The sequence below is a fragment of the Anopheles coustani genome, chromosome X (assembly GCF_943734705.1).
Source record: "Anopheles coustani chromosome X, idAnoCousDA_361_x.2, whole genome shotgun sequence".
NCBI classification, from domain to species: Eukaryota; Metazoa; Arthropoda; class Insecta; order Diptera; family Culicidae; genus Anopheles; species Anopheles coustani.
This window is the reverse complement of record NC_071290.1, coordinates 12,316,923-12,384,096: the sequence shown is the minus strand read 5'-3', so window position 1 is coordinate 12,384,096 and position 67,174 is coordinate 12,316,923. Positions and strand designations below refer to the sequence as shown.

The 67,174-nt window shown below is 46.3% G+C and overlaps 10 protein-coding genes across 16 annotated transcripts in view; 4 read left to right on the top strand and 6 right to left on the bottom strand.

The window, feature by feature from the left end:
* The window catches only part of LOC131269297 (uncharacterized), a 5,844-nt gene extending 5,624 nt beyond the window's left edge, over positions 1-220 (top strand). The window contains exon 2 of the mRNA XM_058271648.1: positions 1-220. This exon is cut by the window's left edge and continues 5,406 nt beyond it. The gene's annotated coding sequence lies outside the window, so the exon portion shown is untranslated.
* On the bottom strand, positions 80-2,948 carry LOC131268714 (xaa-Pro aminopeptidase 3-like). Its single transcript, XM_058270974.1, has 4 exons — positions 2,816-2,948; positions 2,481-2,749; positions 1,337-2,390; positions 80-1,266 (listed from the first exon to the last, which is right to left on the bottom strand). Exons 1-4 carry the CDS (start codon positions 2,880-2,882, stop codon positions 1,067-1,069), a joined length of 1,590 nt encoding a protein of 529 aa, XP_058126957.1. The 5' UTR covers positions 2,883-2,948; the 3' UTR covers positions 80-1,066.
* Positions 2,949-3,142: 194 nt separating this feature from the next.
* On the bottom strand, positions 3,143-8,299 carry LOC131268721 (Fanconi anemia group M protein homolog). Its single transcript, XM_058270981.1, has 3 exons — positions 6,786-8,299; positions 3,963-6,406; positions 3,143-3,836 (listed from the first exon to the last, which is right to left on the bottom strand). Exons 1-3 carry the CDS (start codon positions 8,275-8,277, stop codon positions 3,216-3,218), a joined length of 4,557 nt encoding a protein of 1,518 aa, XP_058126964.1. The 5' UTR covers positions 8,278-8,299; the 3' UTR covers positions 3,143-3,215.
* Positions 8,300-9,085: 786 nt separating this feature from the next.
* LOC131268978 (NADH-quinone oxidoreductase subunit B 2) lies at positions 9,086-10,081 on the bottom strand. Its single transcript, XM_058271287.1, has 2 exons — positions 10,020-10,081; positions 9,086-9,937 (listed from the first exon to the last, which is right to left on the bottom strand). The coding sequence occupies exon 2, from the start codon at positions 9,897-9,899 to the stop codon at positions 9,276-9,278; it is 624 nt and encodes a 207-aa protein (XP_058127270.1). The 5' UTR covers positions 9,900-9,937; positions 10,020-10,081; the 3' UTR covers positions 9,086-9,275.
* A 948-nt stretch (positions 10,082-11,029) lies between these two features.
* On the top strand, positions 11,030-20,963 carry LOC131268973 (E3 ubiquitin-protein ligase UBR1). The gene is made up of 10 exons (XM_058271282.1): positions 11,030-11,170; positions 11,436-11,587; positions 11,659-11,835; positions 11,911-12,065; positions 12,653-12,856; positions 13,576-13,826; positions 13,899-15,584; positions 15,666-15,777; positions 15,852-15,980; positions 16,761-20,963. The coding sequence occupies exons 2-10, from the start codon at positions 11,440-11,442 to the stop codon at positions 19,575-19,577; spliced, it is 5,679 nt and encodes a 1,892-aa protein (XP_058127265.1). The 5' UTR covers positions 11,030-11,170; positions 11,436-11,439; the 3' UTR covers positions 19,578-20,963.
* Positions 20,964-21,809: 846 nt separating this feature from the next.
* Positions 21,810-23,210, bottom strand: LOC131268804 (rRNA N6-adenosine-methyltransferase METTL5). The gene is made up of 3 exons (XM_058271084.1): positions 22,935-23,210; positions 22,639-22,862; positions 21,810-22,554 (listed from the first exon to the last, which is right to left on the bottom strand). Exons 1-3 carry the CDS (start codon positions 23,196-23,198, stop codon positions 22,392-22,394), a joined length of 651 nt encoding a protein of 216 aa, XP_058127067.1. The 5' UTR covers positions 23,199-23,210; the 3' UTR covers positions 21,810-22,391.
* A 223-nt stretch (positions 23,211-23,433) lies between these two features.
* Positions 23,434-24,350, bottom strand: LOC131268805 (SOSS complex subunit C homolog B). Its single transcript, XM_058271085.1, has 3 exons — positions 24,203-24,350; positions 23,737-23,861; positions 23,434-23,622 (listed from the first exon to the last, which is right to left on the bottom strand). Exons 1-3 carry the CDS (start codon positions 24,228-24,230, stop codon positions 23,434-23,436), a joined length of 342 nt encoding a protein of 113 aa, XP_058127068.1. The 5' UTR covers positions 24,231-24,350.
* Positions 24,351-24,907: 557 nt separating this feature from the next.
* LOC131269109 (uncharacterized protein C6orf136 homolog) lies at positions 24,908-26,655 on the top strand. Its single transcript, XM_058271428.1, has 6 exons — positions 24,908-25,173; positions 25,264-25,449; positions 25,524-25,681; positions 25,741-25,962; positions 26,060-26,129; positions 26,190-26,655. Exons 1-6 carry the CDS (start codon positions 25,030-25,032, stop codon positions 26,304-26,306), a joined length of 897 nt encoding a protein of 298 aa, XP_058127411.1. The 5' UTR covers positions 24,908-25,029; the 3' UTR covers positions 26,307-26,655.
* Positions 26,656-28,347: 1,692 nt separating this feature from the next.
* LOC131268886 (stromal interaction molecule homolog) lies at positions 28,348-49,799 on the top strand. Of its 3 annotated transcripts, XM_058271178.1 has the most exons (11): positions 28,350-28,431; positions 29,656-29,892; positions 29,987-30,488; positions 35,714-35,883; positions 36,165-36,513; positions 36,587-36,759; positions 37,718-38,285; positions 38,606-38,656; positions 44,268-44,688; positions 45,201-45,377; positions 47,642-49,799. In XM_058271178.1, exons 3-11 carry the CDS (start codon positions 29,993-29,995, stop codon positions 48,153-48,155), a joined length of 2,919 nt encoding a protein of 972 aa, XP_058127161.1. In that variant the 5' UTR covers positions 28,350-28,431; positions 29,656-29,892; positions 29,987-29,992; the 3' UTR covers positions 48,156-49,799. The 3 variants fall into 3 exon arrangements, with proteins under 3 accessions (XP_058127160.1, XP_058127161.1, XP_058127162.1); XM_058271177.1 differs by having other exon boundaries at positions 28,348-28,414; positions 29,656-30,488; XM_058271179.1 differs by lacking the exons at positions 44,268-44,688; positions 45,201-45,377; positions 47,642-49,799 and having other exon boundaries at positions 29,656-30,488; positions 38,609-38,703.
* A 2,381-nt stretch (positions 49,800-52,180) lies between these two features.
* Positions 52,181-62,176, bottom strand: LOC131268839 (uncharacterized). Of its 5 annotated transcripts, XM_058271121.1 has the most exons (9): positions 61,989-62,107; positions 61,828-61,930; positions 59,902-60,488; positions 59,618-59,812; positions 59,437-59,540; positions 58,798-59,220; positions 55,442-56,059; positions 53,987-54,479; positions 52,181-53,046 (listed from the first exon to the last, which is right to left on the bottom strand). In XM_058271121.1, the coding sequence occupies exons 3-9, from the start codon at positions 60,361-60,363 to the stop codon at positions 52,453-52,455; spliced, it is 2,889 nt and encodes a 962-aa protein (XP_058127104.1). In that variant the 5' UTR covers positions 60,364-60,488; positions 61,828-61,930; positions 61,989-62,107; the 3' UTR covers positions 52,181-52,452. The 5 variants fall into 5 exon arrangements, with proteins under 5 accessions (XP_058127104.1, XP_058127103.1, XP_058127105.1 ...); XM_058271120.1 differs by lacking the exon at positions 61,828-61,930 and having other exon boundaries at positions 62,038-62,176; XM_058271122.1 differs by lacking the exon at positions 61,828-61,930 and having other exon boundaries at positions 61,989-62,122.
* Positions 62,177-67,174: the final 4,998 nt, after the last annotated feature.

The following is a 67,174-nucleotide window of genomic DNA, read 5'->3' as shown; positions in this document are numbered from 1 at the left end:
TTTTCCGTTTTATCCGTAACATTTGTTTGAAATTATTTCAAAGTATGCAAAAACAGTTGCTAGCTAGAAACTAATTTCTTTGGCCAAGAACAATATGGGGTAATTTTTATTGTACACTCTTATCACTACTAAATAAAATCTATTACAAATAATCTGATATTTTTATTTCACATATTTTTTTTCTATGTTTCGTGTGTCTATTAAAGCTAGATAGTTGAGAATCCAATCGAACATTGATTTTAGTTTGGCTTACCGAATCCTTCTCGCTCTACGGAATACACGCCTACTTCCTTCAATCAACATATTTTCCCAACTGTTGAAACATTTTGTTTTTGAAACAATGTAAAACAAGCATCTTTAAGAAACTTTGGTGTAGTTTTATTAGTGCTCAATGTAATTCCAAATGTTGTTGCTTTTCGAGCCGTACAGCTCCAAATTTTATTAGAATATACTAATTCGATACAAAAAACAACGGGCGGTGAGTAAGAAATCAATTTTAAACACCTAAACCAAATTCAATTGCAGATAGAATTGCGAACTAGGTTTTTGAAATGATAACCTAAATAGAAATAACTATCTATTGGTCTTCATACTAACGATTTGGCATGTCACTGGTAAAATAGACTGTTCCACAATTAAGAAACCAACTGTTGCGCATACATAACAGTTAAAATAATTGATTAAAAATGCAAACTGTACAAATTTACAGAACTAACAGGCTGTTTTATTTCCCTAACATGATTCTGAATATATTCACAGCAATATATTCATATTTTAAGGCCCAAAGATAGAAACGGAGGGCTACATGTCCTCCTGAACGTTCAATTTTGTAAGATATACCCAACTATAAGGAGATTAATTAAGGCCACATTTTCTTCGAAGCTTTTCGTCGAAAAACATCGGAATATGTGCTCAGAAGAAACTCTAAAATATAAATGTCCTGTTATAAATATATTTTCACGCAATGATGACTGACAATAACAAAACGTTAACTAACGTGGATCAGTAGTTAAAGCTGTTTCGTTTTTCTTGAGGTCAACTGAGCTTAACGTTAAAATATCCGGTGCTACTGTTTATCGACAGTTGCGTTGACCGTCGAGTGCCGGTTGGACAGCATTTCCTCCAAAAGCTGACGGTCTTTGATGCACGTTTTGGTAAGAACTTCCACCTGTTTGTCCGGCCGTATGAGCACGTCGTCCTCTATTCGCAGACCAAGTCCTCGGAACTCCGGCGGGACGTCTGTTCTTTCGTGTGAGATGTAAATTCCTGCGGGTGAGGGATGGGACAAGAGATTCATAACATCTGTTTACCGTAAGGAAAAATAACTGCAACTCACCCGGCTCCACCGTGCAGATCATTCCGGGTCGCAACCGTATGCTCCGGGAAACCAACGGCGTGTCGTGAACGTCCATGCCTAGGTAGTGCGAAACATGATGGGGGCAGAATTTGTAGGCAGCACGGGACAGTTCTAGGCCGCTGCAGGTCGCTGGTATGAGCTTGACTTCCTGGAGATATTTCCCGATCTTGGTGCACATGGTATCGAACAGCTGGTCAAGTGTTTCACCACCGGCATGCTGGAGACAGCCGATAAGTTCCAGCTGCACCTGCTGGAGCACCTCGTAGAGCACACGCTGCGGGTCGGTGAATTTGCCATCGACCGGCCAGGTACGGGTGATGTCGCTCGTATAACCATGATACTCGCATCCAGCGTCCAGCAGAATCATCTCGCCACCTCTCACTATCTGGTTGTTGTTTACGTAGTGGATGATTGTTGCGTTCGTTCCACCAGCTACCACCGGCGGATAGGCGAGAAAATTCGCCCCGCTCATTCGCGTGCAGTAGTCCACGGTGGCGAACACATGGTGCTCGCCGATGCCCGGATAGCTTTCGGCCATCGTCCGGTTAATGGCACTGGAGGCAATCTCACACGTTTTGCGCATCAGCTCACACTCGCTTGGCGACTTGATCACGCGAATGTTGTGGACGAACTCGATCGGTGATCGCATGTGATTGTGTGTTACGCCCGCGACGATTTTCGACACATCTTCCAGGTCGGACGCCTTCTCGTCGAACCAAGTGATGGCATTTGGATGGGCGAAACTGTACTTCATTAAATACTCCTTCAGTAAGGCCACATCGTACGACTGCTCCATGCCGAAGATATCGGCCGCAGCCTGCACTCCGGTTCGGGGCCCGTCCCAGAGCTCCGCATGCTTGTCTTTCGGGCGCACAAACAGTGTACTCTTGCAGTAATCCTCCCCATCGATCTCCATAACGAGCACGCTGTCCGGTTCCTGGCAGCCGCTCAAATAAAGGAAGTCCGTATTTTGCCGAAACACGTACGGGATCTTGTGGCTCATGTACTTTTTGTTCGCAGCCGGGATGATAACCTGCCCGGAAAACAACAAACAATAAAAAAGCAAACTTAAGCAACGTAGAACGAGATGAACATAACAACCGCCGCCGGCATTCTATCTTACGATATGGTTTTTGATGCTCTTGTCTACGTTTTTGGCACAGAACTCTTTCATCGAAAACAGCAGCATCCGCCGTCTAGCTTGAATCTCTTCCAGACAAATTCCCGGTATTACTTCGCCAGGACTGATTAAATGTGGATGAGTGTGCTGTACCGGCTGGCCATAGGTCGTGTGTCGGCGAGCTGGTTCTGTTGCATCCATCGCTGCTTTTTGGTTGTTCACTCTGCTGCATGCTAATACGCTGGCTGAATGCAATTTCCCCGTAACACTTTCTGAAGGAAACAAAGAATATTTCATAATACACCCAGGCGCAAGCAGTAATTTAGCAGATTAATTACTTTGAATCACTGGGAAAACGCATCTTGCTATATTACGGACACAACTAACAGTTCGTAGAGAGAGCATCTCACTTGAAAAATAGGAATAGAAAAGCCAAGATTATATTCAAGTAAAAACACAAAACCACTGCCTGCTTGGTGACCCGGCTAGAACGTATGATTTTGAACCGATAATCAACACCCGCTTTGACAGCTGTCAGAAACGATAAGAAAGATGGACAATAATTTCGTAAAGGCCGTTCGACTAGCAAATAATTAGACCCTAAAAAAGGGAAAAGTATCACAAAATTAAAATATAAAATCCAAACCAGGCGTTGTAGAAGAAGAATTATTATTATTTATTATTCAACAAACAGTTATCTATCTACATGACTTATTTATGGAAGCACTGCCTGTAACGCTATTCAGAGTCAGAAAGGACGATAATCCGCCGACGCCGCTTTGCTGTACTAGCCTCTGCATCAGCTTTCTCTCGTGCTCGTTTTCCAACTCGCCGGCGTTCTCGTAACGCCATCTCGGCCTGTTCGAGTTCCGACAGTTCCGAATCAACCTCGATGTCGTCGGTGATGAAGGAGGAATCGAATGCTTCAGTTTCGTCTAGTGCATTGTCGCTAAGATCATCTGCGTCTGCGGGACCAAGGGTGTTTGGGCGTGGGAGACCCGCGTTTGCTCGCGTGGCTGGAATTTTGAAACGCCCACGAGCCACTGTCGGGCTTCGAACTGACTGTAGGTAGACGGCGCGCATGTCAACGCAACTTGCATCCGCCTGCGACAACTGACTACCTCCCGCTTCAATAAACGAATCCATCTCTTGATGCCATGTTTCTGTATCGTTTTCATCCTCTTCTTCACTGCCAGACACTTCAGCTTGTGTGTGTAAGAAAGCTCGAGCAGCCTGCCGACGCTTCGGCTGATGCTTCTTGCTTCGTGCCGCAATCTGCAATACCGATGTTTCCGGTTTCTTCTGGCCCACTTGAGCATTTGTGTTTGATTTACGGTCGATTCGACCGTACGATGGACCCTGCGAAGACAACAAAGGTAGATTAAAATTGGTTGTTAATTATCATCACAAAGCATCACAAACAACTTAGCTAATCCGTGATGCGCCTATCGTGAATGTTTCCATATTAAAACATTGAATGCTTACCGACTTGCAGGATTCGAAAATATCATCGTCCTCGGAGTCAAGACGGGAGAAGTCTTCTTTCTCTATTGTGACCGGAAAGTCGGTGGGTAACGGGTGAACATCATCCTCATCATCTTCGCTGTCGAGATCGTTGTTCAACCCAAGGCAGCCTCGTTTCCGTCTGTGGCCGATGATTGTACTCCTATCTAAATCCTGGCTAGGACCTTTCACTGGTTGCGGTGGTATTGCAGATGGAGAGGGCCTGATTGACGATTGGCATGTGTTGAAGAACGGTGAGGACGATAAAGACTCGACGGGGGTTAACGGCCGTGACATTTCCGGATCATTCCGATTGGTAGTTGCCGAATGTTGACGAGTTTCTCCTGCTCGAAGCCGTTGAAAGTTTAATTTGGTCGGTGCGAGTCGTGAATTTTTCGATACAGGCCTAGCCAACAGAGAAGGAGATTTTTCCACCGCCGAGAAAACTTGGGAGCTATGTTCAGCCGGCTCCTTCTGTCGGGTTTCACCAAGGATAACCCTGCCGATGGGCGATTGTTGTGCAGCGGTACGATGTACCGGACTAAGATCCATCTCACCGAAGATATCGTCATCGCTATCGTCAAACACGAGCGCAGCGGAGCCGAGATTAAAATTCTTACACTTTCCCTTGTTTTCTTTATCTGATTCGCATGTTGCCGATTGTCGTGACGTCCCCGGTTCCGATGATACATTCCAAATTACTGCTTCCTTTTCACTTTCGGCCGCATTGGCAAGCAGCAGATTCGATTCTGCATCCGTTATCACAGGTTGGTGCAAGGGTACATCCATTGGGGCCGGAGGGTCTTCCTCCATTCGATCACTCAGTTCCTCTGCATCGAAAATGTCATCAAGCGATTGCAGGTGAAAAAACTCCAGGACCATTTTCCTTTTCAGCTCATTTTCATCCATTTCTTGGAAACCGTCTGAATTATTACGCTTCTGCACGGAACGATTGAAGGCTCGCAGCAACGGACTGTCGGAAGGAATCGTCTTTTTCACCGCTTCTACATTCAACTGCCTACTTCGCACTCTCTGCACTTGCGGTGGTGTTTCTGGTTCAGGTAATGTAGCAACGCCCACTGGGTGACATTCAGTGTTTGTTAAACCCGCTTGCTTGAAATGATTTTCTTCGAGCTGGCGCTTCTGAACCGACCGATTGAAGGCACGCAAAAGGGGACTATCAACCGGTGGTGTTCGTTTTCGGTTCCCTGTCACAGCCACTGGTACCGTATCCGTACCTCTCTGTATCGTCACGCAGGAGGTTTCGTTGAAGTTTGAATAATTGAGTGTTGAATCGAAAATGTTTAAAATGGATTCATCCTTCCCCTGCGTTGGAGAAATTGGGTAAACATCGGAAGGCGGTGAACACGGTGCCTCATTTTCTACAGCACGCTGCAACCGGATGGATTCCGGAATTGGTCGAAGCGGTGGTAAATCGAACGGATCATCCCGCTTTCCCGCCGCCTGTGACACCGTGTTTGCATCTTGGGTAGACTGCAGCAACTGCCGGGCCAACTCTGATCGCACGATCGCCAACGACCGCCGCTGCAGTATCTGCGCAACCGTCGGGACATTGAGAAGCTGCTGGCGGTGGATAAACTTCTGCCTCCTTAGTTGTTCGTAATGGCGTACCAGGTTCTGCAGGATCCGATCTATGGCCAGCTGCTGATCGGACTTACCGGGTCGGGCACACCGATCGATGACTGGCTTTTCGCTGGTGCGTTGTTGTAATTTTTCCGGACTGCTACCAGGAGGCGAAGCTGGTAGGGAGAAAATATCCCGTTCGCTTGCATCCAGATCCGCGTCCGCCGGAAGCCTCCCGGTGTTGGCACGTTGGAAGAATCGGCGCACATCCTGCGTCCCTTTCGGTGTTGAGCTGCCGGGTTTTGCTGCTGTACTCACTTTTCTTCGCTTACTGTCCACGTCTGGCTCGCCGGTGGTAACCTTACGCTTCGCCCCACCCTTTCCACTGCCTGATGCAGCATTTGCGCCTTCTGCTTCGCCACCACCCGCCGCTGCGATGTTGATAAACATTTCCACACATTTCGGCTCAAACTCCCCCGGTACAAGCCGCGGTGAGTGCCGATAGAGGATGCGCATGATGTCCTTACTCTTGGCGAGCTGCTGATTCGTCCGGTCCTTCGACGCCTGCACTCGCTTGAGGGTCTCGTGCTCCTCACCTTCGGTCACTAGCATCAGCACGCGGCCAACACGCTGCCGCCCGGTCCGACCGATACGCTGCACGAACCGTGTCGGATTTTTCGTGATATCGAAGCAAACAATCAAATCCACTTCGCCAACATCGATTCCCTCCTCGGCGACGCACGTTGCAATAAGCGTATTGCAAGTGCCGGCCCGAAATTGCTGCATGGCAGCGATTTGTTCTTTCTGCGTCACCGCTCGGATCCCGCTCGTGCCTCCTTGGCCTGGAAATAAGAACAGAAAACCACAAATAAAAACGTATTCCTTCAAAGTCCGGCAAAATTTACCATTGATGGGAAACAAATATGAAATTTATTTAATAGTAAAAGGACATGAATGTATGCATGATCAAAAGTGCAGTAATTGATCAACAATTATAGAGGACTTAAACGGATTTATATTTGATATTTTTTTGTGAATTGTTTTTTGGTTGCATTTACTTTGATTCTGTTTCCAATGAAAATAATCTAAATATATAAAGTTATGATGTATCAAATTACGAAACGACCGGATAATTTGTCTGCAATACAACAGGAATGAAGTAATATAGCATATTATGGACCCATTGATGCGTTTAGCATTCAGCTTATTGAACCAACTCACCAACTATACACTTTGGGCGGATCAGTGGACTCCGTTGGCTCAGCAACCGATGGATCATCGCAACCGAATCGCGAAACTCGCAGAACACAATGGCCCTTGATTCTGGGTGTTCGGTAAAGTGGGTTGCGAGCTGTTTTTCCAGTATGCGATACTTTGGATGGCCGTAGTCAACATCGTCATCGCCGGTCGCTGGAACATCGCCTTGGCCATCCGTTTTGTGACGTTCTTCCCCGTATCGCTCCCTTAACTGCTCGAGAAACTCCTTGATGGCGCGATCCTTGGCCACGAAGTACTTCTCCGATGCACCGTCGCTACCGTCAGCGAAAAAGTTTAGCAACGCCCGTACACCGTGCCGAACGAGCAGATCGAGCGCATGGTACATGCTAACACACACGCCGAAGTCCCCGTTTACGATGGAGTGGTTTGGGTGTCGCTGGAGTAGCGAATTTTCACGAAACCGCTTCTGTTCCATGATTAGCATGCCGCGTGTCATGGAAGCTGGGTTGCCGCACGACAGCACGTTGGCATCGAGCAAACGGCGCACGTACGGATCGACCAACTGCAGTAATTGTTCTCGGACACCGCGTATCGTCGCTCCGAGCGGAATAACGATCGTACGGATACTCTTGCGAAACGTGTACGGCGACACGTCGATCGAGTTGTCCCAGCGCACCTCGATGTGCGAAATGAGCAGGTTCTGTATGACCTCCGCTACGTCCTCCAGCGTTCGGCCTGGCGTGGCGGAGAGGGCAAGCACACGGAAGTGTTTGTTGCGCGCTGCTATCATTTTAACCACTTCCGTGTATGCGTATCGGCCTTTCGCTTTGTGCGCTTCGTCTATCACAATAAGGCGCACCTGCTCGACGGGAAAAGCTTGTTCCGGTGCGCACAGATCCGCCTGCACGACCTGTGGCGTTACATAAAAGACACGCTTCGTTTGCCACAGCCCTGCGCGGTTCTTACGTTGCTGCTTGCCAGTTATTTCGGCGGTGTCTTCTTTTGGGATGCCCATGATGCGGTAGCACGCTTCGATCTGTTGATTCACCAATGGTCGGGTCGGTGCCATGAAGATAACTTTCCCCGTCGGATACCACCGGTAGATGTTGTACATCACGACGGCAGCAATGAATGTCTTGCCGAGACCAGTCGGCAGCACGACAAGCGTGTTTTTGAACAAGGCCGCCTTGGTGATGGTGTACTGGTACTGCCGAACCGGATAGTTGGTCGGGTAGATCCAGCTGCTGCCGGTACTGTTGTCGAACCCATCGTACTGATCTTGTTTGCGTAAGTGCAAGCGGTCGTGCAACTGACTGTACGGTTTGTCCAAGAGCGCCAGGACACTGTCATCCAAGAGGTTCGCATCTTCCTCGTTGGCGAATGAATCCGTTGAAATATCACGTAACGAATAGCTGCTTGCCCCAAGCACGTCGGACATATCCCGGTTGTTGTTCGGAGCATCAAGGGATGTATCCCGCGAAAGCTCGCCTTCCATCACTTCAGGATCTGGTTTAATAGTGTATCTTATTCAATTCAAAATGCTCTCAGAGCCAGCCACCTAGAACGAGACATGTAAACATTGCTATCAACAAGCGATTCTACACAATACATTTGTTTTATGAGCACGTTTTCTCTTTACATTTACCTCTGGACGGACTTTTTTGAGCCCAAGACACTCAATTTACGCACCATTTGGCTAATGAATTATTATTGATCAACATAGTACGGACAAAACAAATTACCGACCAAAACACTCAGCCGTCAATGTAAACATCAAAGCGTACAAGATATTGCGATGACACAAAGCTTACATACCGCACCGCAACCCGAACTAGTTTTAGCACTTTTTCAAAGTTTTCGACGGCACAAGAAATATTTCTGTCCTACTATTTGGGTTTTTACGGCTCACGGCAGGCTAGGAACAGTTAAACATATTTTCGTAACCTCAAGCTTACAACTAGAGCTAAGAACTAACGGGTTTGTGGTCGCTCGATTCGAATGCCGTATGCGCATACCAATCGCAAAATTGCCAACTGAATTGGTTGTTTACATCAGCTCAATGTGTGCTTTCCTGTATGTACATGTTATACCCTCTGTGCCCAATTTCCGTTTCCGAATACCGATTTGAATACCGAACCCATCAGCACGAATGATAGCTTCTTTTTAACTCAAAATAAGCAGAATAAATAGTGAAATTAAAATTATTATCGTGAAAGATGATTAGATTTAATAATTTACACCTGAGGAACAATGTTGACGCGTATGATAAATATATAAATAAAATTTGACTATAAGTAGATTTTCAAGAGTATTGTATTTGGCGTTAAAATTTATTACGTTCCAAGCAGGGAACATTCACCATAGATGCCTGTAATCATATGTAAAAGGACGCATACATAGTACTTAAATTGAAAACTAAAAGAAACGTTTGCAATCGATTAAATATATTCTACATTTTTATTGCGATGGATACGCGGAGTCGACAAGGCATGCTTATTTGCGATACCACATCTGCAGCGTCTTCATACGTTTCACCTTCTTTTGGAGTTGCAATACACCGTACAACAGAGCCTCGGCAGTTGGCGGACATCCTGGCACGTAGATATCGACAGGGATGATACGGTCACAACCGCGCACAACCGAGTAAGAGTAGTGATAGTAACCACCGCCGTTCGCACAGCTGCCCATCGAGATCACCCATCTCGGTTCCGGCATCTGATCGTAAACCTTGCGTAAAGCCGGTGCCATTTTGTTCGTAAGCGTACCGGCAACGATAATGACGTCCGCCTGGCGGGGTGAGGCACGGAATACCACGCCGAAACGATCCATATCGTATCGCGGGGCGGCGATGTGCATCATCTCCACGGCGCAGCAGGCTAAACCGAACGTAAGCGGCCAGATGGAACCCTTGCGACCCCAGTTCAGCACATCATCCAGCCGGGCGACGGTCCAGTCGGCCCAGTTCGACTGTTTGGTGCCGAACGGTGAGTAGGAAACCTTTTCTGGCTTATCCTTCTCCACCACCGGAAGAGTTGCCTTTGATCGAAGTATTTGAGTGGCACCGTTGGCTGACGGCAGCAACAGTGCCTTCGTCAACAGCGGACGAATGGTCATCATTTTGGGTTACGGATATCCCTCGCCTTCCAGGTGTGAGTCTGAATACGAGCAAGAGAAAATCAATTATGTGGATGTTCGATGTTGCGAGTAGAAGGACGAAATATTTGTTTTCGGTCAAACCTTTGCACAAAAATACTTCAGAACTGCTGGAGATCGATGGGAATCTCTTTACATAAGCTGTCGAAAGAGCTATGTCAAGAAAAAAAACATTCCGTTCTTTGACATTCGAGCAAAGGTATATAAAACGGAAGATGTCCCATGTTTATATTTTAAATTTACAACCAACAACAAAAGCGAAATCATCGAATATTTTAAAAATTTGCTATTCCAAAAACTATAAAATGCTACTGCATCGATCATCAATATTTCTTACACTAAATGTTGGGTATTTTGCAAATTATTCGTTGGTTGGTGAAAAATGCGTTATGATGATGGAGTAAAGTGCAATTAAAACAAGATGCTATATGAAAAACGTAGAGAATCCAGAACAATATACCATTTGAAATTGCGTTAGGAGTTTTCCTAGAGTCTAAAACGAGATAAAATTGATTTTATTTAAACATATTGTACCTCCATATTGCCCGGCTTGCATTTACAGTGCAACCTCTCTAGAATTAACAGCTATGATTTTCTTAGTTATTTATGATGGCAGATAGTGCCCTAAACTGCAATATTATAGATTTGCCACGATCTTTGTATTTCGCTTGTATGAATTACCCGGTCGTAAGACTTTACCTGCCATATGTAAGCTACTCAATTTAATTAAATAATGTGTACTATGTGCATGGACAAATCAATGCGACGTTTATTCCAAGTTGTTTTTCCGAACTATAAACGGTGCTTTTAGTGAAGTAAAGTATATTCAATTACAATATGCCTCAAAATGTCTTGATGAATGAATTTCAATTCATTATCGGACAAATATTGATTACTGCATCGTTGCGAGGTTTGACTGTACATTTTAACTGACGTTCGAACGTTCACCAGCCCAGCTGATCTATAAACCCTGGCGATCTGACGTATCTCCCATGGATCCTCTGTAGACTTTGATTTGTCCAATTTTACCAACTTTGCTCATTACACTGCTTGAGGTTGGCAACGACGGAGGTAAAACCAAGCAGCTGCCCGTGAAGAAAGCAAATCATAAAGGAAATTGTGTGTCATTTCGTTTTCGAAGTTCATTTTATCTTTTCGCTAGCGCAGTGACAATTATATTTCCCGAAGCTGGCGGAAGACGATTACTCGAAACGGAAGAGCAAAATCATCATCAGGTAAGCAAAGATTTTTCACCATCCTGAACCTCGTCGCATTAAAAGATACTACAGTGGTGTAGCAATGGAAAAAGGCAAAAAAATAGATTTTCCCTTCTCCCATAAGCGAAAGATCAGACGTGCACCGTGTTGGATGAAGGTTTAATGCTATTCCGACGTATTTGGTTTCTCTTTATGTTGGTACTGCGGGTCGCTAATGCTGATGCCGTAGTAGGCTGTGCTAACTCCGTATTATTTATTTTCTTCTTTTTGTTTTCGCCTCAAGAGAAATGTTTCCACATTCGCCACCGATAGCGTATGTAAAACATTTGCTAGATCTATACGATCAGCAGATTCTCGAACCAAGAAACATCGAACAATACTTTAGAACCGTTGCCGAGACGTACGTGCAAGTCGAACCAAACCAAACGGAACAAGGTAAGCATCGCGTTGGTCTCGCAATCTGACGGAACACCAATCAGCTCTGGCTGTTGCACGTTTACTTGCAGAATGCTTCACGTTCAAGGAGCAAGGTATTCAGGAGACCATCATGGTGCTGGAGACGTTCATCTGCGGTGAAGATTCGACGGCATTTCTTGAGCAGCTCAAAAGAAATGACTTCGATTCGTCCGTGTGTGGTCGTGTTTTTAAAATCGGCGAGCCAACGTACAGCTGCCGTGAGTGCAGTAAGTATCAATCGAATATGTTGCTGTACTTCTTGTGTGTTGTCTAAGTATTCATTTTTATTCTAAACCTCCTAGGCATGGATCCAACGTGTGTGCTTTGTTCGTCGTGTTTTAAAAATTCGCCGCATCGCATTCATAAATACAAAATGGCTACCTCCAGTGGTGGCGGCTGCTGCGATTGCGGTGATGTAGAAGCTTGGAAGCAGTATCCAGTATGTGCAGAGCACAATGTAAGTCGATTCAAACGAAAATCACATTTTGCATTTTTTAAATGTTGATATCATCAGACTCTTGAAAGACGTAATGGCACATTCCAGCTAGGAATGTCACCAAGGCCAATTTGGTTACTTGTTTCCTGCGGTAGACTTTTGATTACATACTAATCTGCAGCAATCAGTAAACATATAAACAACTGTTCGATAACTGAATCGGCAAGAGCAACTTGCCACATATGCTCTAATTCTTCAAACACAACACACACTAGCCATTGATTGTTGTATCAAAACTGTTTATGCTTGCATAGCTGCAAAAAAAGTGCCTTCAACAGTTTATTGATTGAACAGTTGCAGATTCGATGAAGTGTTTACGAATGGATTTGAAATGAGGGTTTTCTGATGAGTCGGTTAATTTTATTTATATTACTTTAACATTCCCGTTTTTGCACAATCACCAACCAAATGCACATGCATTTACATCTTCTTCAAGAAGAACTCGTACAAATCTATGCAATGCCCAATAATGATTAGGATTTTTGTCGTTTGTTGAAGTTATGGTAAACTAAGACAGCTAAAACTAACTTTGTTTATTTCTGCCACAGAACATTTCAAACATCTCCAGTGAGTCAACTGCACAGCTACCGGACGACGTGCAAGGACGATGCGCGATAGTGTTCCAAGCCATATTAGCCTACTGCATGCGTGTGTTGAAGATGGACAGTGATGGTAGCTATTCCGAGCTGGACGATGACGAAAACACACACTGTACAGTCCTATACAACGACGAAACTCACACCTTCGAACAGGTAAACCGTTGCATTAGGATCACTTTGAGCGATAATGTGATATGCAAGGGAAATGAGGTGGCATAGCACTGGTTTCATTTCGTCATCATCAGAAGCATAATTCATCAAGCATAATTCCATGTCATCGCAACTTTACGCTTTAAGACCTATTCCTATTTATAGTTGCCAAGCAATGATCGTTAACTTAATGATTGTCTGGTTCACATGGAAAAAATTTCATGAAAATTATGCATATGTAGTTTAAAAGACTTATTTGAGTAGAGTGCTTTACAATCGATCAATAGATAGGTTCACTTACGCAAGAAACATAACTTGCTCCAGTACTACCTTGTGTACTAAATAATTATTTAAATCAAATTAAAATTGAGTTGACTCTTCAAAAGTTTACATCATTGCTCTGCTTCGACTCAATCATTCAAATTCTTTCATATATTTCGTGCTTTCCTCCATCTATTAGTACGAACGAATAAACCAATTTAGTACGAACAGGACGACTACTATCATGTTGGATGGATCAACTAATGAAGAGAAGCCGTCGTTCTAAAATGTTCTTTGATTTGGCTTTTAGAGGGCAGCGGCCAACCTATTACTGGACTCCCGTTATCTTAAAAGCTACGGCTATCATAGTAATAGGTTGGATTGGTTCGCTGAAAGCCGTGGGCACCGCGTTAGAAGGTGGTTAGATGGTGTATGAACTGTGATTTCTTTCATCAAACCAGGTGATACAGGCACTGACATCGATCGTGCTGTGCTCACAGAAGACAGCGATCGAGTACGTGACCAGTATCGACCGCGAGGGCCGCGCCGTAGTCAAGTGTGCCTCGTTCGAGGTGTGCAAAAAGCTGAAGGAGGACATCGAAACCAAGGCCATCCGGACGACGGTCGGCGGTAAGATGGCGCCGTTAAAGGTGACGGTGATGCACCGGAACGAGGTGGCCTGCCAACACCTGGCAATCCAGATGCTCGGCTGGTAAGTGCGTGGTGCGTACGGCAATGCTGCTCCCGATGCTATAATTTCGATTTTCGTTTACCCACGATATAGGTTCCAGGAGTTCCTGTCGAAGCACTCGTCGTTCCGTAACATCTTCGTCAAGCTGATCGGCATCGCCGGCACCGGGTTCAACCTGAAGCTGATTCTCGGCAACGATCATAAGCTGTGGAAGTCGGCACGCAGCTGTTGGCACCGGCTGCTCATTTCTGGCATGCTGATGGAGTACGAGAACAAGAAGCAGCTTGCGCTAACCTTTACGCGCCAGTACGCGGCGCTGATGCAGGCGTTCGTGCGAGACGATCACTACCATTCGTTCTCGATCGTGTCGCTGAGCGTGCAGCTGTTCACCGTGCCGACGATCGCGCACTGCCTGATCGGCGAGGAGGCAGCCTTCTTCAAGCTGATGCACACGTTCTACTCGGAGGCGATCGAGAAGTACATCAAGAACCGGCAGCTGCAGTTCGCCCGGAACACGTCCACGCTGAACGTGTTCAAGCGAGCCTCGTACATCCTGGTGGACTTGCGGTACCTGCTCAGCTTCAAGCCGTACGTCTGGATAGATCCGCTGCGCATCGGCTTTCTGCACGGTGTCCAGGTGCTGATCCGTCTGCTCAGGTGCATGCAGGGTATGGACGCGGTAACGCGCCAGGTCGGTCAGCACATGGAGTACGAGCTGGAGTGGGAGACGGCATTTACACTCCACCTGAAGCTGTCCCACCTGATCACGCTCGTGCTCGAGTGGTGCGCCACCGACAAGATAGTGCTGATCAAGGTCTACCGTATGCTGCTGTCCGCACTCTCCGAGGTGAAGTTCATCGTGCCTGAAACGGTGCCGGTCGCGTGCGAGGCGGCCAACCATACTGCCTACTGTTTGCAGTATGACGTTGCTTCCATGCCGGTTTCGGTGCACCTGCCGCTGACGCGTTTCCTTGCGGGCCTCTACACCGCCTTCGAGCGGCACGACCTGCCGTTCGCAAACGAGACGGCAAAGCAGGCGGATCGCCCAACGCCGGAGCAAATCATCGAGCCGGTGCTGTGCACGCGTGCCATGATTTCCCAGGTGCATGCCGGCCTGTGGCGGCGGAATGGGTACTCGCTGCTCAACCAGCTGTACTTCTACCGCAACGTGAAGTGCCGGTACGAAATGCTCGATCGGGACATCGTCATTCTGCAGGTCGGTGCCTCGCTCATCGAGGCGAACGAGTTCATCATCCACGTACTGCACAAGTTCATGCTGCTCGAGTGGCTCAAGAGCGACCAGATTGAGAAGCCGGCCCGTTTGGGTGGTGCCGAGGACGACTACCTGCGCCAGGCGGTAATTCTCGTCGAGGAGCTGCTCGAGCTGCTGATCGTGATCATCAGCGAGCGGCACGTGCCGGGCGTCGGCGACGTCACTGAGGGCGATCGGATCAAGAAAGAGATCGTGCAGCTGCTGTGCATCAAACCGCACTCGCACTCGGAGCTCAGCCGAGCGCTCAACGAGGACAACTGCAGTGAAACGGCGATCGAGTCGGTCATCGACGATGTGGCCGTGTTCGAGAAGCCGAACGTCGCCGACAAGAAGGGCGTCTACAAGCTGAAGCCGGAGTACTACAGCTGGTACAACCTGTACTTTTACCACTACAGCAAGGAGGAAAAGTCCAAATCGGAGGAGGCGCAACGCAACCGGCGCAAAGAGAAAGGCGAGCTAGTCTGTTGCCCCCCGCCGGAACTACCGAAGCTCACGAAGGCTTTCAGGTACGCTTGGCTCGATACCACGCAGCGCTCTTTTTATCTTCTTCTAATGGTACCACCCCTTGTCTACTTCTCCTCTTCCAGCATACTTCCCAATCTGCTCCAGTGTGACGTCATGTTGGAAATAATCCGCGTCATCTTGACCCGTGCGCTCGATCTCCAGTCGACCAGCTTTTCCGAGGGACAGTTGCAACGGGTATGCAATAAACTGTTCGAAATTCAAAGCTACCATATATAAGTGGCTAACCACCTCGTTTCCCCCCACAACAGGTCCTCCATCTGATCGGCTATGCTATACAGGAAGAGAAGTCCGGATATTATCCGTATTTGAAGTTCATCGAGCGTAGTCAGACGATCGGTCTGCTGGCTCTATTGGATGAGCTCACCAGAAGTCAGCGGGTAAGTGCACTTCTAGTAACTAAACGCGCATGCGCTCCGTAATTGCTCAAAACGTTTACTGTTCTACATGAAACATGAACATCGTTGTGCGCATTATCGACGATTGTTAATTTCAAATCCGTTGGTAGGTTTAAAGAAAAAATGAGTTTAATAAAGCAGGACTTTATTTACAAATAGAAAAGTAATCATCTTAGCTACAGTGAAATAGAACTGTTCTTAGCCATTAGAAAAATTTACACAAAATCAAATTGTTGCTTTTAAATTTTTTAAAACATCTGTTATTGGTTGTTTTAAACCAAAACTGAGTTTCTTCATAGAAGAATTTTCTGAGAAGAATATTGTTACTGTTAAATTTGTTACTGTTAAACATCCTGTGGCTGTTTTAAAGCAAAAATGAATTTCCTCAGGCTCCATAGTGGGTTTGTTGTTCTTAGCCGTAAGAGAAATTTGCACACAAACAAACTTTATTCGCGCTTCCCTTGTTACTTTCTTACCTTCCAGCCTCTGAAACAAATGCTTACCTTTAGATCGTAATTTTTATAATAATTATAATCAATGCGAATGTCATGTGGATCGATTCTTCACAACTCGATATCGAAATAATGTCATCTAGTTCCCTATTGCTTCCTTTTCATTTTGATGGATTTTTAGATTATTTATGTTTTTTACTGCTGACTGACCTGAAAAGATGTTTGGAAGCTGTTGGTTGCGTCACAGTTATGGCGTGTCCGTTCATTATTGAAGTTAAACTAATGAATTCCTTCACTTTTTTATGGGTAGGTCGAATCCCAGCGCGATTTGCTTCGTTGGGTCATCCAGCGCTTCAAGTCACTGGAAGCGTCGAAGAAAAAGGCGTCGGAGGAGCAGGCGACAAGCGCCAGTGACGAAGGTGCTGGCCCGAGCGAGGCCACCGGCGGCGGTGACGCTACGGAGCTGGATGCTGAGCGTAACGCGAAGGAGAAGCGGGCGAAGATGGCCGCGATGCGGCGCGCTCAGCTGCTCGCCCAGATGCAGAACATGCAGCAAAGCTTCATGAAGTCAAACGCGGCGCTGTTCAATCGCGCCGACGACGAGGAGGAAGATTGTGCCGCTGGCACCTCGGACGCTGGTGCCGCCGGTAGTGACATGGCCATGGAGTGGCAATCGGGAGAGGGCGGGTCGGCGGCGTCTGCGTTGGCGAGCACGGTCAAGACGCCGGTGTGTCTGGGGCGCAACCGGCAGGCGCCGCGCTGGAAGGCGGGCGAGTATTTCTCCTCCGCCCAGCGCCACACGTGCATCCTGTGCTCGGAGGAGTCGGTGTTGACGGCGCGCAGCCACACCTGCATGGTGTACGCCGCGTTCGTGCAGCGCTCGAGCGTACTGTCGCGCTACCAGCAGACGGACGAGCGCGGCCAGCTGCAGTACATCGAGACGGGCATTCACCCGTCGCCACACATCAGCACCTGCGGGCACGTGATGCATCTGGATTGCTTCGAGAAGTACTTCAAGAACGAGGTGGTAAAGGAGAATCGCCGCCCGTACCGCAACCGGATGCCGATCCTGTTCGACGTCGAGAAGCAGGAGTTCCTCTGCCCGCTCTGCCGGTGCCTGAGCAACTGCTTGCTGCCGCTGGTACCGCACCTGGACGGCATCCTGAAACCGGGCACGTACGACGATGATCAACAGGAAGCGGCCAGCGAGACCGCCACCCCTGCAGCAGAACCGGGCGCCTCATCATCGGCCGCCGCCTCCATGCTGAACGCGGATCCGAACTTTAACTTCCGCTCCTGGTACGAACTAATGAACGGCTTCCTCGCTCAGATGCAGAAGCAAATATCGATGGAGGCCGGTAAACCGCCCCTCGGAGCCCGAGCAGCGTTACCATTGACGGACAACCTGGGACTGAGCCCGAGTGAGCTAGCTGGGCCGATCGCCAGAATATCACCTACACCCGATGAGCTGCACGAAAGGGTCTTGCTGGTGCCGTTTGACCCCCCGATCTATGTCCCGATTGAACGGGTCGAAGGAGGAGACGGCCTTGAGCGGGTCGATGTAGGCGGGGAGGAAGCGTTGGAGGGTCCTTCGTGCGGCTTGTTCCACGAGCTGGTCGAGATCAACCTGCAGAAGTTCTGCACGGTGGTGAACGAGTACACCGCAGTACCGCCGACGGCGAAGGGCTTCAGCGAATACCTGGCGGTGTGGCTCGCCTGCTCCTACACGATCAAGTCGCTCGAGATGCTGCTGCGCGTGATGGAGCGCCCGCTCGGGGCGGAGCTGACGATACGGCATGAGAGCTGCCTGCGCGGGCTGGTGCGTGCGTCGTGCGTCGTCGGCTCGATCATGCCGAGCAACAAGTTTCACACGAGCGTGCGGGACTACGCGGTCGATCTGTACGACACGCTGTTCGGCAACAAGCCGTCCAACTCGTTCTTCGAGTGGGACCTGTTTGCCATCCTGAACACGTGTCTCTTTACGACGCGCTACGTGTTCTTCCAGGCGGTACCGAGCGAGCGCATTCCGCGCGGCGATGCCATCGATCATGCCATCATGCAGGCCGTGTTTATGTTCAATGTGTTGCGCACGATCGTCACGTCGACGGTGAAGAAGGAGGCGGACGACGACGAGTCGGCGGGTGCTGCGATGGAAACCGATCAGGACGAGAAACCGCCGGAGCTGACCGAGGCGGAGCGGACCCTGCTGCGGCTGTACCGCACGTACAATATCTACAGCCAGCCGGAACCGGGCTGGAACAGCGAGGCGTCGGAGCAACCGGCGGAGGGCATCAACCCGGCGGAGCGAAAGAAGAAAGTGCTGGAAGAGCGCCGACTGTGTCGGGCGCTGCTGTGCGATATACGCAAGAAGAGCCACCCGTTGCTGCGCTGCTGCTGCCTGCTGTTTCGCTACATCACCGATGTGGAGCTGCCGGAAGGGCGCGGTCCGGGCGATGATGGTACGGACGAGGACGACTACCGCCTGATGGTTACGTACCTGGACCTGGCGGTCGATCCGCTGACCTACTTCGCGCCGGGTGAGCTCTCGCTCGAGCTGATCGAGCGGCTTGCGTCGGCCAACCACGAGTCGATTCACCAGATGCATCTAGTCCGCCTCGGTGGGATGCCGCTGTTCCCGGCCGGCCCGCCCGTGCGCCAGCTGATCGACCTGCCGGACGACTACAGTGACCTGATCAACAGCGTTTCGCTCTTCACCTGCCCGAACAACGTGCGCGACGACTCGCGCAACCCGACGATGTGTCTCGTGTGCGGCGAGATTCTCTGCTCGCAGTCGTTCTGCTGCCAGAAGGAGCTGGACAAGGTGCTGGTCGGGTCGTGCACCTACCACACCGCCGAGTGCGGCGCCGGCATCGGTATCTTTCTGCGCATTCGCGACGCCGAGATACTGCTGCTCGGCATCAACAAGGGCTGCTTCATTGCCGCACCCTACCTGGACGAGTACGGCGAGACGGATCAGGGGCTGCGCCGCGGTAACCCGCTGCGTCTGTGCAAGGAGCGCTACCAGAAGTTGCACCAGACCTGGCTCAGCCACGCGCTGCACGAGGAGATCACACGCCGCAACGAGTCGCAGCAGACGCTGTTCGCCACCCAGTGGCAGAATCTTTAAGCGCGGATTAACCGTCATGCACCAAAAGCTACGCCCGCATGCATGGCCATCCAAGGATTGAGGAGTGTGTGAGCGCGCGCGCGACCCCTTGTACATTTTCTCATGTATATAAACACACAAGTAGGAGCAGCGAGCGAAGTGAAGTGGTTGGTTCTTAGGAGAAACACGAATGAGAAAATTGCTGTGATGGGAAAAGCCCACAGAGCGCGGAACGTTCAGCGTTCAAAAACATAAAAACGCGGTTCAACAAAGGTACATGAAGCAAGCAGCATGGCAAGACAAGGAGACGAAGAGCAACCGAAACGGGATTAAAACAAAGAATCCGAGGGCGAGAAAGACTGAGAGCAGCAGTAACAAAGCCAGGGGATCACAAGCTGCTCGCCAAAGTGATTTCGATAGCAAAATTCCCTTGCAATACGGTGAGCAACAAGTTTCCGGTCGCTCATAGACTTAGATTCTCATTCTTTTTTCCCCTATCTCCATCGCACACTTTCTCTCTATTCTTTCTAATATTGAGTTTTCCACCAGTGCTATCTAACTTTACGAGGTATCAGTTTTGGCAGAATGCCACTTTAGGAAGTATGAGGAGTATCTCATAGTTTACCATACGAGAAACAAAGGAAGAAAACGGTTGGCGCCAATCCCAATGGAGGAGCCCATACAGTCTCCACTAGGTGTTAACAGTGCAATCTCTCCTTTACCTCTGTCATACAAATACGATGCATGAATAGCGAATTTCAAAATTTGAATTTGAGTGTTAACACGAAAACAAAATTCGCAGGCCGCGTGAATATGCTTGTAAGCACACGGTAAAGTGTTAACATAAAAACAAAACTGTCCAATCTCCTCGTACACGTTCAAAAGCGGAACATGACGTCTTCGTTCTGTGGTGGCAGCTCTCGGTATGTTTCTAATGTCAGGCAAAGATCAGCCACGTAGGCACACAACATAACCAACACGCTAGGTTTACCTAACTTTAAACATGCCGAACTAATTTGTTCCAGCAACAACAAAAAAAAGAAACGCGGAATGTGATCGCGAAAACTAAGTTAGAGTTTTGTTTCAGCGCAGCAGGGTTGCATGGGGGAAACTAACATCATATTATCTATAATTTACCGTTTTAATAATTCAACAATACATTAAACGTCCCGAGCGAACGCTAGGACTCCAGCTAGTTAGTGTAGCCAAACAGGAGAAACAACATACAACACACAATGCATGTTCTGCAGACTCAGCGCGGCAAAGAGAATGTTAATTGCTAAAACTTACCACACAACAATGAACTAAATAAATGTATGGATCTATGAATATAACAAAACAAACCAGAAACCGGCAGCACCAAGATCAGATACCTTGTCGCGGAAAATATTTAAATTTTCATTTAATAAACGTTACTCTTCTAAAAGAGAAGAAAAAAACCATTGGTGTGTTGTTCTTTGTGCAGACTCTGCTTGGAACGCTTTGGGAGGATGTGTAAAGCAATTATTTCCTTTTTACTACTTTAAAACCATTGTTTGTTGAATTCGTAGAGAATGCATACATCCAAACTAAATGAACTTGATGATACATAAAATCCTGGCTCATTAAACATTATGCAATTCCATGTTTCTTCCTGGTAATTTATCATGGGTTATTCAATCTATATTTAGTAAATATATGATATGTCTTCCGATATTACGTTTACATTTTGATAATGTCAACTTTTCTGCTCAAAAGATAAAAGAAAATCTGAATGTTTCTGTAACTGAAAGTTGAAGAACTCTAAAAAAGAAACGCATCAAAATATACCACTAGCTAAATCAAAATGTTCTATAAAGTATATCACTAGTTAAATCTTTACTAGCTTTATTTTATTTATTTTCCCATGCTTTACGCCGTACATCCAAACGCCAAACTACGAAGTTAGAAAAAATCGGCCGAATATTTTAAAAATTATATTAATTATATAATTTTATGGCCGAAAATTAGCCATGTCTTTGAAAATTATTTTTAAGGTAAAGTTTTCGTGGATCTACAATTTATAGCGACGTGGTTACAGAGAACAAATGATTGAGAATGTTGATAAGAGTAATAGCGCACGCCGCACGGTGGCTTTCAACCGAACACTGATTGAATTGCGTTGCATAACTTTTGAAAAACTCTTAAAAGCCGTGCCGCATTCAGCTGAAAAATGAATAAAGTAAATTGATTATGGATATAAATAGAAAAATAGTGTTTGAAGAACGGTCGCAAATTGAAAACTGTACATGCAGCAACATATTTTATTTCTATTTATTATTGTACAATATTGTTGCTTTCCTGCCACGTACAGCCAACCCTCATCATAACGAGTACCATTTTTGATAAAATGCTTTACGCAACTAGCAAATCGAAATGCACTAGCACTAAAACTCGTCTTAATCAACTTAATCGTGAAAAACGGCCATTTGGTTTTGTGGAATATCTTGTTTTTGCTGTTCGGTACCTGAGTCGATATGCACCAACAATGTTGGCATTTAATTTTTCATTATGTTTTCTTATAAATGCGAGTCTTTTTTTATCGAAGAATCGTTCAATGCATAATAGCTAGTTGCTTTTAGTGATTTATCATACATGTTTCTAAAATAAAGATTAATACAAAAATATATGCAGATAGTAGGGCCATTATAACGGTGTGGAACGAATTATTGCAAAACACAATGACTTTAGTCACTGTAAATAACACTGTATGGGAAAAAGCCTGCCGCGTAACGGTTGAAATTATGGAACGGACTAAAATCGTTATTAGAAGGTTGGCTGTGCTGCAGCTGACAGATTTGTGAGCTGTTTGATTTCCTAGCTAGCTTTGGTCGGGACCTCAAATCGCCACAGGTCCACCGCCACGTCCACACTCGTCTTCTTGTGAAATTTGTACGTCTGCGGCAGATTGTACCGCAGCTCAGCGATCACGTCCGACCGGGGAAGCTGCCACTCGCGACACTTCTTTTTGATGTGCTCCCTGCATCGGAACGAAAAGGGCACAAACATAAATGGTACGCCATTTTCGACGTGGCTTGGTTACCCCTGAAAATCCAGAACCCACCGTGTGGAAGTCTTGTGGAGTGAGTAGACTGCAGTACGCGAAAGATCCAGCCCAACCCGAAGGAACGCCATGTCGATGCCACTGTTTTGCTTGGTGCCGAACGGTGGATTCATCAGCACAGTGTCGAAGGTGCGCGGACCGCACATTTCACCCAAACGCAGCACGTCCGCCTGCACGCAATCGACATTACACATTTCGAACTCTTCGTAGTTGGAGCGAAAATTCTACAGAAAATGCAGAAGCACAGAAATCGATTAGTCTACCGGCGATACTCTGCTGCCAACAAATGCGCTCACCTCTATTGCATCGGGATCGATTTCAATGCCAATCACGTAATTCGCCCCGAGCAGAGCAGCACCTATCGAGAGCATGCCGGACCCGCTGCCCAAATCGAGCACGACTTTTTCCTCGAGATCGGCATGCTGCATCTGGATGGTGTAGAGCAGATGGCTGGCGATATGGGGCGGCGTCATGTACTGCTCGTGCTTCACTTTGGGACTGCTAAAATCGTCGACGGATTGAAGAAATTCTTCCAGCTGCTTACGCTTCATGCAAGCCATCGCTGCGGTGGAGATTTGTATGCCTTAACGCTTCACTTATACCTCCTCTTGGTGCTTTGGAAGAAGTCTTATTCGTTCGTATCGTTGTCCAAACTGCGCACAATAGTTGGGACGAATTAAGGCCTCTAGCTCGCGGGGGTCCGCGACAGTCGAGCGGTTACGGCGGTTAGAAAGTGGGCCCGCGCGCGCCGAGGCGCTCCCTCGACGGCGTGGGTTGGAATCCCAAATCCCAATATTAAAACTTCGGTGTGCTAGTGTAGTGGATAGCGGGATTATCGTACCGTGGCAGCACCGGCAAAATGTTGTTGCCGAACAGCGAATCCTGCGGAACGAAAAAGCCGAACGATTGGTTGATGGCCTGACTCCAGACGCCCTTGGCGATATTCAAGTTGCTCTCGTTCGGTTGTCCCGTATTTGGTGTGTACTGTACATGATGAAGAACCGGATGAGCGACGTACAGACCAAAGGAAAGAAATGTAGGATTTAGAACCTGGTTTTCAATTTAGTTCGATAAGTGGACATCTTTGTCGATCATTACCTGTGTCAGCTGGAACAACGACGACGGCGTGTACAGGTTTCCGAAACCAGGCCAGTTGGAATTCACTCCCTTCTGCAGAAGCTGTTTCTTTATCTGGATGTCTTCCAATATCTTTTTCGTCACGTCTAGTTGGGCAGGCAAATATAAACAATGAAATTTCAAAACACACATAGGAAGATCCATAATAAACAATACGACAGCGAGAAAAACGAAGTGCGACGACTTTACATCAATGCACTACAGAGCGGACAGAATAAGCCACACTGCACCCAGCGTGCCATGGTTCCGTTTTGCTGTAAATAATATAGTATCCGAAGTGAACAAAGATCGGCGTCTACACTCGTAACAAACAGTTTTAACATTAAAAAGGGTTTTACAAACAAAAATCGGGGCCATGATACGCTGATAGCTTGGTGTGGATGCTCAAGCAAGGTAAATATTTTGATAAACTCGCCGCTACCCCTACCTTGATTCGTGGGCGATGGAAAAGCCATTAATATAACTTCTAGTCTAGCAAAGATAGTGATCCAGTAGCGCAAGGAGTTCGACTATCATTAGGAAGTGCTGTGTTCGTTTCCGAAAGCGACTTTCACTAATCACGGCACAGGAATCGAGTACACTGATGCTTGAACTACGCTAAAACAGGGTTATAAACACTGACAACCAAGGTGACGCTGAGTTACACTCATCTTGGTTGGGACCAACGTCCATGGAAGGGAGAGGTACATTTTCTGTCGAACATTGTTTTGACATTTTCGGCAGGGAACTGAAATTTTCAGTATTTTTTATTATTATTTAAATTTTTCTTAGTATTTTTAAAAGTTGCGTTTGGCAAAATTTTGAATTTGTTAAATGTGTATAAAATACTCCATCAAACATTCGAGACCATCAGGATGAATTAAGCTCTTTATTGCATGGTTCAATGGCTGATTAAACGAATATGCTTCCCATAGTTCGATGGATTATGAAGCATTTAAATCCAACATAGCTTCCTGTCTAATAAATTATGCAGTTAAATTTTTGTGGGCTACATTCGTTAAAACAATAGACGAAATACAAGTTATAAAACCTACAACCGCCGTGTGGTGTAAACAACAAAGTCATTACTGCCAGTTTGACAGACTGAGCTTTGCCGATTTTCTCCGGTGTGCTTTGACAATGCGAGATTAGGAAAACATTGTGCTAAACCAAGGGAATGCCGAGATTTGTGTTTGCGTGTTTGCTGCGTACGAGCGAAATCTAAGTTGCCCTGAGGCTACAAAAGAAAAGTCGTGCTCTGCACCAACCGCTAAAATGGCTAGTTGCCTCCGCCAGCACGTAGCACCGAAATGCCGATCTTTAGTCGCGATTTTCGGTCCACGATCCTACACCAGTACGAATGGGTGCGAGCAGCCACAGCGCGCCTGCCTTGAGTACGCGGCCAATATTGCTTCAAATGTAGGTTGTGAATGACGGTATGTACGACCCGGCGCGTATTGCATAATAACTGTCCCTTTTCTGCTGAATTTCACCTCCACTGGAGGATAGAAAGATTTTTACAGACTATCGCCACCATTGTCGGCCCATGCATTTGTCACCGATGCATTTGCTACTGAAAACAAATTTCCATCCTTGGAACATACGATCGCACAGTTCGATGCGCGGAGCAAGCCGACTGCGGACAAAAGGCCTGGACTGACGTACTACAGTCAAGACAGCGACCCATCCTCCAAGGTAACGTAATCTGTCATGACCGGTGTTTTGAAGCATTACACATTTGAGGCATGTTGTAAATCCATCTTCTTCAGGGGACACAAAATGACCATCAGCCATCGGAAGAGCAGCTGCATAGAGTTTATAATGTGCTTTCACAGACTCTACCTAAACTGTTCGTGCAACCACTGGATTATTCGATCTACAATCCAAATTTAATTTTCGAAAATAACATTCGAGGCACGAAGACGGAGTAAGTATCATAGCAGTCTGCTAGGCTTCAAACACAACATAACAATTTCCTTCTTTCAGGGGGCTCTACCATTATGTTAAACAAATTGCTTTGCTCCGTACGGTCGGCCACTTGAAATTTGCTTACGTTACTTTCGAGATAATTAAGATCACAAAGCACTCCGAGGATAACACTGTTAAAGTACGGTGGCGCATCCGTGGCATTAGCGCATTAAAAGTGATGCTACAGTTTTGGAAGTATAAATTATGGAAGCTGAAGGAGATATTCGACGAGCAAGAAGCGTACGTAGGGCCGATTTTACACTGAATCGCTTTAATGAGATTTATTTTATTGTACAGTAATGCATTGTATTTGTATATTGTATATCGTTTCTTGCAGCTGGTACGATGGGTTTTCAGTACTGTACGTCGGATCTGATGGACTGGTATACAAACACATAGTTGATAAAGTAAGCATATGGAACATGAATATTGCAGCAGGCAACTGAAACTATTTTAATTTATTCCAGATTATGCCTGACGATGATGTAGTCAAAATGCCACCGAAGACGATGGTTTCGCCCAAGTTGGCACTGGTGGTTGGTCTAACTGCGGAAATTTATCCCGTCGTGAGCACGCTTAACTAAGTCAAGGATAGGTTCTGTCCTGCAAAAATAGGGCGAAAAAAGTTGCTGTTAAAAGGCAAACCGTGTATAGTGTTCTAGTTTCAAAGAAAGTATAGTGAGCTAATGGAATAAAAGTGAAGCTTAATATCATATTTAATAGTTCATGCATACGAATGCAAGGCGAATGGGCTCAACAGCGTTGGGCCGAGGCACAACTTTTGTTGTTGTCCTGTTGTTGTCGTGTAGGTCATGGGTCTACGAAAAATAATCACGCCGGGCAAGTCGATAAGGTCCGACCCTGGCCAACTGGTTATTAGTAACGCTTAATTTAAAATCATGAACAAATACACGTTCTATGCATGGAATGCTGGTTGGATTGAAGCAATGGTGTAGTTATTGTTGGTAATAGCAAGAGGGTGCCTCATGGAGATATTAAGAAAATGCCCAATGTTTCACACCGCCAAGGGTAAAAATGCATCAATGAAATTGTGGAACGCGGATGGAAAGGATATGGTGCGACAAGGATGCATACAATTTTCTTATGCTGCACCATAATTATTATAATACATCACAATAATTTTGATTAGTTCTCCATCCTCCCCGAAACCGTTTGATTAATGCTCGAGGGTCAAGCTTGTCGACAAGCTTTTTTCCGATCGAACAACTGATCGTTTAACTGTCGGACTGTTGGGGTTTGTTTTCGCGTTGTGCCCCTGCGTGTGAAGCTTGCATAACCTTGAATCCATTCTTTGATTTCGGATTATTTTTCTAGCATTTTCTATGTAGCTTTTAGTTGTTGCGTTCCTCAAATGTGCATCGTTGGCAGTGTTTCGGTGAGTACACATATATTGCGAGCATCGAATAGTTCGGGCAAAGACGTCTTGTGGGGGATTTTTCGAGGAACTTGCAAGCACCGCGGTGCTCTTACTCAACCAAATTATCTCTCTCTTTCACTCTCTCACTTGCTCCCTCTCCCTCTATGCTTCTCCTCGATGTATACCTCTGGCCTGTGTGGTGCTACATTCTGACGCGCTATGCTAGACTGCAATATCTGAGCATAGGTACATTGTCCACCGCTCGTCAGCGAGTTTGGTTGTCTTCCCTTCCGCAAAGGTGTTTATTTTGTGTGTATTTTTATCGTGTACGCTTCCGAGTGGACAAATTTCTTGAAAGTCGCCAATTGTTCGCAGCTCTGCCTGCCTGATGGACCAAATACGACGCGGTGACAACGGCAAACCATCCAGTGACAACGATAGTGTGCGCGCCAGCGAAGGTTGTTGTGTTTTTTTGTCGGTGCGTAGTACCATTCATGGTGTTGTTGCAAGGTGGTTAAAAGGCATCGGCCCAAGAACGCGACCTTCTAAGCGAACCGATCGGAAGCGGAACTGCCGCAGCGCTTTAGGACGAGAAATCGTCGGATAACACGGTGTACGGGCAACTTGGTGTAGCCTATTAGTCTATTGGGTCGTCTGTCAAACACCGCCGCACCAGACCGCAGGGGGTGGTGGTGGTCACGGATTTATGCGCGCTCGATGGTGTCTGAGCAAGGTTCCTCGAATCGAATTTCGGCCAACCATTCCTTGGGTGGAAGTGTCTGCGGTCAGCCTCACCCCCTCCCCGTGTACGTTTCTATCGGTGTTAGGTGTTAGGTGGGCCGACAACGCATTACCGAGATGCGATTAAAGTGCTCGAGGACGGGGACGAGTGTGCGACCCTAGAGCCGCCGACTGCTCTGAATTGTCAATCCCCGACCCCTGACGCGGATTCTATTGGCTTTTTCATCGAATCGGTCGGCTGTCAGTTTCCTGGATAATGTTATTCCCGTGCCGGCGTTTCTGTGCCACAACATTTCCATGTCGAATGTAACTGTCCCCGAAGTTGCAGTAGGCATTTCCCAATCTTCTCCCGCACCCCCGCCCGGCTGGTAAACAGCGTTTTGTGCCAATCACATCTGTTGTTGTTATCGTTGGCGGTGCTACCCGATGCTGCTGAGGCTGCCACTTTGACAGTTGGAAACCGAACGTTACAAGGCATCCTGCCAAAAGAAGGGGAAAAACGAAAAGAAAATAAGGCAAAAAACCCCCCATTCTCCCATCGGTGGGCAAAAAAGTGCAGCTTTTTGAAGTATCGTGAGTGAACAATTCGCGTCGGTATCGCGCATCCAAATTCCGGATCCGTTGTTGTTTTTTTTCTGTTGTTGTTGTGTGTGTGTGTGTGTCGTTGCTATTGCGTACGTGTGCCCTATGTGGTGTGTATCCATCGTGAGTTGGTAATTCAGTTGTGCGCTAAGACACACTGGGGTGGGTGATATCATTGCTTTTGCACGGCCGCGAAACTTGATTCTACGACGGGGCAGAGGGTGAGGTAGGGTGGGTTTGTGTGTGTTCGTCAGCGAACGAGATAATTGTACAGGAATCGCAAAAAGGTGCGAAAGTGATGGACCGATCGGGGAAGGCCCCCCCGATGGCCAATGCTGGGCCCAAAAGTTTTCAGTGAAGCAAAGAAAATTACGATCGGACAGGAAGGAATCGTTCAAAACAAAATCGAAAAGAAACTGTAGTGGAGCGCACGGAGCGAAAGGAAAGGAAGGAACCACGACCAAGAAGCGGTCCAGTTTCCGTCCTATGATCGGTCGGATAAGAGCAAGAAAGTTGTACGATTCGTCATAAAATTGATATCGACGAGGACCCTCAACAAAAATTCACGTACGGAATCCAGTGACCCCACCTCACTCTCTCTCTTTTTCTCTCACCCTCCTTTTTTTCCCTGATCCGTACCCTTCGCGGATCGTAGTGATCTACCTCCTCTGGAAGCACAGGGTCTGCGTTTGTTTAGGTGCGCGCGCGCGCCTCGCTAAACGGCCGCTACATTACATGTCCGACCTTCAACGGGTGATCGCGAGTAACGGCGGCCCAATACACACGCATACCCACATCCGCCATTCCCACACACGACGATTTGGTGGTGCGCGGATTGGACATACCAGTTTTTTTTTGCTTTCCTTCCCTCTAAAACGTCACCCCGTACACCGGTGTACACCGGGTACACCGGGGTTCGGTGGGTCGCCCGGTGGTGGTGGTGGTAATGTTGCGGGAATGTGGTGATTTTTCTTACCATCATCCGCTGCACCGAAAACCGTCACGATATTCACGATTCAGTAAAAGCCGCCGCGTCGGCCCGAGAAGAACACCTGCCCAAATGTCAACCGTGTGTCAGTTTGTTCTGGAAGCCTGATCCGTGATCTCTTGTTGACCGCTTCCCGGGGGGTCGGTGGCGCTTGGAGGGCACTTGTGTTTCCGATTTTTGTGTTTTCTATCGATCGACGGAGGTGTGTGTGTTTGTCTCATCGTTTCCCAACCCTTTTCCCCAGCGTCCAGCAACCCAGCGATCGTGTCCGTTTGATAAGCCAAGCGCGAAGTGTTGTGCGCCGTGAACTTTGGGCCGTGACCGGGACGAAGCACCCCCTCATATACGGTGGACGACGCAATGGTCGAGCGGGAGATCAATTGCGACTGAGACGATAAACACGAGCGCACCACACGGTTGCACAGCAGGAGTTAGTACATTTCACTGTGACGGGGAAAGTCACCAGCGACTGGACTGGCAGGTTCGAGCCCGATCCGAAATCGATCCGCAGAATCCGAGGGTGGTGCTTACCGCCGCTTAACTGACCGCTCTGTGTTCTCTTCGCTGTTATGCAGTTCGAGATGCGATACCTAACGAGCCACTTTAATGCCCTCGCCTGCTGCTGTTCGCTACTGCTTTTGCCGCTGGGTGATTTCGCCGACGCGGACGGAAGCGGTGGCACGGTGACGCGCAACCAGCAGCAGCAGCACCCGTCACCGTCTGCCTATCAACCGAAAGCCAATCAACCGGCATCGATGCACTACCATCATCAGCAACAGCAGCAGCAGCAACACAACCATCAACAGCAGCCACCGGACGCAATGCCCTCGTACCACCATCCGACGCAGCAACCACCCGGCGGGATTGGCCACAAGGCGAAGCAACTGGCGGCCGGCAGCAGTGGCCCCAATCAGCAGGCACAGCCGGCCATCGCCTCGCTGGCCGCGTCGCAGCAACACCAGCAGCAGCAGCAGCTCCAGCAACAGCCACAGTCTGGCAATCCGCGGCCACTGGAAACCCGCAACTCGTATGCCGTCCTGAGCCAAGCGATGTCGCAGGCGGTACACCACGAATTCGGTATGTATCCCCCCGGGGGTCCCCCCCGATCGCTGGCCCACCCGTTGCCGTTGGGCTTTTGTTTTTGTTCCGTTCCTCTTGTTATTAATTTTCTCTTTCTTTTCGTTCGAGTTACATTTTTACATGTTGCTTTCACTACATCATCTCTTCATTTTTACAACATCCCATTCCATCCATTGCTTACCTCCCGACGCTCCAGTTTCCCGGTAGCATATTCATCCACCGTGAGACATCGCTTGGCGCACTTCTCCGGAAGGCCACCGTTTATGGGTCGCTGTGACGGCAGCTTGACCCGGGCTTAAAGATTAACAAACCGCTTGTTTTGTAATTCGCAAATCAATTGGAATGCAGCTGCAATGTTGAGTGAATAGGGGGTTCGGTTCTTTCGGTTCGCAAATTATTCCACTAGAGCACCCTTGTTCTCCTGTACGAGTATATAAAGAGAAATATTTGTCATATTTCGTTATATTTTTATTAAAATTGAAAGGGTCATGTTTGGTCCCCTCGAAACGTAGTACAGTAAAATACATCGCCATATTCTAGTTGAACAATAACGGGTGGGATGATCGCGACATGTCGGGTTCAAAATGATCACATAAATGTCTAGTAAGACCCTTCTCGAGAGTAGGCAGAAGATAGCAATTTTCATTAAACTCATTCGAATATTTCCAATGTAGAACGTGTCAGTGTCAGAACTGTAGCTAAAAAAAGTCCATCGAGCAGTTAAGCTCTTCTAGCTGCTTGACTATCGTTTAGATCGGCTAAAAGAATCGATTCCTTCTAGTTTCTTTTTAGGAAAAGAACATCCCAAGTCGAGAATCAACTATTCTAACAGAATGAGCATCTTGGAAAACGAAAAACAGTAAACAAACGCTTGCACGGGCGCAGGGAGGGCAAAATGTAATCAACATTGCAAGATTGCAACGTTAGTTAACGACTGATTAAAAATACATACATACACATGTAGCCACGGGAAGGCAGAAAAAAGGCACCATGTGTCAGACAGGGCCTGGAGGCCACCGCCGTCCCGACTGGTTCCGCGTGGCATACCGACCTTTTTTTCCCCCTCAGGTAAAACTATCCGGCAGCACACAATAAACGAGGCCTTTGTCGCGCGAACGTGTCGCGCCACGACTTGCTTTTCTCATAAGTAAGGAATCCCCCACTCGTCGTCGTTTTCGTAACACTGATGTGTTGATACACCGGAAGTTTCCTGTGCAGCGCAAACCGATGGTGCTGCTAATGTTTTAAACATTATCAATTTGCAAACAAGTTGTCTGAGGCAGTGAGGAGGAGGGTGCGTGTCCCGTTCTCATGCTGCTTATGTCGATACCGAGACACTCGAATCTTTTTTGATCATGGTGAAACCTTCCATAGTCATCCATTAAAGTGTTCATTCGAATGTCATTGCTTTCTAGACTATCAGACAGGGCCGTGGTTCCCCTCCCAGGGGGAAGTCCTTTTACTCTAACATCATCACAATTAGCATGTCTGCCTGTGTAGCCCGATTGGGGTGCTTGCTCTTGTGTTTGTGTGTGTGCGTTTGAGTTCCTTCCCCGCTCGTCCACTTGTAGTTACGATCACCTGAAATTGCTTTTGCTATCATGGGAAATCGTTTGGCGTAGCGATTTGTGGCCCGCCGGTCGGTCCAATTTGCGCTAATGTGGTCCGGTCGTGTCCACGCGCCAGCGTCGTGGTTTCCGTCTGCGGCAAGCGAATAAAGCTGCTTGCTGTCGGACATAATTTTTCATTATTTCTAGTTTTCAAAATCCAATATATCGATTTCTCGGAGGAGTCGCTTCATTCCCGTTGGCTTGAGGCTGGCCAGAAAATTGTGTTGTGAAAATATTTCCGACGCGAGCATGCAGCACATGGCACCATCTAAAACACCTGATGCAACAGTAACCCTTTTTCGTCGGAAAAATAGCTTGCACCGTTGCGTCATTGCGGGGAAAGTTTCGGGAGTTCAAAGATGTTTTGTTAGTACTGCAGTTCTTGCCTTATCACGCTTGACGTACCTTTTGTATATTTGCTGGCCAACAAAATCACCGCCGCCTGTAGAATTTGGCACCGAAACGTTGGACTGTTTTTCCAGATGCTTTTGTTTTGCTCTTCGTGCCATTGGATCAAAGCAAACCAACACCACACCCGTACCCCCATTTCCACCCGGGAGGAACCGGTTCGCGTTTTTGGCACACACATTTCGCGCAGCCCCACGATTTTGTTTGGCAATTTTACAGTACGGAGGGTACAGTAGCATCCGCTCTACCAGCAGAACACTTGGAGTGCGGTACTGGTGCAATCCACCGATATCAGATTTCCCGCCAACATACCTGCCGCCAAAGCTAATATTTGCACCATATACCGCGCGCGCACACACACCTTTTGTGTGGCACCTTTGTTTACTCACGAACTGTGCACGAGAAGCAGGTTGCTAACACTGTTGGGTTAGTTTCCCGAATGGAATGGCCACCGCCAACTTGGCGCGGTTTAATTAGACATGTTTGAAATAAAAACTAAACAACTTCCGAAAATACAAAAAAAAAAACCCACAACGCAAATACAGCCAGATGTGCTGGAGGATTTAGCTGCTCCCAGAAGACTAACCTAAAGCAAGAGTTTATTTAAGAATACTTTTCCATTCGCAGGTACGGCGATATATAGTGAAGGTAATATTGATTTTTGTTTCTTAACGTCGTGGCAGTATAGTGAACACGAGTCTTTTTAGCTCCTTAACTCATCCAGTCCACCTCTCGAATGTTTATATCGGACCTTTTGCGTCTATAATTTGTAAAATCAATCAATCAAAATCATCGGGGCAGGACGAGAATCTGGACAAACATCCTCATCGTTATTTTTCTATCAATATGGTTTGGTGCTGAGCATAACAACTGTATTTAGAAATTTGAAACATACTAAACAGTCATCACGAATCTTTTAGCGACTCTTTTGTGTTTTAAAACGAAAAAAATGAATTTATTAGTCGCCACAGAGAATTGAATTCTTAACAGGGATTCGCATCTCAGAAGAGCGAATTAGTGTACTATTCCAAGGAGGAATTTCAGTCCCAAGTAGAGATTCACTCCCAAGCAGGGATTCGACTCGCAAGAGTGATTAAAAGAGTTACTAGTTGCCACAGAGATTGGAACACGAATCGAATCCTAAACAGGAAGTGCATTTCTAACCAGATGTAAAAACATCATTCCTCCATTGTTAATTTACTCTTAATGTCAGTCCCTATTTGAGATTTAAATCCCTGATTGAGATTCGGATGGCTGATTGGGGTTGGGGGTCTCTGTGGTGACTAGTAATTCTTTTACTTGATATCTGTTGAATCGTTACTCTAGGACATCTTTTATCTTTTCCATCATCCTTCCATCACAAATAATCTTCCATCTTCATGTAAACCAGATGTTTACATAAAACTAATTAAAAACATACTGAGTACACATTGAAAGTTGAAGGTTTGGGAACTACTTTTGAAATTCCTCCGAATGTTGTTGGGATTGGATTTGAGGAGTGTTAGATATTCCTTACACGAGCCTCCTGCGACAATGTTGAATTGACCTTCCAGAAAGTATGCCAAAGCTGACGGATAACAACCAAGTCGACCGCTGCTAGGGCTCCGCCCGTTATACGCCGGGAGGTGTTGGAAACCGTATGGTGATAGCTGACGGCATGAGACTGCCTACGCCCTCCACAAACCGGTAACCCAGCCAGCAGTATTATGAAGGCCATCGCCCGATAAACGGAACGACCGAATCGGCCAAAAACTGAATCGACCGAGTGCAATTCGAGCTCTTTCTCCAAAGCCGCTAGGAACGCGCCGATGACCTAGTATGGAGTTGGCAAGGACGTACGCAAAGGCGTTTACCGGTGCTGGGGTGTGGAATTCTCTTGCAAAGCGTATAACTTTGAAGCAGCTAACTGCCAAGGCACGTGTTGTGGCCTCCCTACCGAGGAGGTTAAAAAGTAATTTAAAATAATTACAAACGGCGATGCAGTTATCACCAATCTGGCCTCCCCGGAGTGTACTCTATTGGGTGGGGAGGGTGGCAATGTGGGGACCACCTAAACATGGAAACCGACTGCACGAGCAGCCTTGAAAAATGCAAGTTATTTCGTTGATCGATCGAACAAATGGACGCAGAAAAGGATCTGCCTGAAGCATCCAGCTTCCCCATTTTCCATCCTCATCCTCCCTGTCCCCTTTTTTACCCCTTTTCCACAGGTGCGCCCACCGGCATTCCAGATTCCATAAACATTCCAGGATCGCTGGAACTACGGCGTGAAACCAACTGCGACTTTGTCCACATATACCGTCATCATATAGCACCAAAAACCACACACACACACACAAAATTCCGTGCAATTCGACAGCCCGTGGCAACGGGGCGACCATACATGGCTTAACAGTTGTTCGCGCATCACGTTGCAAAAAAAACCTGGCCATCATCAAAGCGTAGCAGTGGGCGGGCTGCTACGTTGTTCGTTTGAATGAGCTTGTTGTAACCAAGGAATGGAAAAAACAGTGCGATCCAAAAAATATAAGTCATGTTAAGTATTTTCCAGAAGATCCTCACGACTCAGCTTGAAATCGAAATTCAATGTTTCTTCGTTTCTCGTCGATTCGATTTCATAGCGACTTTATGTTTTTCCTAATGACTATTGGACGATTGTGATAAATGAATCGTTAATTTTTCACGATTCTATTAATGCTTCGTTCTGTTACTTCTTAAAAACAAAGGCTCATAACCTATTTAACTCTTCTCCACAACTGTCATCCATTTGAAATAATTTATTTTTACTGTCAATTTGGACAACTTTTGTTTTGATAATGCTTTTGTGAGTGCGTTCGTCCATTACTATATTTTCGCTGTGGGACTGACCGCTTTATTCCATCCTCCAACCCTGATACCAAAGCAGCGGACAACCGTGCGTTCGTTGATCCCCGTGTGTTCAATTTGTTTTTTGTTTTGCAAGAAACATTCCGTCTATTTCGCGAACCCTGGAAGATGTAATCAATCCGAACGGCCCACAGCACGGAACTGCCCGTGGGACAAGTGCGGGGAGGGGGCCCATCCTATTGCCCGCTGCTGCCGCCTATGTTACACCCGTTCTGTGTGTGTGTCCGTTGTGTGCCCGTTTTTTTCGGCCGTGAACCGCCTCCAAAGTGGAACGCAATGACTGACTTAAATCCTAAGATTTTCTTTTCCTGATTTCAGGGACGTACGGGAGCGGCGCGATGGTGGGCGGCGACGCCGGATCCTGCTCGATAGACGACATCGACTGCCTGGCGCACCACGACCAGCTCGGCATGGAGGCGATCCGTTCGCTGCACCGGCAGCTCGATGACGACGATAACGGTGACATTGATCTATCCGAATCGGACGACGTAAGTAGATTTCCCCCCGGCTCTCCCTCCGCTCCCCTCGGTTGAGTGCTAGGCAAAACGGGGGTCAGGACGAACGGTTGCGTTCAGTAAGCAAACACGAAACGGTACAGGATAACCGCAATCATCCAGGGACGGTGTGTTGTTACGGTTCGATGCTTTTTAATTGTTTGTTTTGCGATGAAGGTTGAGAAATCAGTGACTCCAGATTGCGCTTCTGGCAATCCGACCGTGCGGAATTGTGATTGCTCACCCCTGACCACCGCCATTTTTTCCCCTGCCAGTTTTTGCGTGAGGAACTCAAATACGACTCCGGGTATGAGAAGCGGCACAAAGCGTTCCACTTCAACGACGACATGCACATCTCGGTGAAGGAGCTGTGGGAAGCCTGGCTGCGCTCGGAGGTGCACAACTGGACGGTGGACCAAACGACCGAGTGGCTGGCGCAGAGCGTCCAGCTGCCGCAGTACGTGCATCTGTTCCGGCTGCACAAGGTGACCGGTAAGGTGCTGCCGAGGCTCGCGGTCAACAACATGCACTACGTGAGCAACGTGCTGGGCATCAAGGATCCCATCCACAAGCAGAAGATCGCCCTGAAAGCGATGGACGCGGTGCTGTTCGGTCCGCCGCGAGGTATGTACCTCGGTACCTGCTCTGGTAGGCTTTGTTTTCCTGTGTAACTTGCAACGTTTCATTACCATCGTAGAAACTGGAACCAGGTGGAAGGATTTGCTCCTCGTAACGCTGCTGCTAACGGCCATCATAGGCAGCTGGTATGCCTATCACCAGAACAAGAGCGCCAAAATACACATTCGCCGCATGGCAAAAGACGTGGAGGGTCTGCTGAAGGCGGAAGTGGCACTGAAAGAAATGCAAAAGGTATGTATGTAAGCTGTCCGGCGAAAGCAAGTGAAACCTATAGAAATTCTCGCTGTGAAGTCACATAGAACGTGTACTAAGCGAATACAAACCCGTAACATTTTTGTTAATCACTTTCGTGGAGTGCACGTGGCTTTAAGATACAATCTCTCGGGAGCTACCGATGTTATACGAGTGTAAGGCGCTTGACGCACGTGGGGGCCTTAGCAATGTTATGAATTACCACAAAAATCCTTACAATAGCTAACATGCTTTATATTTGAAAGATAGCCATATCGATTGGAAGACAGCTGATGAAACATGGCGATAAGAAAACTGTTAGAAAATGTTGAACGTTTTGCAAATATAAGCTAGTGAATCGGTAACCTGAAGATTAACATGCACGCAGGGCAAGTTTAGTTTGGCTAGAAGAATTTCAAGGTTGATACAGTCAAATACTGGCTTAAAGGCAATGTAAAGTGTATTTATTTAATACCTTTTGTCCATAATTTTGAGATACTTGAACACAAACGTAAAGATATTAATCGAATCAGAGCTCTTAGAAATTAAACCGTGCTGATTAGAGGATATATATTGTATATTATGTTTTGTTAAAGTCTCGTAAACTGTTACTTAATAGAGCTTTCTCTTAAGTTTTAGTGTACGAATTGCATTGATAGATGCTGGTACTATTTTACGGCCAATCTCTCCCTTGATGCCGTACAATATTTTATTTATAATGGTACAGATGCGAGTGCTATTTTAAACTGAATGTCATTTGCTCCTTGCTTGTGAGACGAGAAAGCAAAATTGTTGCGTATAGCAGATTGAATTATCTACATATCTAATATAGAGTTGAGGTATAAATATTTATCTATAACTTCAAGAAAAAATTCTCAAAATCTCAAAGTGATCTATTAGTTCATTTGATTTTGTTACTAAGTTTTAGTAACCCCACTTTCCGCGCAATCTTTTGCAGGAGCTCGAACAGGCGCGGATCGAGCAAGAGAACGTTGGAAAGGAGAAGATGGACCTCGAGCGGCGGTTGCGCGAGGCGCCCACGCTCACCTCCTCTAGCTCCGACCTGGAGCTGCAGCAGCTGAAGCAGGAGATCGAGGTGCTGCGCTCCGAGTTGAACCGGGCCGAGGTAGAGATCCACGACCACTGTTGGACACCACCGCAGGGCCTTCAGAGCTGGCTGCAGCTGACGTACGAGCTCGAGAACAAGCACCACATCCGCAAGCGCATCATGGCGGAGAAGCAGCTCGAGCAGGCGCGGGAAGCATGCGAAAAGCTACGCAAGAAGCGCTCCAGCCTGGTCGGCGCGTTCGTTTCCACGCACGGCAAAAGCATCGACGACGTGGACCGGAGCATCGTCGAGGCGCGGAACGCACTTAATGACGTCACGAACGACCTGCAAGAGCGGATGCACCGCTGGAAGCAGATCGAAACGATGCTCGGCTTCAGCATCGTCAACAACAGCGGCATCGCGCACCTGGAGAACCTGCTGTACAACCGGAACGGCGTGGCCGGCAAGACCTATAGATGTAAGCGTTCCACACCGCCCCCGTCCCCAGATGCGGACGGTGACCGCTGGGAGGGAGACTGGACCGTCCAGTCGCTCGCATCTTTCGTGCCACTGCCGGTGCGGCGCAAGGACTCGTACTTCAGCTTGTTCTAATGCTCTTCCCCTTCGTTCTCTCTCTCTCTACGTTTCGTTTCATATTTCCCCGCACCGCCATTCCCACCAACTAAAACCATCCGCCCGCAATCACCGAACCAACCGGAAAAAAACCAAACACTAATTCCCCGCCAAACCCGCCGACACCGAACCGCACACCGTGCGTCGATCTGACGGCCAAACTAGCAGCCCGACTGTCGAGCAGCCAGGACGATCTGGACGATGATTCTGTGCAAGGTAAGCCGTTCAGCTTTGACAATTTCTCTATGTTCTCGTCGGAGTAATACGTGCCTCGTGGGCGGGAGCCAATGGAGCCAAAACAAAAAAGAAAAAGGACGTCCCGCAAACGAATCAAAACTCCTCCCAAAACCAACCACCCCCCCACCTTCCCCACTCCGCGGCTAACGACCCGGCCAGTTTCATCAACGCGCGCGCGCCACCTGCCCCGGAAACTGCGGCCGCTTGTGTGTATGTTTGTGTGTGTACGTTGGCCGTGGTAGGATGCGAAGAAGGGGATGTGCGCGGCATGACGTCCAAGCTTTCGTTCGTTTGATCGGTGTCCGAATGCAACGCGTCCATCGTGTGTTTCGTTGTTGTTAGTTTATTCTTTACTTTATATATTTATACATCAATGAATTATGAGTTTTGTTCTGCCGGATTGTAACTGTTCAGAAGTCTTCGAACCTACCTTCTACTACTACTACCGCTATGATTACTACTGCAACTACTGCTGCTACGTCTGTTTTATACTACTCTATTACTACCCTTTTGGCTATTTTTGTTTCTGTTTCTTCTTCGGTAGTTTTTTTTGTTTGTTTTTGTAATTTTTCGTTCTATTTTCTGTTCAGTTCCCTAGCTCCCCCCCCCCCTTCATCTCCCTCTCTGCCACACCGTATACCTTCTAAACATGTTTCCATCTCTACGCGTTTTGCTTACCATTTCGCTCTTAATAATTCTCCCACCAGTGAGGGAGAGAATGAATTGTTTCATCAAACGTTTATCAACAATTTTGACTTTATAGTTAATTGCACGCACCTTGAGCGTAACAAGAGAATGGCATACGAGAATATGACGGTACGAGAGCGATCGTGACGGTGAAATGTATATGTTGTTGTCTAATCGCATTACATTACAAACAAGAACAAACTGCGAAGCAACTGATCATAGAGCAGAAGGACACATACAAAATGAAAAGTAACCCCTGCAACAATGATGTTCGAAAACAGCTAGGCTAGCATTAGAACGTGCCTATGTTTAGCAGCTTATGTTACTGTATAAGGCTTAAGTTATACATTAGTTACGATTTGCGGCTATGTAAGTTATGTTATGTGTTGTTATGTATATGTTTAATTCGACCGATCGGTTGCAAGCGTCACGGCGATGCTGCTGCTCCCGCGCAACTCGTTCACACAGACACACCCACAAACACAAATATGAACAATTTAAAAAGAAAAAAATAATTTGCGCACAACATCATTGGGATGGATGATGCGATATAATTGACTTGTTTGTGCCTTATGCGTCTCTTCAGGTTTTCTCTTGTTTTCCCTCTGGCTTTCCAAGCTTACTCCATGCGTATTCCAAATGGTTTACCTTTTTGAATTTGATTTTTCGTTTCACTTTATTCTGCTAACAACATGTGTCTTAACCAAGCATACAACGAAGATGATTAAATGTTTTGAAAATATTCAATGGACCTTTCTTCAGTCGTCCGCGGTTCGTACTATTCGAGGCATGATACTAAACAAGCAAGAGAATGTACTTCCTTAAGTTTACCTACGTTAACGCTCCTCGATAAGACCTGAGGCGGAAGGCAATTATTCTGAAGATTTAAAAACGCTTACTATTTTCCTAAACCGGTCATTGTATCGTTCAAAGGCAAACGGTTTCCGTTTCTATTGGATAAGGCTTTATTTTCTCTCTTGTGATATGCTCTTATATGGTTTGTTTTTTGATTGACTTCCTCTCTTACGTCCGATATGCGTTATTTTCTTTCAAACTTACTTCCGTATATGCTGTTTACGACTGTTTGTTGGTTTCCTCGGAACATTTAAGATCGTAACGTGTCTGTGGGAAACGAATTTGATATTTGATTTACATTTTTTGTTAGCAAAATGTGCTCATTAGAAAAGCGGTCCGTTGATAGCGCACAGTTACATTTAAAATAATACCTATTTTTTCCTATTTCTGTCTTAAGTCCAACAAGCGTTATTTTCTTTCAAACTTAATTACTTCCCTATGTACTGGCTGTTTACGGCTGTATGTTGGTATCATCGGGAGAACGATTTACATTGAAGATCGTGACGTGTCTGTGGGAAACGAATATGATATTTAGTTTACAATTTTGTTAGCGAAATACTTTCATAAGAAAAGCGATGCGTTGATAGCGCACAGTTATATTTAAAGTAATACCTATTTTTTCCTATTTATTGCTGTAACGTTTAATTTATATTTATACATAAACATATACGATAACTCGTTTTCGTGTTTTTTGTTTGTTAAATTAAAACTGTGACCAATGTTTTCGCATCTAATCGGAGGGAAAAGACAGCGTGCTTCGTGTTTATTTTCTGTTTCGAATGCGATTGGCTTTTTCTTGGATTTCAGAGACGATACTTACAAAGCACTCTTACCTCTTATCTTCAGCGGTGGCTCATAGGAACTATTGCGTACATATCCATTTGGGTTTTGATTTTTATGTGATTCTCCCCAGATCCTTCCCATGCTTCCCTTCCTGAATTCCTGTTCCCATTTGCTTTCTTTTCTGGCTAGAGCAGATATACTAGAGACTCGTCAACTAATAGTTTGCGAAGGAAAACAATAGACTTGAGTCGTACGCGAGTCGGGATAAAGGAACATATAAACACTGGCCTAGTATACGCGTGTGTGCCAGTTTGTGGGTGTGTATGTGTAGCCGCGTTGTGCTACGTTTTGGGTTATGTTTACGCTAAGTTACTTTCTGTTACTCGTTTTCACTGTTTTTTTTGTTTCTTCCGCAACGTAACAAAATGCAACACTCTGTTTCTGTCGTCAATGAGAGTCTGAAGGAGGAATGCTACCGTAAAGGATGCAATAAAAAGAGGAAAAAAGAAGCAAAAGCACTCGAATCGAGCGGAATCGTTTGTTTCATTATTTATCTTACCGTTTTGACAAGAACGTCTGAATCCTTCTTGACTTACGACTACTTCATTATGGAACAATTTAGTCGTCGGCTTTCCCCCCCTCAGGCTTCCAGTAAAAACCAAATCCCGTGCTCCTCTTCATTTTAGTTTTCTTCGTCTTCTTCTTGTGTGTGGGTGTCGAGCGATAGTTTTCCTGTGATGTTTGCTCCTCGTACTTTTCGTTATCGCAAGGGCCAACTAAAAATCAAACGAAAATTAAGTAGACTTATGCAGCAAAATGTATGCTCGGACAACACGATCATCGAGATTTCTTTCCTTCGTCCCCATCGGTTGTCAACCGAACCCTGTCCATCCCTGCTAGTTTCTTCTTGTTTCGTTTCGTTTGTATTTCATTTGCTGTAATGTCCTCTCCTCGATACGTCCACTCTGCTCCTTAGCGTAATGAGCTGTTTCCCTGTCAGTAAGAAAAACACACCACTTTTAAAAAATAATCAACCTCTACTCTAACCTTCTTCCTGTTGTTGGTGTTGTCCGCGATCGGACGCAGATTACATGATATGAGCGTCGTACACTCATGTCTCTGACACCGGCAGAAGTGTGTACAAGCATCGTGGCAGGACGAGCGCAAACACAAGCGCCGGCAATTGTCCCGATGATTGTGTTTGCGTTCCGTTGTGCGTTTGTTTGCTCGCTCAATGATGGAGGGCTGAGAGGTAAGATTTTGTTCGTAGATCTACTAGTACGTTATCCTTCCCTCTTTTCCCTATTATTGATCAACATCCTATTTCTTACCAGTAGAGCCTCCGTTCCGCACACCCACACTCCTCCTTTCCGTTCTGTTCTGCTTACGCTTGCGTTTTTATCTGTGATGTACTTGTGTGCGGGTGGTGTATGTGTTCCCTTCCAACAGGGAACTCCGGTATACTAACGATTTCTGCTGTGCTTGCATTTGTTTTTTTTTGTGATATGTATAATTCTTCTTCTTCTATCGTTTTTTGTTTGTTATCGTATGGTAATATGTTTATAGTTGCCCTTTGCTTGGGATGCCGCTTGATTTGCTGCGCTTGAATCGCTAGAGAGAGTATAGAGTGTTCTATTTTTGCCTCGCTGTAACAACACACGCTTGGGGAACGCTACTAAAAGCCACCGGAACACGAACCATTACCGCTTTAACTTTGCTTTCCTAACGATGTGTTGCTTGTACTCATATTAATCATACCTAAAAGGGGACGAGAGACGCCAAGGCGAACCTCACGTCTCGTGAAAGGGGCCAACTGGTAGTTGAATGTTCAACTGGAACCTCTGCTACGTGTCTCTGTCTTGTTTACACTGTGAAATGTAACCTAAGCGTAAGCCATAGCATAGCTCAAAGTGTAACATTTAGATGCATATACACACATACACACAGACACACGTACATTCACGCACACACGAAGCTGTATATACTAAGCTTGCGTCGGTCTAGACAACACACATCCCGCAGAAACCCTCGCATCGCTCCTCCGTGCTCCGCCATAAGTGTACTAAAGTGTCTAAGTATTCTAAACGTACCGTTGCCTCGCGTAAAACCCCATTCAATTTACAATTTGCTAATACTGGTACAAACATTGCGTTCGATGGTGCTTATTAGAGGCGCGACTTTGCCCGGTTGACACGCGATAGGAATATATTACCCTAAGCCCGGAGAATATTATGACGACGAAAAATATGACCAAACTGGTCATTCGTGTTTAATTTGTACTGTAATACATCAATTTCTGAAGTCGAATCGGAAAAAAGGGATACTGAACAAAAACGAGCGTATGATTAGTTTCTAGGTGTCGAATAATGTGCTTTGCTTTAAAAAAAACACGCACCAGATGCTCATCTATTCTATTCTATCGATGTATCCAATACGGTTCCAAAACAAACCAACGATATTGAGAAGCTTAGTGACAAGCCGGCCAAAAGACACGAAAAGAACAACGTTCTATGCCAGAATCATTTAGACGCATGCTTTCACTCGAACTGCTAGTAAATAGATGCATGTGATGGACTTTAACAAGAGAAACTTGGAGTAGCAAAACGGATCGCTTATTAACATCCTACGTAATGCGCAAAGTACAACACTTGCTTGTCCGAACAATTTGTGAAGTGTTTACACTGTATGAATGAGTTTAAAAATTGAGAAGTTAAAATTGCAAGCTCAATCCTACAGCTCAAAGATAGATTTACCGAAAGACGCTGTTTGCGAACTTTTTCCCAAGAATTTTAGAATAATACTAGCGTATGTACGCCAAATTTCAGTATGTTGGTTTGAGTTTTCAATTCTATTCGTCAAAATTAAAATATGTACTACGTGAAAGATGACAGTGTAGGTGATATTTCAGGTGAATGATTCAGGCACTGGTTTGACAAGCTAACAACAATGATTAGGGACTAACTTTTGCCGGCAGAAAACTAGACTCTCGAGCTCGATCCTCGGTTATTGTGACGACCTCTCCTTTTCCGTTCCGTATTTCAGTTCAAACGTAATGATTTTCTTGCGTATGTGTTTGTATATGTGTCTGTGTGCGATTTGTTCCAATTCACTTCTAATCGTTTTTCGTTTTCCTAATGTTTCATTTTTCGTTTTCGTTTCAACCATTTCCGTTTCTCTCTTCCATCACGTCCTCGATCCCATTCAATTTTTCCATTTGTCCGGAACCGAATTCCCCATACGTTTTGTACCATACACACTTGCGCAGGTTACTTCGAGGCGAACAGCCGGGGAACGCGTGACGATTCTTCCGCCAGCGACGAAGGCGGCGACCGTGAGCGCGACACGGTGACGTTCTTCCTCGGCGGCTGCCCGTCCACCTCGAACCTGCAGATGAGCGCCCTCAACACGCTCAACACCGGCATCATCACGTCGAGTACGGCCGCCGCGTTCACCGGCACGCCGACGACGGCCGCCGCCGCCGCCACCACTCCGACCTCGCTCGGCTACGGCTCCATGCCGGCGCACACCAACAACAGCAGCAGCAGCAACCTGAGCCACCTGGCGAACTTCTCGCTACCGGCGGCCTACACCGGTCTGCCGTCGTCCTCGTCGTCCCTGTACGGTGGCACGACGCCGACACCGTACAGCCCGATGCCGTCCGGGCGCGATTCCTGCGTCGGTGACAGGTAGGTTCCGGGTGATCGTCAGCGCAAGTTCCGTCACCAGCCACACACTCCCCTCGTACTTTCACGTCCCCCACCCTTCACTGTGACATGCAATCAAATGTCCTCTCTCCGTTCTTCCGTTTATATATAACCCTACACACACCTGTTGAACTGATCTGTTTAAGATTTAATATTGGTTGGTATCCTTATTTTGTGTACTTTCTTATTTACTCCTTGTTTTTTTATTTATTTACTCTTATTTCCGGTCCGGTTTGTTCGCGAATGGAATCATTCCATCAACACCACTACTACCACCACCTTCACCATCACCTCGACGCACATGCCACCACGCCTTCGCACGTGTGGACCACGAACCCGCCTCACTTGACTCGCCACTCGCTCGAACCGTTATCGTACGCGTTTTGCAACTCTGCACCGGGTTTGGCCTGCACTGTGGACGGTTTGCTCTTCTTGCACCTGCTCGTCTCTTTATGCTTGAATTGTGTGTACGTGTGTTTGTTTGTGTGCGCCAGCTCGCAAAGTCTGTACACCGACGAGTGCCAGGTGTCGTCGTCGTCGTCGCTAGCACTGACCGACCGGATCGTGCCGCCCCGGGTAAAGAAGGCTCCGGCCAAGCTGCCCCAGACGGTACCGAGTATGGTCGGTAAGGCGCCGATGCCGCCGCCCCGGAAAACGCTGTCCTCGCAGAGGTAAGTTCCGCCAGAAAATAGGGAAGCGAATGCCTTCCTCTTTCGAGACCAGGTCGATGTCGTCAGTTGAGGCGTTAGTACGTTCTGCATTTTGTCACTGCGGTTGGTTAGCAACTGTAATCATCTGCTGCACAATGCACCTTCCAGTTCGTTGCCGTTCCCTTCCCGGCTCGACTGTGGCCAGTTAGTTTAAAAACTCATCTAATACGTGGGACAACCTGTTTGTTGCTATTTTGTAAACAGTCATGGATGTTTCACAAACATTTTCATGTTCAACAAATCGTTTCCTCCTACACTTAAGGATGTGAAAACGGAGATCAAACCTCTTTGTCTTTATTACAACCGGGTTGTGATGTTACGTTTATTTAAAACATTATAATATGCTTTTTTAACTCTGTAAATCATGGGGTTTCGATTACTGGAATGAGAATGAGGCTGTCGGTCAACATGTTAGGCAACATTTAAACTCATTACAATTCAATATGTCTAAATAGATCTCTCAACAATGACATACGATGTTATGCATGTTTATGTTATATCCAGCTCTGAGTTTAGCGTAATCTTTTATGTCAACTAATAAGCGAAACCTACTCAGGCTGTTCCGTTTTTCACATTTTGATGTTCCCGTATTCGTTTCAGACAGCAAAAGCTTCACGATAAGAGCAGCAGTAACAATAGTAGCAAAAGCGATATAAACGAGCCCTTATTTGGCATGCTCTAGGACGGGGATGGAAGGATGGTGAACGCACGGATACATCGGACGCGTGCTGGGTCTTCTGACGCGACTCGTGTTCCGCCTCTCGCTGTAGAAAATAATAAAACATTTGAAAAAGAACAATGGAAAGTAAGAGAAGTAAATAAAACGGGGTGGTACACACAAGCGAACAAACATGAAACATGAAGAGAGGTCAATCTTAAGGAAACCTTTTCGATTCGCATTCGCGACTTTGCAGTTAGTTAGTTGTTCTTATTTATGAAAGGGAATAAAAAGTATGAGAGATAGGGAACGCGAGTGTGTCCAACAGGGAACGGTCACCGTAAACTACCCACCTCCCAAATGTTCCGAGTCCCAGGCATGCTCTCGGTGGCTTCGCGGACACGAGTTATGCCATAACCCTCCCCCGCCCGTGAGTCTCGTGCAAGTAAAGTGTTGTAATTGTTTCACGTTTTTCTGAACCTTTTCTTCCCTTTTGGTTTGCCGTGCTCAAGTTTAATTTAAGCCCCTCCTCAAACCACCTTTGCATATCGCTTAGTTACACGGGCATTGCGCTTGTTAAGTTCCAAAAGTTCTTTGGAAATTCCCCCTCTTGCTTACGAAACAAGTTTTGAGGTTTTACAACACAGCTTTGTCCAGCTTAATGCTCCGCGAATAGTGGGTGCTACACTTTTCGACACTTGTATGAACCACAACTTTATTTGCAACTAGAAACACAGTTTAGTCCTAGAACACGCTTACCCTCCCCATTACTAGTACACAGTTCTACTCACAGAGTGTTCTAAAAGTACGAGTATTTGACTGTTTTGGGGCAGCTTGTGCAAGGCTTTTCGTATCCTTTTGTGTCGAGGGGCTGCTTCTTCGCTTAAACACGTTGAGTTTATCGCTGGTTTTTGCGTTCCTAGAGTGAGTGTTTTGAAAGCAGAAAAACGGACATTCTACCGTCCGTAGAAATGTTTCGGGTTTTTTGTTTCACTTGTGCATTTAAAGCCACAACGCAAGAAAACTGACCACTTACGGATTGCAGATTTGTTGAGTCTTCGCCCAATTCGAAGCAAGGCGATGTTAGTTTCAACAATGTGTAATGTCGTGAGAAACAAAAGAAGGTTTAATATGAAGAAGTTGTATACGCAACAACTCTCTATATTTCCCACGGTTTATTGTTAATTGATGTTGTGTTGTCAGTTGTTGTTATTCATTTTTTTGTTATTCGTTGAAGTTAAGTTAAATTTCACATGGAGATCGTTTCTTCTCCTAGTTGTTATTTTTTCTCCCTTTTTGTTGTTGATTTTTAAGTTTTTTTTTATTCAATTGTTTTCAACTTTTACGTTGCAACACACAGATGCGATGGTAGTGTTGCTCAACTGTTTACCCGTATAATGATAGTTAAATCGGTTTTCCCGGCACTATTGTTATTTGGCGCTCCTTTCCAGCTATGAGTGGTGTTTGTATGTGCGCGTGCGTGAGTGTGAATGTGTGTGTGTGTGTGTGTTGTTATTTTCACTTCAAACCTTAGCATCAGACACTAAGCGTTTCTTACTTCTTTTAGCCTCCTACAAATGGCCCGATCTGATAGCGCGGACCTGGTCGCCCTGGAACCCCCAACGATACCTGTTCCAGCGTCAGCTTCAGCTGTCTCGCCGCCAGCAGCGTTCGTCGCCCTGGCCCACCACCAGCAGCAGCAGCAGCAGCAGCAACAACATCTACCGCAGCTACAGCAGCAGCAGCAGCTCCTCGACGCTCAAGCTGTCCAGCAGCAGCAGCAGCAGCCGAAGGAGGCTGTGGCCGCTCGGCGGGGGGCAGGGCACGGCATTGGCTACGCTGGGAGCCACCAGCAGCAGCAGCTTTCGGCGCTGGCCTTCGGAGACCCAGTCGTTGCCGGCGGTTACGGTGGAGTGCAGCAACAGCAGCAGCAGCAACAGCAGCAGCAACAATATCAGCAGCATCCCGATGACGCCGGCTCGACGGACTCGTCCCTCTTCGACGAGGACGTTAAGAAGCAGCGAACCCGAAAGCTGTTCTCGTTCGGCAAGCGCTTCAGCAAATCCAAGAAGCAACAGTAGCAGCAGCAGCACCAGCAGCAGCAACAACAGCGCCGCTAGCGATACGGGCACGATCACGAACGACTGTGACCCGCAGCGATGCCAGCTGCACCACCGGGGGGGAGAAGGACTCGCGCGACGGCGCCGTTGCCGGCGCTGGTCCGGACCGTCGGATGCCGTGTCCGAGCGCGCTGCCCGCTTCCGGCAAAGGAATTCTCTGCCCACGCTCGCCCAGCGGTAACGACAGCACAACACGGGCACACCGAACCGCCGTGGCGGGATGCACATTCATCAACCCTCCCCCCTCCCAACAACCTTCACCTCCGTTATCTAGGTTTAATGTGAAAAGTGAGCAGAAAAGGTTAGGCGACAGTTGATCGCGTCGAGGGTTCAAGAAGGCGGCGACAGCCAACTTGACAGCATTCACCCAAACGAAGAGAGCAAGCAAACGGTTCCTGAACAAGCGCATGATTGAGCATATACATGGCCAGCCAAAAATACGAGCGCAACTAATGCCCCCCGTTGTGCTCAATCCTTGACACAACGAAACGTTGACCGTTATTTATTCAGTAGTGTGATAAAGCCCTTCCCAACGCAAGCAGATTAGAATCAGTGGGAGTGAAGTGGTGGTTCAGAAGGATGACTTTTGACTGTATCAACTATTTCTCCTGCCACTTCCTTCCCCGTGTGCTTGCGAAGCCCAAAACAAAGTAATGCTTCTCTCGAAATTTTGTTTGAAATGCGCTACACTTAGCGAAGCACATGACTTGAGTTTAAGTGGTTTATAAAAGAAAAATTAGTCCTATTGAGGATGCCAAGACGAGGTGGCCTCGATGTGGCGCTTCAAGTGTAGAAGAGAGTAGCCAAAATACTGCACAGAACATTGTACACACAAAAACGCTCCTAAAACAAAAACACACACAATATGAGTAACAAAGCGAAACATTATCTGAAAAGTCTGACAAAAATTGTAGGAAAATAAGTGGAATCAAGAAAAAAACAAACGAGATAGCATGTGAGGTAACGCATACGAGTATACACGTCTACGACTACTACTTCTATTGCTATTGCACTTAGGAGGGTTTAACCCTTTCAATTCAATGAACAAGCAAACGACCATATATAGGATACAGATAGCATAACGTCATTAAAAAGGAAGAGAGTACGAGTACTGTTTCCGTCCGCGCCTGGCCCCGGTGCGTTTCCGTTTTATAATAGCCATCAGAACAGTCTCCACGAGCATGGCTTGACAAATTAAAATCTAACGTTAGCATGTGTGGAATAAGCATCATTGTTATTAAATGCGAACAAATTTTAAAACTTTCATGGTGGACTCAACTAATTCAAGAATGTTATAAATAAATTGGAAAAGCACACGGAGCGTCGGAGCGAGCGAAACGAAACGTTACGAGCGAAAAAGTGAGCGACAAAAACCGGACTGTGGACGTTTTTTGAGATAGCGACGATGCTGTAAGACAGAGAAGAAAAACAACAAAACCCAAAATGAAACAATAGTTGTTACACTAAGAGCAGTCCAATCTGTTTAGATGTTTTTTGTTCCCCCCCTTTTGTCGTGTACACTGTCCTTTAGCTGGTGTTAGATTAATCCGTTCCTATCAGTTACTTATTTAATTTGTAGTTTACTTATTTAGACTAGCTCTCCTTAATCTCAGCGCCCCCGAGTTGAGGCGCAGCACTATATCTCTCAGCGATACTAGCTAGGTACTGGTAATCTTATTTTTTTCTTTCTATATGATCGTGAGCAATCCTCCCTACTCGTTCGCATCCACACGTACGCCCTCATACACACGGCACAAACAATGACTTTAACGTAATTGTTTATAATACTTATCTTGTACTTAGTATCAGATCCTTTAATGCGAAGAAGAGGCTACTGATACGAAATAATTTAAATTTTATCTGAAACAATTGTTCATTCGCGGAAGCACTCATCTTTTAATAAGATCGCACCGCTTTTTATTTGAACAACCTATTGCGCTTTGCATTACTTCCAACTTCAAAAAATTTCACACGACTTAAAGGTTCGTTTTGATGAACTTCGATGAAATTGATACAACAAGTAATGGTAGTACGGGTTTTGTTATATTTATTGTGCTTGGTAATGCCATTATCTTCATCCTTATTTCGATTTGCTATTATCTCAATGAGCTTAGGCTTGGTGATTATGCAATCCATGTTTTATTTCCCGGCTTGTCGATTGTTCATTCGAGAATCACAATTTATTCCAAATTTGTTACATAGTTATGCCCTCTATTTTCGTCAAAATTTCGTATCTGCGTTATTATCTGGCGCATTTGGAGCAATTCAAAACAGATGTAAGAAAGATAAACAATCCAATCGCTTAGATGACTCGGCCTTATAGGTAGCACAAATAATTGAACGAGTAAGGGTTGTAAGCTAAACGTATCGAAGTAAAACAAGCAAACCAATGGGTAATGTTTTCGAGTGGAAGCAGTAAGCAAACAAAAATAATCTTAAGCAAGATAGAACTCGTCCACGCGCCGAGGGCGAACGAATGTGGGTCGTTCGAGGAAAGGGGATTGGGCGCATCGTGGCTTAACTTTATTATACGACCAGGGAGGGCTGGCCAGGGTTTATGTAGCGAATCAGCAATATTTTTTACGTGGCAAGAAGGTATTATTATGTATAGTGACAATTTTCCTAGCACTAAAGAAGGAGCTCCCTTGACACGGGAGAAGATATTTTATGGGCCTTAGCGAACGAAGTCATCCTGTTCTTAATTTTAACACATTTTTGTCGTTTACTGTTTTTCGTTTACAGTTTTGGTGTTTTACTTTAGGTCGACCCCTGGTTGTGGGTTGTGGCGGATGAGCATTACTGACACTGACCTCGCTGCCATCGTAAAATGGTGGGAAACAAAGTCATATGATGAAGGGTCGTTCTGGTCCTGTGTGGGATGCAGGACTTAGCTGTTAAGCAAGGGAAGAATAACAGAACAAAAACGAAAAGCAACGTCTTCCAGTTGTCAAGAAGGAAAAAAAGGCGTGAAACAATAAAAAAAAACCCGAGGGTTGCATGTGATCAAATGAGAGCCCATCCGTAGTGAAAAATAATTGTGAAACCATACACCAACAGCCTGTAACATCACTTACATACCATTTGCGGTTAAAGTTGGCGAAGCGTGGTTACTAAACGATGTACAATTAGCAAATCCCTTTACGGGGGCGAATGACAAATGGGAACAGAACACTTAAAAGAGAGAAAGAGAGAGAACGGAGTGGGAAGGAGGCGATGAAACCATAGCAGTTAAGGTAGTGTTACTTAGGCGAAAGGACAGAAGGAAAGGAAGGCTAGCTAGAAATGAAGAAACGAAACGCTGTACCTCGTTAGTTTTGGTTTTTCCGTACTTTCTTTTTTTTGCATATGTTAAACTCCACTTTATCAAATCTTCACGAGAAACTACTTAATTTTGGGGGGGATTATTTGGAGCGTTTCGTTTACTCTCCCCCCTCCCCTACGTACTCCACGTGGCAATCAAAACACTAATTATTATGCAATAACGAACAAATCGCACCCCGATCAAATCGTTACGGAAGAGTGAGCACAGTGAGTGAGAGGAAGTGGGTGAAAATGTATGTACAGCGTATGTAGTGGTCAATATCTGGCCACTTGGTTCGGTTTGCAGCGTCCGCGCTTTATTCCTGTAACGATCCTCAATTGGTTGCTTTCTCCTATTTTTAGAGTTTTACCTAATTCCTCTTGTTACGGCGTTATATTGTTTTGGCGACGACGATGATGATTATAATAATTTCTTTACCTTCACTCTCCACACTTTCCATGATGGTGGTCGGTATGACACGATGATTATTCGCACCACAATACCTACACTCTTATTATTTTATTGCGATCCGCGAACCCTCTGTTTATGTACATAGTAGACAATTTAAATTGAATAAAAAAGAATTTCACACACACACACAACAACAACAGCAACAACAACGACCTGTCAAGCCATAGTTTAGTACCAAAGTGGGTGAAAGAAAAATTGCGCTTTAGTTGGTTGCAGTTGTTTTAAAAATTTGGTTCTGTAGTTGTTTATTGAACTTCGTCTTAAAATCATGGACTAATACGAATGTCGCGGTTTTGGTTGAAACGATTTCAAACGATTGCTTCGACGACTAAAATCAAATGTACATAAAGCTCTTATAAGCTAAGTGCTCTGCAAGGCTTAGTCTTAAGTTTTTTTCCCCATTGCCCAACCCTCGGTTATCCGGTGGCCGTTTCGCCTTCGTTCTGGTACGGTACGTAAAGCCTTTGGTTTTTGTTGGTGGTCAGGTCACTTGGTTTTCGTCTCGATGAGGAGACGCGCGCGGAGCTGATCGGTGGCGGTGCCATGGGTCCTGCCATTCGCCGTCGAGAGGAAGCTGTCGAGCGAGAGCGATTTGCGCGACTGGCGCGTACCTTGGCTGCGGTTGAACGCTTCTGAGCTGGCCGCCTCCGCTTCCGGCGCGTCCGCTGGTCCGCTGCTGCGCTGCTCGTACTCGAAGGTGCCGGAGGAGGATGGGGAGCGGGTGGAGGAGGGGCTTCCACGGTCGTACAGGCTCTTGATGCGCTTCTTGATCGAGCGCCGGTGACTGTCGAGCCGCCGGCCGAACCCTTCCAGCGTCGACGGTGACCGGCCGCCCGGTTCGCCACCATCGCTCTCGGACGCCGATTGGTTGGCGGTTCGCGCTTGGTCAACCGCCGCCGCCGCCTTGCCAGCGAAAACCCTTCGCAGTGCCAGCCGGTGCCGCGAGCCTTGCAGGTGCATCCGCTTCAGCTGCTTCCACAGACTGTTTCCGCCGGCCGGGGGCCCGGATGAGGACGAAGCAGGCAGCGAGGTGGAGGAACCGGACGTGTCCGACGACATGATCCGCTCCGGCACTTGAATCTGCAACGGAAACACACGGTCAGTTGAGTTATAAGTCGTGTCTGAAAGTTACTCTATTGTAACTCAGCTAATGCAATCGGTTCAAATCCCAAAAAACAATACATTTTTATAGCTTATGAAAAACTATTAACCCTATCATGATATAAACGATCTTCGAAACGCCAATTTACAATTAAAAACTTCGCTTCCACAAATTCTACTTCTGGTTCGTGAGATTATTTTTTAGTGGTTTCATGTTGCCGTTCTTTAATTTCATTTTGTTTGTTTTCGCATCGATTATTATTGATGTTGTTAGTATATAATTAAGATTTGTGTTCATCTTTGCTTGCTTTTATCTTTGTATCTTTGAAAAAAATTAGTTGAATCAGTTCAAACCCAACTTTTATTAATTAGGCTGGACACAGGAAGGGGGTATTCCTGGTTTTGCCCGTTGCAAGCTGATATACACTTTGAAGGAATTTTCCAGGGTCCAGGGTTTTTCCCTGGATAATAATTTTACCCAAAATAAAAAAGAGATTAAATTGCAACATACCATTACCGAACGGAATATGTGAGATTCGGAACACTTAATTGAATTCTGGCACGTTATAACAAGAATTATAGATCTCACAATGTCAAAATCAATGCTCAAAAATTATTTTAAATCCAATTATCGTTAATATTTGCCTTTAATTTAACTTTTTCAAACAAACCTAGGAAAAAGATATTTTCCAGTTTTTCGCTTGGTCTACTTGTTTAGCGACAAAACAATAAATACATTCATTCATACAAGAATAGTTTGCAAAGAGAGATTCCAAATGTTTGTTTTGACGTAATTGGCGGTGGTTGAAATAATTCTATCGTTTCTTAAATACTTTCCGTAACTTTCTGTAAAGTGTGTTCATTTAGGTACAAGATTGGTTTGCATTAAAACAAATAGGAAACGGGCCACCGTTCTTACCGGTTCATAGATGTGGTCGTCCCCGTAAAGCAGGACACTGTTGTTTTCCGGACGCCGAGCGTCTCGCTCGTCCTCCTCGAGCCGGTCGAGGAAGTCGTTCACGTCCTCGTAGTCGTTGTTGTTGTTGCTGTAGCACCGCTTGGCGGCCGGTCGGTGGCCGCTCCCGGTGGCCGTCGGAATCTGTGGCAGCGAGACGGACACGAACGGCGATCGGGTCGTGTCCACCGTGCCCGTGTGCGTCTCGTCCGGCCCTTGCAGCGTTTGTCGCGCAGCCCGGCGCGTACGCTTCGCGCATATGTCCACCACGGCGTAGATTGGCTCGCTGGCGGTTTCCCGCAGCTCGGCCCGGGGCTTCCGGTAGTCGCGAACGTCGGCGTAAACCGCGCCCGACTCTCCAGCGGGTGTGGCGTACGGATTTTCGCCGGAAGTATCCGCCCCAACCGGTAGCTCCACGGGCTGGCTCAGAGCCACCGAGGGGAGCGCACTGCATGAACTGCAACGAAAAGTAAAAGTAAATTCATTACATAAGCATTGACATTTTGACCAAGTTAGAAAACATGATCCACGAACAAACATTAAAACATGGAAACCCAAGAAGCGAGCATTCAAGTGAAGTTCCTAGAGAACAAAACAAATTAATTACAAACTCCAAAGCATCACACGTTATTGAATTTATCTCTGTTAAAATTTGTTTTAGTGAAAAAAAACTGTAGACATCGACAACACCATTCCTGAACTCCACGTTTTCAACTAGCAAATACAGTTAAGTAATGTTCGAACTTTCCGCACGTTTTAAGAACATCGTGGCATCTAACCGCAGCTTGAGAACACTAAAGTTATGTTTTGCATCTTATTGCTATCACCAAACTTGTTGTTTTCACTTCTGTTGATATTGGAACGTGAAGTTAATTTCCAACAACACTGTACAGTTTAATGAAACAATTTACAAGCAAACAAATTATTGCAACACTGTAATTGTTTCGTGTAATTAGCGATGAGTAGATTCTACACGAACTAAACCGTTCTTTGTGCAATTGGGTTTTATGTTACAATGTTCTCAAAGAATGTTTTTTTCTATTTATATTGTAACATGTAAGAATTTATTTACATTAGAGCAAAGGTTTGCCTGGAAAAACCAACTAAATTATATTATGAATCTTTCGGCTAGTGGAGATTCGTATCTTTAGTTATAGATGAAGCTAAAAATGTTTATGAATGTGCATTAATTAACTCGATTACTCAAGTGTTCGTATTGAAGGTAGTGTTTTGATATTTGTCGAAGCTTCACTAATGTTTCCAGTTGACTGATTCTCTTGACAAAAACAGTTGAATGCAATATGGTTAAATTCAAATTATGTAAATCAGGAAACAAGTCGAACTTTTTGAAAAGCAAACTGTACAAAAAGGTTGGTACTCTCACTCTCGTTTTCCTCAGGAAAATTTTGGATAGCGTACCTTGTGAATAGCTTTCTGGTAGCGGTGTCTCGGTGATTTTCCTCGTCACTCGAGACGGGGTGAATCGTTGTAACGTTCGAGTGTTGCTGCGCGCCGCCGACCGACTCCAGCGCCGCCGGCGTCCCGGGCGCCGTTCGTTCGCCAAACATGCTGTTGATGCGGCACACGTCCACCGACTGATGCGTTTTTCTCCAGACGTCCGGATGCAGCCGGAAAATCTTCTGCTGCGTGCCAGCACTCTCACTCTCCTCCTCTTCCTCCTCCTCCCCATCATCCTCTTCCTCCTGTTCCTCTTCATCCGTAACCTCTTCACCATCTTCCGGCGTCGCATCCACCTCAGCCAGCGCTTCCCGCTGCGGCTCATCTTGCTCTACTTTCGCCTCCGTCCCGTCGTTGCAACATTCATCAGCTTCGATAGCTGCACTGCTCCTCGCCAGAACACTGCCGCCTCCCTCCCGCTGTTCCTGCCTCTGCTTTTCCGACTGGCGCTCCCGCAGCCACCACTTCCATCGGTCACCATCTTCCGCGCCCTCGTTGCACGGTACCTTTCCATGGCGTCCATCAGTCCCACACGCTTGCCGTTCTTCCTCCTGCCTCCCCTCACCGCTGCAGCTAATTCTGAAACGAAAAGCAGTGGGTGAAAATAGAATCACTCCAATTTTCCTCCCTCTTCCGTCATCCAGGAGAAACTCGGAACTCCGTAGTTAATCGACAACTTCGACCACTGATGGGGTTTCCTTTTTTTTCATTTACCGAGCGAAATAACAATAGGAACATGGATTTTAACAATATTTTCCAAACGTCCATAGTGTGCTATTTCCAATTTAAAATGTTATTACAATCAGTTTCACAACTTGTTGATGCATTTAATTCGTATTACTGTGGCTGAGTAATATTTAAACCACACAATTCATAAAAACATCCATCGGTAAACTTTTGAAAAACGTTCGATAATATTCCAATAAAAACTAACAGTAAATCAATTTTTCAAAAATTAGATGAAAATATTATCAAAGCACGTGGTGGAACTGTCATCCGGAAGTAGAGTAGGAAAAAGGCGAAATCATTATTAAAAAATCCCAGCACCAACCTTGTGATTTCATCCTCCCCCTCTTCCTTTCCCTGACATTAATATTTTGACTGTGTGCATTTGTTATTGTTGGCGAGTGAACACCAAACCGACAGTAAGGAGAAAACCATCTGGAGGAAAATTCTCAACAAAAAAAGAAATCCTCCCGAAAAGCAACTGCATTCGACGTTGCATCGCCGCTGTGGAAATTATTCATAGGAAGTTCGAGTGAGAGTTACCCTGTTTATGTATATTTGCTTTTTCCTTCGGGGGGTTTTTCTCGCCCTTTTCGCTTTTAAGTACGGTTTTTATCTTCCAAACCAGACCTGATGTCTGATGCAGTTTGTTCCAGACGTCGTTTTCCTCTTCGTCGGGTGGAGAGTTGAAAAAAAATTGTTGTAACGATTCCTGTTCCATTTTTAAATCGATTGGAATTAAATGGAAGGCTTCAAAGTAGGTTTTAGCTTCCACCCCTATCCTGTTTTTTTCCTTGACCTTTGTACTCTTCCGTTGTAGTTGAGATTTACCATACCCGTTACCATGTGGAGTGGCAGTGGATGTTTGAGAAAAAAAAGATAACCTTACTGGATGCGAAGAAGGCTCATCGTTCGAACGTGCTGCACGCGAGTAGGCGCGAGAGGATTTGTTGTTTTCATGTTAAGTAAGACATTACCTGCGCAACATCGTTGTTGGCAAGAAGCACTGCGTTGAATCGTAACGCTTGTGTGTGTGGTTGCATCCAAGGTCGTGGAGCAAAATTCCGACCGCGTGTGCTAAAGAATGTGTCATCTTTGACTATAAAGTCTCTCTGGCTTCTTGGTTGCGGTTTTTCCAAGTCGCATATTTTACGCCAAGGAAAATTTTCACAAAGGCTACACAACCGTTTCTCGAAGTGTTTGGAGCGTGTCCATAGGTGGGGGGGGCTTTTGTGTACATGGCTTAATCGAGATCCGGGACGGGATAGTCATCAGCCAGATGTACACCATCCATAACCCCTAGCCCGATTACACAATCTCAAGAGCCTGCTCCACCATTAGCGTGTGGCGTATGTCGTGTCACGGTCTGCTTGCTGTCGATTTTCCTGTTTTCCACTCTTTTCTACGTGCTCCACGTAGAGTCCTAGACCTCTAGGCCTTCTTCCTCTCTCTCGGTCTCTCTCTTCATCGCTGCCTTTGCTACCCGTTCGGTAACCTTTTCTATTAAAAAGAAAAACCAAAACGGGGTGCAAACATGTGAAGTGACAAAAAAGGTTGCTGTGGCCCTTCTCACAGTGGGCTATCTAGAGGAGTTTTAAATTGGAATAAGATTGTTGAAATCACTTTAATGGTCTCTTTAAGGATATTCTTCAAAAAACAGACTCAAACTGTCCACTTGTAATCTGGTGATGAAATCTTAATTTCGAATAATATACTATGTCCTAATTAGCTGTGTACCTAATATTGGCATTCGAAAAGGATAAACAATTTTAAAAGGCCATATTTTCGTAAATAATTATTTAAATAAGAGCAATGAATTTGACTTTTTGCTTGTATTTTACATTACACGAAATATCTACTTTACGAAATACGTCTACTCTTCAACGTCTCACCCATCCCCTACCCCATCAGGCGCGAAAGACATGCTGGAGCATGTGATGATGTACATTTTGATTGCCACACAATCTTGAATCCTACCCGGCCGACAGAAGGGATTTCAAAACGATGGATTCGAAATGAACAAAACGATATGATAAAACTGTATCGTTAAACTTGGGTGTAGTTGAAGGTTTTGATTGCGAGTGTCCTTCTTGCTTCTCTTACGAGTTTAATGTGCCTAACCTTTCCTCGCACGCGACTGAGCAAAGCAGCGCACAAACAAATAAACAACGCACAGGAACGTGCACTCTCCCCCTCGTCACACATGTGATCACAACATCAACAACATCACCTTTTCGTGCCACTTCCAGCGTAAGCAATCAAATACCCCTCCCCCGGTAGCTGCATTGGCGATGTGTTCTATTTTCAAAAGTGCATTGGCCTTTAGTTTTTCCCGATTCGACTTCGGAAAGTGGATGGAACAAGCGGCCTGGATAAAGGCCACCCTATGTCTCCCCCTGAGAACGCTTGCTGTTTGTTAAAAGCAGACGTTCGGATAAACAGCTTCCGTGCGACTGGCGAAGATCGCTCGTGTTCCGAAAATATATCTTTGATAACGAGAAGTAGTATCCTTGTAAATGTAACCCTCATCTAGGTCACACACTAGCAAAGCAATATGGTTAGAACATTTTTTTTCGATTTTTTTTACGTACCCTGTTGCATTCCTGCTATTCTTCGATGGCACAGTTTCTTGTGCCTCCTGTAAGTTCGCTTGCGTTTCGAACGCAATAATCTTACTCTTCACACTGGTTTCTCCAGTATTACTACTTCTGTCACTACTAACGGTGGTATCATCTTCAGCGGCTGATTTCGATAGCGCCTCGATATTATTATTGAGCGCATCTTCGCTTCGCCTTCGCATCTCGGGCGGTGTCTCACGTCCTCTCGTCTGCTGCTGCTGCGGCGGCCGGACGCTGCTGGTGAAGCTTCGCGGGGGTTTCGGTGGCGCAATGGCGCCTATGGCTGAACTAACATCGCTGCGCTGCCGCTGGACGGTCCTGTCGAATAGTTTACCGCGGGGCGGTAGTGCAATTGATGCCAGCGGCAATGTAGAGCGCTGGAAAATGTTCTGCGGACTGCAACGAGGAAGGATAACAAAGGGTGATACATTTTCAGTTATCCGGTACATAAATGGTCCCACTCTATTTTTCCCAAAAGGATAGGTTGGAATATTGATTTGCCAAAGGATGTAAAGAGAATCCTGCAGAGATTTCTTTGCGTTGGTAGTGGACTAGGAATAATGCTTGGTCGAACTGAAGGAAAACAAGATAGGTTCACTGTTTCGTGCTTACCCATACCTGAACGACCTATCCATGTTCACGCCACCATTGATCGCATTCAGACTATCAAGCAGGGCCATAATCCACTCGGAGCAACTACCTTGATCATCGCATCGCTATACGGGATGGTCACAGAAAGAAAAAGATGCACCATTACCATTCCGCAACACAGCTGGTAGGTTACGCTACTCACGAATGTGTACATCACTTTCGAGTTCGTTTCGATCGTGAACCGCGGCCCCGTGGTGGGAATGACCCTCGTTCCCGGCACTAGGTTGATGATATCCTTGAACGGGGCAAGCTTCTTCTCGTAATCGTCCCGTGAGGAGTAGGAAAGCAACAGCTGATTCTGCAGGATGAAGAACAGCTTGCGCCAACCGCCCATTTTCTGCAGCATCCAAAAAAAAAGCGCCATAAAGGAAAGTGGGTGACACATTAGCGGATGGTTCGCGGGATACTTCGACGGTTGTCGCTTACATTTCGCTTCTTCTTCAAATATCCGCTCATTTTTATCACGCCGCTCGTCGACTTTGTCGTCGCCGTCATCGGCGAGGACGATGGTGAGGCTAGGGACGGTGTCGAGGCCGAGGTAGCTGGCGATAATGCTCCCTCCGGGCGATGGCGTGGCGGTGACTCACTCTGCGTTTCCGGCCGTTTTTCGGGTGAACCGTCGTCGTCGCTGCATGGCGGGTAATCGAACGAAAAGGCACTGACCGGGGTGGGTGGAGGACGAGGCTTCGGGGTTATCTTCCTGTTGCTGGCCCCGATGGTGCGCATCGTGCGGGACGCCGGATGTTCCGACGGGTTTGCCGCACGCAGTAGCGCCTCGAACGTGGCAAACGTGGACGAGGGGTCGGATGAAGAGGCTGATGATGTCGAAGTTGCTGGTGGTGGTGGTGGTGGTGCTGCTGCTGCCTTGGTCGACATGAATTTCTTCATTTTGAAAACTATCTCGCCTGGCTGCGAGGTTCGATAAACTCCGTGAACGAGCTCCCAGCTGCGTTTACGTTTCTGTTATATATTTTTTTTCCTCTTTTATTATATTGCACACGAACACTTTAGCACTAAAATGACGAAAAAACATCAAATATAACCAAACGGCTTACACACGCTTCTCGGGTGATTTTCTAATCGAAAACAAGTTGTTTCGTAGTTGCTAGCGATAGAGTAAATCAAACGTAAAACATATGTTGTTTAGATGCAATGGTTTCTTGAAATTCAAACTAGCCTCTGGAGAAAAAAATAGTCATTGAAACTTATGAGCTACAAATGCATTGGTGGTGGCAGTGAACATCACACAAATGCAATGAAAAAATGGCGTTAATCGAGCATCGATCACGGTTGATCGACACGTGATTAAGAGCGTTCCGCTCGCAAAAAAAAGGTAGAAAACAAAATGGCCCCACAGTGGACGTAATCGGGACAAAAAGGCACACTTGCTGGCAGGCAGCGGCACGCCATTAAGCAGATGAGCGTCACAGTCCACACAGAGCCGTGCACATTAGCCTAGCACACCGAAGCTGGCGGGTGCGCCATTTCGGTACGCTTACGCCGGGCGCCGTCAAGCCGAAAGCGCCGAAATAATTGGCTTCGCGCCTCGTTGCCACGCCACGGCACACGCCGGAATTAGGTTTTCTGATGGTTTATGCAATGGGCCCAAAGGAGACAACCAGTGGGGATAGTCGATTGACTGTGGCTCGGGTGGCACGCAAACGAAGGTATATTTGATTTTTCGAATTAAAATTGTTAATAAAAAACGTAGCGGAAATAAATAAATGGAAATTGAATAAATAAAGTTTAAGATGCTTGACATCTTTGTCCGAGTCGACTGAACTAAAACATACTTTGCTCATACAAACAAGCTTTCGGGGCTACAGTGCTATGTGTTATTTGTATTCCAACTAGTAATTCTACACAGAGAAAAATCTGGAACAAATGTTGATTGCACAGCAAACGGCGACGTATTACGACGAATCGATGTAAAAGTTGTCCGATTATGGCACGGATCGCGGTACGGTGCCAAATAACGGTGGAGCGCTAAATTTCACTTTTAAAATTCCTCCGGCATCCTCGAGCATTCGATTTTCCTTCTTTTACCCAAAGCATCGCATTTGCTTGGTCATTTTTTATTCCTCTCCTCGCTGCCAATCAATTTCACTCGCCGCCGCGATGATGTTCGGGGCACGTTGTTTTCACTTTTTATTGCCTTTTGCCTCGTTGTATTTTGCGTAGTCAGCTTTACGTAAAATCACAAAACCGGGTGGGGGGAGCAAAAATGTCAATAGGCATATTTGATCGAACGGCCGATCAAAGGGTGACCGGCTAGTTAATTGGGCTTTTTGGCTTTCCTCTTGCACGTACGTTTGGTTTTTTCCTCCATTTTGTGTGTTTTTTCTAACATACCTTAACTTTCATTTTATACGAATGTTGTTCGGCGAGGCTTTCATTTTTTTCTGAAATATTTGATCCATAACGACTGAAGCCGTGCATGAAGTTGCACTATGCGCTAGAATGGTATTTGTATTGATCATGGCGACGCAAGGTGAACGAAGCAAGCCACTGACCTCTTCTAATGCACTGGTCTAATGCACAGCTAACCAATAAAAATCATACCTCTGGAGTATGGTTATCCTTGACAACCGACGACAAAGTACGAACAACACACATATACACACTGTTCACATCGGACAAATTAAACGCATCACATCGCCCGCAAAACTGTTAACCACCGACCGCTACACTCCACCATTGACTGACTACTAGCCAGCGCTACTAGCCGCGTTGAAGATCGGTGTTATCCAATACTAGGCATCTCGCATTACACCTACACATGTTGATATTCGTTCTAAAATCCTTTTGTGACGAATACATATTTGGTGTAAAGTTTATAAATGGATTCCTTTCAACGAACCTTTACTGCCTTTAACACTAGAACTACCGGACTAGTTGATTCGACTTGTTTCAAAAGTATGAGTTTAAACATAACTAAATGAAACACGAATGTAGTATCTTTTTGTTCAAACAATATCTGATCTTTTGTAAGAAGTGGTAGTGTACAATCAATCCTTAAGAATTTATTAAGCCAATCTAATTTATTCATAGATTAAATAGAATATCTGACCATTAATGATAACATCAAATGCTGAAAAAATTGATTTTGACTCCAAAAATATATCTAAATCTAAATAAACGTTGAACGTATACTAGCTTATGAAAAATACTCGCTAAACAAACACCAGTCATTTTGACACGCGTTAGAATCTCGGTAGTTCTAATGTTGAAATACTGCCTCAAATTGGGGTAGTGTATCGTGAACTGAAGGTACTTTACAGGTGTTTTGTGATTCAATTGTGTTTGGTCGGTTTAACAAAGCTTTTGACCATAATATTTTAGGATAATTTCAAGGGAAGTGCATTCCAGCCAGCGTAACATACTTGCGACATTCATCCAGCGTAACATACATTCGAAATTCAACATCACACTACAGTAGGAGAAACGGATGAATCAGTAGATCGATAAACGAGTGCGATAGAGCTGGTATTTTTTTTTTTTTTTTTTAATTAGTTTATAGAGGCTTTGACCGTTTATAATGCTGGTATGGCCGGGCAAGAGCGTCAACTACAGGGTCCTGCCGAGCAGCGGGACATTTTGCAGCAGTATTACAGAATGCTTATTAGTATTACAGAATAGTTAGCCGCCGGATGATCTGATCCGCTTCGGATTGACATTTTTTGGACGGCTGGAGGAGAAACGTAAAGAGCTAGCGACGGACGCGTCAATCAAGCTCGGCACCGTCACAATAGATAATCAGACCGTGAGGTCAGTGAAAGAAGAAACAACGCCAGTAAAACCGGTGCGTACCAAACCGAATCCGGATCAGTCAGTCGACAACGGGGACAAAAGTGACCGACCACCAGCTCCTAAAACGCATGAGACGCGTACATGGTTGTGTGATGCACTGACCGATACGGTCTTTTATCGATCGCTGGACAAGCAGCAGAGGGGCGAGGTATTGGATGCGATGTTCGAAAAGAGTGTCCATACGAACGAGTGCATCATCGAGGAAGGCGACGATGGGGACAACTTATATGTAATTGCATCAGGTGTGTTTAATGAATACATTCGGGGAAGTCAGGAGCCCATCTGCACGTACGACAGTGAGGGGACCTTTGGAGCGCGAGGTCTGGCGTACAGTGTGCCAAAGGCCCCCACTGTCCGGGCGCAACAGGATGGCAAACTGTGGGTGTTGGAGCGAAGCTCTTATCAAAGGATTCTGCTTGATTCGGTACAGCTTGCTTTGATTCCCTGCTGCAAGCTGTACCGAAGCTGAGGACGCTCCAGGATCGCGACCGGTTAGCTTTGGTCGACACCGCGGAATGCTGCCGTATATGCCGCAGCTGACAGGGTAAAGGTTGCTTTCCTGGACGTCGGTGCTTTCGAGCAACGTCGGTGCTCAACAACGGCAGCGGTGGCAACGAGTCCCCGCTCGTTCAAATCTTTGGCAGCATTGATTTATACTATAACAAGGAAATCTGAACATTTGACGCCCAGTTTGATCGATGAGGATCGTTGCTTATCGTCGTGGATAATGCTGGCCATTCGATACGCCGAATTTACTATATGGACGTTGGAACGGTTCGTTCTGAATAATGAGTTTGTAACGGTCGAAAGTTGACCACCACCAGGTTCACTGCCAAATTATTTAAATAAATTTATGTTTGTACCACAATTCAAGATGGTGGGATTGCACTACACACGTGTCTAAGGTGTGAAACTTGAGCTTGGTTGGGAGCTAACAAAGCCGGACGCTACGAATTTCCATTACAACGTGACACAGAATAGCAATAGAAGTTTTAAGAACACACACACACGCACACACATATACACGGCCGTTGACTGGCACACTGAACAAAGCTGAGCCTCGAGGTGAGGCCCCCGAATCGCGATGGCCTGCGCGAACCTTTTGTCGCCCTTCCGATTGGGGTGAACGCGCCCGCCACCGGAGAAAATCGGCTCCCTTCAAACTCACCCTCGTGCCCGTTCCCCTATATCCCCTTCACTGTGCGGGGCAGACTGCCCACACTGTGCCAAGTCATCGCCCTACTTCTTTCTCGTCGTTTCATAGCGCACACAGTGGTGTAATACCGATGCGCTGTTACCGCATCAGCATACCGCCGCTGCTTCTGCTGCTGACCGTGGAGCCGGCGATGGAAAGTCCCCGAGAGCGCATTTACGTACCACTTGCAGCCTGTACTGTCACATTTCGCTGCGCACAGCGTTGCCACCGCACGCCGGAGTTGATAGCTGGAGTTAAATGGGCGTACGGATGGATTGGTGTATTTCGCCGAGGTTTTGTTTGTTAGCTTTCGGATCGGTTTATTTTGCCTAGGCGCCTAGGGGGGGTTGCCCGCAGGTGTTGGGGCGGCAGCGTGAGCACGCGCGCGCGCGCTCGCACGAGAAATTCGGTCCGGAGCACGTGCTTCCGCCGCGAAGAGACAAGCTGCACTGGTTGCGGGAAGCCGTGCGTGGCCGGCTGGAGCCGGTACGCACGATCGCACGGTTCGCTGGTCGGTGGACCACCGCCTTATCCACCGTACACACTTCGTTCACCCCTACCCTTCTCGTGGGCCCGCTTAATGTGTATGTCTCTCTTTCCTCTCCCGCTCCCCACAGCTCCCTCCTGCGGGCAGCACAACCTGTTGCGGCCATTTGCTATAATGCCCATACAATGTACAAACGATTTTTCCTCTTTTTCCCGCTATTGTCACCGCGATGGGAACCGTCATAATGCGTTCCAACTACCGGGATTGCCTTTAAACATCTTTTCGGGTGTGGATATGTATGTGTGTGTGTGTGTGTGTGCCAATGGACATTACACTTCGTAAAGCAGCATCTAAAATTTTCATCCAATAAACATCCTACAAAGGTTCACCATAAATTCGTGAAAGATGTTCCGCAACGTGACATTCGGAATAACCCAGGTTGTAATTCGATTCCTTCGTGCTGTTGTTCGGTTGTTCCGAAACACCGGGACGCGTTCCCTCGTGAGCTAAGAATGCTTCCACACATGCCTTGCACGCCGTTTTTACTAGCTCTGATTGCATTGACTAAATTGCAATAAACAACTTGATTGAAAAAACATCTTATATGTAATTTGGGGCCTCTCTCCCGACGACAAAGGGTCTCGCACCGGAAGCACGGTCTACTGCAGGTGCTGCTACTTGTGTCATGTTGATATTGGATTGTTTCCGAGACAAGCACCACGGCGAGCTGGAATTCCTCTTGCGAATGTTTCTGAATGTTTGCCCACTCCCCCTCTCTCTCTCACACACACAAACACGCACACACTCGCTTGATGACAGTCAAGCAGGTAGGTTCCCGTCATCGGGTACTTCCGCTTACACTTACCATCATTGTTGCGCACGCTGGACTGCTGAGGATGCACTGAAGGCGTTTATGGTTTCCAGTGTTCTCTGCAGCACTGTTCTGTTCACCAACCTGATGTACCTCCCGTACGTGCTGTAGGTGATGTTTCCTTAGCGGTTGAAGTAATACCGCTGCCGCGAAATATATCTGTGCAGACACGTTCTGATGTGGCGGGCAACCAACATCCAGAAAGCGCCAACTCTTCTTGACCATGAAAATACCTTAACCTTTCCAACAAGTTCTCGAACCTCCATGGTTCTACTCTAACGGAATACAACCGACTTGTATAATATTCAGGAGCGTTTGTAGCAATCTTCTACTCTAAATACTGTACACCTTTCAGTTCTTCGTAGTCTTTCTCATAGCCGAATATATACAAGGAACCTACTATGGCATGCGTTAGGAAGTCAGCAGTATCCGTAGGTTATGCTCAGGTAGGGCCATCGGCGAGCTGAGTCCGTTGTTCTACGGATTCCGCTCCCTAATCCCCTCCCTCCCTCCTCGTCTAAGGGTGACATTCGCTGGATTGGAGCGTCTGCTCCATCGTGACCGTGCCGGCATTTAAAGAAGCCTCCACTCAGCTGTCTCTTCTGCATGGCTCACCCCGTTTTTGGCGGAGACCATGTCACCATGGGCTGTGGATCGCGACTGGTACGGTGCACAATAATAATTGAAATCAAATGCATTCCTTAATGTCACCCTCCAGCAAACCAGCTTCTGTCAACCCTTTCGTTTACCACCGCCACCTCGTTTCCAACGCGCAACCCTGATAGTAAACTAATCTCCGATCCAACATGTTTCCATCTCCGTCAAGGTAGGGACACATTTGCACATCCTACCCTTTTTTGGCGAGCGGTTGTCTGGAGTAGTCAATTCACCCTCAGTCCTTCGCTCTGAGGGGGGGATCTCTGACTACCGAGATTCCTATCCGAGGGCGCTTCTGTAATGAGTTTGGCACTCGATGCACATGTGACCTTCACGGCGACATGTGCGATGAGCTCAAACTACTGCGAATGTATTTGTAAATTACAATCTTTTTGGTCAAATTGAATATGTCGACTTTAACTTCAGTGTCTGCAAGTAATGAAAAACCTCAGAAATTTTCCATCCACCGAATGGAAGCTTCCTAATCACAGCCTACACTGGATAAGATAGAAACTTCTTGACGTTAAGTGGATACTTGTTAAAGGAGGTTAAGTGAATTCCTTGTTTGATCTCTCGCACAGTGTGACACAAAATCTGAGGTCCTCAGTTTGAAAACGTTTTATAGGTTAATAGTGCATCTTTCAATCTGTCTTCGTTATAATTTTTTTAAAGGATTGCT

What these genes read in the sequence shown, in the direction of transcription:
- LOC131268805 (XM_058271085.1), bottom strand. Translation starts at nt 24,230, where the DNA reads ATGGCTTTTCCATCGCCCACGAATCAAG. An exon ending in TCCATCGCCCACGAATCAAG is followed by an intron (nt 23,862 to 24,202) that starts GTAGGGGTAGCG and finishes CTGCCCAACTAG; the next exon opens with ACGTGACGAAAAAGATATTG. An exon ending in CGTTGTTCCAGCTGACACAG is followed by an intron (nt 23,623 to 23,736) that starts GTAATGATCGAC and finishes CATCATGTACAG; the next exon opens with TACACACCAAATACGGGACA.
- LOC131268886 (XM_058271177.1), top strand. Translation starts at nt 29,981, where the DNA reads ATGCAGTTCGAGATGCGATACCTAACGAGCCACTTTAATGCCCTCGCC. An exon ending in CACTGAAAGAAATGCAAAAG is followed by an intron (nt 36,760 to 37,717) that starts GTATGTATGTAA and finishes AATCTTTTGCAG; the next exon opens with GAGCTCGAACAGGCGCGGAT. An exon ending in GGCCGGCAAGACCTATAGAT is followed by an intron (nt 38,286 to 38,605) that starts GTAAGCGTTCCA and finishes CGGCCAAACTAG; the next exon opens with CAGCCCGACTGTCGAGCAGC.
- LOC131269109 (XM_058271428.1), top strand. Translation starts at nt 25,030, where the DNA reads ATGGCTAGTTGCCTCCGCCAGCACGTAGCACCGAAATGCCGATCTTTA. An exon ending in CGGCCAATATTGCTTCAAAT is followed by an intron (nt 25,174 to 25,263) that starts GTAGGTTGTGAA and finishes ACTGGAGGATAG; the next exon opens with AAAGATTTTTACAGACTATC. An exon ending in ACAAACACATAGTTGATAAA is followed by an intron (nt 26,130 to 26,189) that starts GTAAGCATATGG and finishes AATTTATTCCAG; the next exon opens with ATTATGCCTGACGATGATGT.
- LOC131268721 (XM_058270981.1), bottom strand. Translation starts at nt 8,277, where the DNA reads ATGGAAGGCGAGCTTTCGCGGGATACATCCCTTGATGCTCCGAACAAC. An exon ending in CCGCCCAAAGTGTATAGTTG is followed by an intron (nt 6,407 to 6,785) that starts GTGAGTTGGTTC and finishes TCTTATTTCCAG; the next exon opens with GCCAAGGAGGCACGAGCGGG. An exon ending in TTTTCGAATCCTGCAAGTCG is followed by an intron (nt 3,837 to 3,962) that starts GTAAGCATTCAA and finishes TTGTCTTCGCAG; the next exon opens with GGTCCATCGTACGGTCGAAT.
- LOC131268804 (XM_058271084.1), bottom strand. Translation starts at nt 23,198, where the DNA reads ATGGCTTGCATGAAGCGTAAGCAGCTGGAAGAATTTCTTCAATCCGTC. An exon ending in TCGATCCCGATGCAATAGAG is followed by an intron (nt 22,863 to 22,934) that starts GTGAGCGCATTT and finishes CATTTTCTGTAG; the next exon opens with AATTTTCGCTCCAACTACGA. An exon ending in CTCCACAAGACTTCCACACG is followed by an intron (nt 22,555 to 22,638) that starts GTGGGTTCTGGA and finishes GTTCCGATGCAG; the next exon opens with GGAGCACATCAAAAAGAAGT.
- LOC131268978 (XM_058271287.1), bottom strand. Translation starts at nt 9,899, where the DNA reads ATGATGACCATTCGTCCGCTGTTGACGAAGGCACTGTTGCTGCCGTCA.
- LOC131268973 (XM_058271282.1), top strand. Translation starts at nt 11,440, where the DNA reads ATGTTTCCACATTCGCCACCGATAGCGTATGTAAAACATTTGCTAGAT. An exon ending in CCGAGGGACAGTTGCAACGG is followed by an intron (nt 15,778 to 15,851) that starts GTATGCAATAAA and finishes CCCCCACAACAG; the next exon opens with GTCCTCCATCTGATCGGCTA. An exon ending in AGCTCACCAGAAGTCAGCGG is followed by an intron (nt 15,981 to 16,760) that starts GTAAGTGCACTT and finishes TTTTATGGGTAG; the next exon opens with GTCGAATCCCAGCGCGATTT.
- LOC131268839 (XM_058271120.1), bottom strand. Translation starts at nt 60,363, where the DNA reads ATGAAGAAATTCATGTCGACCAAGGCAGCAGCAGCACCACCACCACCA. An exon ending in CGAAAGTGATGTACACATTC is followed by an intron (nt 59,541 to 59,617) that starts GTGAGTAGCGTA and finishes CATCCCGTATAG; the next exon opens with CGATGCGATGATCAAGGTAG. An exon ending in ACCAGAAAGCTATTCACAAG is followed by an intron (nt 54,480 to 55,441) that starts GTACGCTATCCA and finishes TTTTCGTTGCAG; the next exon opens with TTCATGCAGTGCGCTCCCCT.
- LOC131268714 (XM_058270974.1), bottom strand. Translation starts at nt 2,882, where the DNA reads ATGCTCTCTCTACGAACTGTTAGTTGTGTCCGTAATATAGCAAGATGC. An exon ending in CGTTTTCCCAGTGATTCAAA is followed by an intron (nt 2,750 to 2,815) that starts GTAATTAATCTG and finishes TGTTTCCTTCAG; the next exon opens with AAAGTGTTACGGGGAAATTG. An exon ending in AGAGCATCAAAAACCATATC is followed by an intron (nt 2,391 to 2,480) that starts GTAAGATAGAAT and finishes TTTTCCGGGCAG; the next exon opens with GTTATCATCCCGGCTGCGAA.